The sequence below is a fragment of the Sprattus sprattus genome, assembly GCF_963457725.1.
Source record: "Sprattus sprattus genome assembly, chromosome: 15".
NCBI lineage: Eukaryota > Metazoa > Chordata > Actinopteri > Clupeiformes > Clupeidae > Sprattus > Sprattus sprattus.
The window spans coordinates 24,591,402-24,663,490 of record NC_137913.1 but is presented as its reverse complement, the minus strand read 5'-3'; the positions used below and the strand labels follow the sequence as shown (position 1 = coordinate 24,663,490).

The window sequence follows — 72,089 nt, the reverse complement described above, 5'->3', positions numbered from 1 at the left end:
TAGGCTCAGGATATGGCTGCCCCCGTGTCATAAAAAGATCATTTCCCATGTCAATCTTACAGGGTATGCTTTTGTGTATTCTCATATTAAAGTGGTCTTGCATAGGTTGATTGCCCTTCCTGCCCCACTCTGGTGTGGAATTCATTGTTATGACATTGTTGCTCTGATGAATTGAAGTGGATTTTATGTACTTTACCACCACCGTGTGATGTGCCATTTAATGCTGTGTTGTGTCACCTGAACTTGCTGTGGGTTGCAAGATATTTATATGCACTGATATTTATACATAGGGGCAGAATTGGGTGCTCTAGCTTTAGCCTGTTGGTTGGGGGAGTAACTGCCGGTGGTGCCCTATTACATCTGTCTACCGATTTACAGTCCTGTATTTATTGTGTGCTTGTTTAAATAAACCTTTTTGATAACTCTAGTCCATCTGTGTGTTGCCTGTGTATTGGTGGATCTGGTGGATATTCTTTGGGGAGTAACCCCACAACACGACATTTGCACCAGCAGTGTCATACACAGACATAATTTCCCATGTCAGTCTTACAGGGTATGCTTCTGTGTATTCTCGTATCCAAGTGGGCTTGCAGATATACACAGGCATGTATATATGTTTGTGTTTGCCCAAGAGATACAGACAGAGAAAGAGGGGGGGGGGGGGGGGGCTACAGCTACATGGGGTATGTGTGATAAGTGGGTCTTCATAACAAGCAGGACCTTGGCTTGGAGGTGATGCTGTGGTTTCAAAGGCTAAGGCTGGGCCATAACTAGCCTGATACCCCCACTCTATCTACCATGCAGATAACCAGTGTGTGTGTATGTGTGTGAGTGCATGGATGCAATATTTGAAATATTGCATTCATATGAGTTCCTGTCTGGGAGTGAACGATTTTTGACTGTTCTGTAGGTTTACCTGAAGCCGCCTGGTGTTGACTGAATGCTGAACTAGTAAGTAGCTTTTTTGCTGTCTTGCTTTGTCTTGTGTTGCACTTGCTTAATGTTTGACTGTGTTAGGACAGTTGTTGACTAAATAGTTTGTCATAGTGTCAGAGTGAGCACATTTCAAGAGTTTTCGCTAGTTTTCTCCGCTAGCATCTCGTTAATCCGTTATGCTGCTTTAACATTTCCTGCATTTAACTAAAATGACAGTATAACAGACGCATTGTTTTCAGTAAACATTTATTGTTTTACTCATATTTACAACAGCATCGTAATCAACATGTATTACAAAATTCAACAATGTATAAATGATCCAAACATTCAGTATAAATATCTTCATGAACATCACGAGTAAACAAAACATTTCACAAAACACTTGACAGGAACACATCAAAAAAGGTATATTACATGAGAATTTCATTTTCAATTATAAAAAGACTCTGAAATAACATCCTTGTTAAACAACTGGGATTCTTGCTGATCTGTTCTTGATGTGGATAAAGTTATAGCTGTCTTTTGTCTGACCGGAGAGAGATCAGGGCCTCGTTTCCCGATAACGATGTATCTTAACGGCCTACGTGGATTTTCGCGACATCGTACACTAAGTAGCACTTTGTATTTACGTGCGTTTCCCAACCATCAACTTAAAGTCAGGTGCACGAGCGCAACGTGCACGAGTTCTTAAGTAGCTCTTAGGAGCTGTTTACGTCAGGTTAACCTGTTTACGTTAATTGCTGTGAAATTAGCTAGCCTATGCGTGCATCGAACGTGCAATGTGCACTAAATTCGGGGCGGGGATAGTAACGCCATCTCCAGCAGAGAAGCCTATTTAAACTGTGTTCCCATTGTAAGGACATTTATTACGATCTGTCTGAGAGTGGGCTGTCAAAGCTAGCATCATCAAAGTCATACAGTACAGTAGGCTACATACATTCAATAAAATTAACCTACATTTGAGTCCAACTGCATGACCATTCTTGCCCTACACTTACCCTTACAATAAAGAAGTGATCCTATTTCAACCATAACTTCATTTTAAATAATGTCTTTCTTTATGACATTTAGTTTATAGTTTAGACAGCAACGTTGACATCTACAGTATATTCAACTGCATCCACTACATAATCTCAAACTTTATTTGTTGGTAACTCTCCAAAAAGGCTACCATTAACACATTTCTTAATGAAAAGGAAACATGCATCACAATAATACTTCAGTGTAACCTGTACCTATGTGGAGTGCAAATATGTCTTGCCATTACACTACCAAACAGCCCTACGTCTGCTAACACTACAGAATGCATAATTCCTACGGGCAATGCACTAGTTTTGTATAGCCTAATCTTTATTTTCAAATACTCAATATTCTTTATTTCTATTTTGATGGGAATAGGCAGGTGAAACAATGACATTCTCATGATGTGCTATACACAGAAACATCGTTTGGATTTCTTCTACATAATATACAACCATCTAGCTAGAAGCTACCATATAAGCCAATGGAGTGGTGGCATAAGCGCTAAATGTGCCATCAAACTACTGTTTGAAAGCTTCAGTCAAGACCTAAATACTCTGCATTGGTCGCGTAGCACATTTCCGATCAAACCGAGTCATTATAAACATATAAAAAGTTGTGTAGATAGCTTTATTCATGCAAAATATTCCTCGCTTCAAGTAGCCATGTTTTTTTTTTTTAATTCCCGTTTCTTCCGAACGACGGTCGAACGACGCCCCTGGTGGATTACATCGCTAAGTGTGAAGTTACTACTGGTCCTGACCACACGTAGAATTCCTCTCAATGAAAGATACACTTAAGCTAAGTGTGGCGTTGGGAAACCCGTCTGCAACGTAGGAATCCTCTTACGAGCGATTTCAAGTGCTTTTTAGGCTAAGTGCGCGTTCGGGAAACGAGGCCCAGTGGACTTGTCCAATGCAATTCACTCTGCACTCCTGCAAAACAACAAAAAAAACAGGTTATCATGATATACATATGATAAGAATACATATAAATATATGTATCACTTCAAGTTTTTCTTCTACAAGCCAAAATTGGTAAAGCGAAAACTGAACTATTTTACCTCTTTTTGATGGCTCTCTTGATGTAATTCTTGGCCAATTTGCTTTCTGGATTCAGGCACTTTTGTCCTCTGTTGTCCTTGAGAGTGACACTGTGGACACAGATAGATGTACACATCAGATACACAGACCATCATTAAACTCCACAAGGTGTGAAGTTATAACACATCAAACTCAACAAGGCATTTAATTATAACACATAACACCATAATGTTCTTACATGATTTCCATGTTGGGGCATAAGGTGGAAGGGGGGAACACCTCTAGCAGCTGGATTCGGTCTCTAAGAATGACGTTGATCGCTTTATCCTGGCACCGGCATCTGCCCTGAGAATCCCGTTGCCCTGGAAATCAACGTGACCACCATTGTTACAGGATGTCCAGCTGAGACAAAAATGTTGTTGTGTCACTGTCCCTTTTTACACTGTGACTACAATTCCACAAATTACAAAACCTTTTCACATGTAGGAAAACATCATGGCCAACAAATGACTGGATCCCTTACCTCTCACAACTACAAAGAGCATGACGGCAAGAAGAGAGATGAAAGCTGCTGACTTCATTGTTGAAATGGGTGGTGATCTGCCGTTTGTATCAGCTGTTATATCGGTGTGAGGCTGTGAAGATGTCAAGCAAACATACCTGTATTTATTCTGTCAGATCAGGGGGTTTTCCTAAGCATCGTATCTCCTCCTTCTTGTCCGACATCACACCAGACACTTTGGTTCTTCATATCCAACTTTCACATCCTCACGTGTCCTTTTTCTACGGTCCCATTTCTTCATTTAGTTTCCTCTATCACACTCTATCCTCTATCTATGTGCATATTAGTGAAAAACACAGCAGCGACACTTTCCATAACTTTGTACTGTTTTTCACCACTTTAATGCATTATCTATAATTATCTGAAACAATGCTACAATGTAACAGCATTGTGGTTAAAAAAATACCCGAATTGAACTGTAACATAATCCATATAAAGTGAACTACAGCTACATGAGGTTTTTGTAATATGGTGCTGTGAGGGACCGGGCGGTCACCCCACGTTGTTTTGGGAGGTCGCGACTGGACTGGGTGGTGTAGTTAGGAAGAAGGGTGCAGGAGATGGTGGCTTTCATATAAAAATATATTTCTGTTTTATTTACTGGGGGAATTCTCTACATCAACCCCAAACCATTGCACACAAAATAAACAAACATAAATCACATACAAAACGCACTCACAGTGCTTCATTGATCTAGGCAGAATGTTCATTTGCAGAATCAAGCTAGGCAAATTTCACTTAGCAGAAATAGACCATTGCACAATTAACCACGCAGACTTAGGCAAGGCACAATTCACTATGTAGACTTAAACTAGGCACATTTCACTATGCAGACCAATACTAGGTACAATTCACTACACAGACTTAAATGAGGCACAATTCACTATGCAGACTCACACAAGGCGCAATTCACAATTCACTACGCAGACTCACACTAGGCACAATTCACTATGCAGACTCACACAAGGCACAATTCACAATTCACTACGCAGACTCACACTAGGCACAATTCACTACGCATAGGTTAACTATAGTCTAATTCTTACTAAGCACCATTAGTACTTAAAGGGATAGTTCGGTTTTTAAGACATGAATCTGTATGGCTTCCCCGTCACCAGTGTCATGCAATCATGCATCACTTACCCCCGACAGCGTCCTGTGAGCAGAGTTCTCGTCCAGTTTTGGTCAAACCGAAAGTAGTCCGGCAGGTTTGCTAGACCCAGCAAAATAAAAAGTTTCTCTTCCCAAAACATTATGTGTTCAAAAGAGTGATATATTTGCATCCCAAAAACATTGTAGTGGAAAAAGTCACACCTCGTTATCACTTGGCCCTATTTTCAATACGCTCGATACTGCAACCTCACAGCTAGAGTCTACCTGTTTGATTCGCGAAAGTTGATTCGCGAAAGTTTGATTCACCAAAGTTGCCTGAGAGAAACGTCCATCACAGGAAAACGATGAAAACTGAGACAACATTTGATAAAATTGACATAAAGCATCGTTTTCCTGTGATGGACGTTTCTCTCAGGCAACTTTGGTGAATCAAACTTTCGCGAATCAACTTTCGAGAATCAAACAGGTATGGGATGCAAATATATCACTCTTTTGAACACATAATGTTTTGGGAAGAGAAACTTTTTATTTTGCTGGGTCTAGCAAACCTGCCGGACTACTTTTGGTTTGACCAAAACTGGACAAGAACTCTGCTCACAGGACGCTGTCGGGGGTGAGTGATGCATGATTGCATGACACTGGTGACGGGGAAGCCATACAGATTCATGTCTTAAAAACCGAACTATCCCTTTAACACAGATCAGCAGAGCAAACAAAACAAGGCACAAGGTGTCCACACAGCTAGACACAGTTACCCTTCCACCTCACAACAGGTATGGGTTTCTCACAAATGCCTTGTCACTTCTTTCTGTTCAAAAGCTCTCTGCAAAGTTCTCTCATGGCCATCTCCAGAAAAGTCTTTCTCCATGAACATGAGGCGCCCTTTAAATAGGGGCCAGCTGAAGTCAATTGAAGCAATTTGGCCTCATGGGTCCAGCCACTATGGTGGGGGAGCCCGGATCGAACCATTGTGGTGGGGGAGTCCACCCCACACCAGGGCCAAACTCCTCATTATACAGTGAGAAGGGGAAGAAAATTTCACCTTCTCACAGGTGCCATATCAATAATATTGAATTTAATTGAAGAAAGACTTAAATTAACAGTAACATAATCCATAGCTTCATTTCAGTGGGATAATTGCAGTTTCCAAGAAATTGATATGTAATGAGAAGTAAGTGCAAGTGAAAGAACTCAGGAACAGTTTCAGATCCCACCTATAATTCTCTAGTAAACAATTAAGCACTTACTCTGTAGTTGCACAACATTGTCAGATATACTTCTTTGAAACCCTGACTATGAAAGGAAGTTATTATAATTAATATATTAAGTGTGAGAACTGTTTTTCCAACACACACACACTTTTATTACTCCTCCTCATTGTGGTTAATGTCATGCTCATAGCATGATGCCATAACAATTTCAGTACTGCCATGATCAATTCAATTCAATTCAATTTTATTTGTATAGCGCCATAACAATACAATTGCCTCTAGGCGCTTAACAGAGCCCAGAGCCTAAACCCCCTTAGTGCATGCACAATGGCAACAGGGGCAAGGAAAAACTCACTGTTAGGCAGGAAGAAACCTTAGGCAGAACCACGGCACATAAGGGGGGACCCATCTGCTTGAGGTCGGCCGGGTGGAGACAGGAAGGTGGGAAGGGGGGAAGGGGGAGGGTTGTGTGGCAGAAAGGGAAAGGAAGCAACAGGGGTTATACACAGCCAGCATTTGGTAGCTGGACATAGGAAGTATACAGACATCCGGTGGTAAACACATGATACAGGCAAGACCAGATTACTGTACCAATAGGGTTACTGTTACAGGGGTAAGGGATGTAGGGACAGAGAAACATTTCAGTGGTGGCAATAATGTATATTGTATATAAATGCTAGCATAGGGTATTGGGTAGAGTAGGTGTACGGCAATGCAGTGGCGGTGGGTGCGATTGGCCGAGGCTTTCTCCAGGTAGACCAGGTGGAGAGACTACAGCAGCGTCCCATAGCGGAGATGGTCCTGACTAGTAGGGAGAGAAAAGGGAAGAAAAGGAAGAAAGTGAGTGGGTAGAGTTCAGCTGTCCATGTGCGTAGATGCGGAGTGGTGGGGGTGAGGAGCAATAGTTCCACTTTTATCAGTGATTGGAACATGCTATAAGGGAGAGAGAACATTTATGTTAGTAGACATCAATTTCAGAAACAGATAGGGAGATACATTTGGGTAGTAGATTTAACAGTAGGCAATATGGCTATTTTATCAGTGTTATTATAGGCATAAGCAATATGGTATGGAAGGAGAGAGAGAGAGAGAGAAAGAGAAAGGGAGAAGATATGTTTAGTAATACTGGCATTTGTTATTTAGTTTGGTAGTGTACTTATGGAGATATCAGTCATAAGTTTTCTTTTTTAGTTCTGGTGGTGAGTGAGGACAGCTGCATGTCACACCCAAGATCTGTTATAGCACTCTTTCACAGTGCAACATACACTGCCTGCAACTTGCAACCTGCACACACACAGATGAAATATTTTGTATTTTATTTTTTGATATGGAAGGAGAGAGAGAAAGAGAAAGTGAGAAGGTATGTTTAGTAATACTGGCATTTGTTAATTAGCAGGCATGTGTACAGATAGACCCCAACTGGTGCTCAAGCACCAGCCCTTGTGCCCTGGTTGAGAAAAAGTGCCCTTTTTTTCTGGAGACCAATTTTTTTTTCAATCATCAATATTTCTAGAATACAAATTAGTCTCTCGTCATCAATTTCCCCAAATGTGTTTTGATACCTGAGGGGGCATTTATTTGGAGTTCTTGTGAGAATTTCGCCCCGACATGCTCCGCGGCATAGACATAGAATAAGTATTCTTTGCCTATGATCTGCGGTGCTCACAAGCCCCCTCCGCGCCCCTCTCTCCTCATCCCCCACATCAATGTTGAGCGGCAGGCCAACAGGTTCAGCCTACTTCTTCACTGGAACCTACCTGCATCAGACAAACAGGTAATGACGGTGTTTGTGCAATCCCCCGACGTTGTATAAATTAACAACATTAGTGCCGCTGAAAACAATACGTCTGAAAACCGGACTGGTCCGACGTTTTCTTAAAAAAATAAACAGACAACTAACTTGATTTCAAAGCATTGTCCAGCTATCACAGAAAAACGATGCTTTATGTCAATTTTATCAAATGTTGTCTCAGTTTTCATCGTTTTCATGTGATGGACGTTTCTCTCAGGCAACTTTGGCAAATCAAACTTTCGCGAATCAACTTTCGCGAATCAAAACTCGGTAGACTCTAGTAGTATCTGCCGTAGACTCTGCAGTATCGAGCGTATTGAAAATAGGGCCAAGTGATAACGAGGTGTGACTTTTTCCACTACAATGTTTTTGGGATGCAAATATATCACTCTTTTGAACACATAATGTTTTGGGAAGAGAAACTTTTTATTTTGCTGGGTCTAGCAAACCTGCCGGACTACTTTCGGTTTGACCAAAACTGGACGAGAACTCTGCTCACAGGACGCTGTCGGGGGTAAGTGATTCATGATTGCATGACACTGGTGACGGGGAAGCTATTCAGATTCATGTCTTAAAAACCGAACTATCCCTTTAAGGGAGTGGAAGCCAGAGAGCGAGAGAGATTTAATTTCATTAAAAATTTTGGTGATGGGTGCCCTTTTTTTTTTTGAGCACCTGCCCCCCAAGATGTCTGTGCACGTGCCTGTTATTTAGTTTGGTAGGGTACTTATGGAGATATCAGTAGTAAGTTTTCTTTTTTAGTTCTGGTGAGTGAGGACAGCTGCATGTCACACCCGAGATCTGTTTTAGCACTCTTTCACAGTGCAACATACACTGCCTGCAACTTGCAACCTGCACACACACAGATGAAATATTTTTTATTTTATTTTTTGATATTTGCTTGAACACAATGCACCCCTGCAAATAACAGAAAAACATGTAATCATTATATACATATGATTAAAATACAAGATATTATATAGAATAAGAAATTGATACATCACGTCAAGTCATAGATTTTCTTGTACAAGCTTAAACTCATACAGGGGAAACTCAACTATTTATCAACTATAATATAAGAATAATGTTCTATCTATCTATCTTTCTTTCTTTCTTTCTTTCAATCTAAGCTGCGTTCCTTCCACACAATCTTCCAACCTAAGAATCTCTGTGTCTCTGTGCGTTTCCAGGAACTGGTAGGATTTAAGATCACTGACAGTGTTTATGGGAGAGGAGATGTGAAACTGAAACTGAAGAGAAGTAAAGAGGAAAGCGGTCGGTCTCAAGTTTAACCAGACCACACACACGGACTCCAGCCACATGCAAAGTCTGAAAAAAGACACACAGACTAAATGACAAACAACTTTTTGTCAGTCTTTACTGTTTTTTCTCAAAGAACCGACATGCCCTCGCATGTGGCCTATCTGAAAAAGTGGCATTTTTGTGTGCATGGCCCACAATAATGTAGTGCTTTACTGTAATACATTTCTTGAAATTGGCAGATTTTACAAGGGGGATTTTACCCTGACCTCTAGCTCATTCCTCATTACACAATGAGCTGGTCTGAGGTCAGGTCAAAGGTCACCTCACCCCGAGGCACGACACTTCAGTCAGTGAAAAGCCCATCTTCAGAGTGTTCTTACATTATCATCGAGCCTTTTAGCGGATGCTTTTTAAACTGACTTCCAGTACAGTGCAGATTGACATTTTCAGCAGTATACAGTATGTGTGGGTACTGAATCCTGATTTGGGTGTTGCTATCATCTTGCTCTATCAATGAACATTCATTTGTGATCTCTCTTATTAAGGAATGGATCAGTCCACGTTGTAGTTGTATTTCCATGACAGCACTTAAACACACAATCATTGTCTGGGGCATAGAGAACTACTGTTAATCAGCTAAAGCACGTAGAGTCACTTTGACACTGGGAGTTTCCCATGTACAAAAATATGGACTCAGTGAACACCCAGGTTTCAAACAAAGAATAAAATCTCACAGTGATGAGCATATTTGAAACACTCTGTATTTGCATTGTGTTATGGCCCAGGTGTGCCAGGAGTCTGGGCTTCACCACCTAATTGCTAATGATATGCACCGGTGCCCATGCAAGTTATTATCTAAAATTTCTGCTTCCTCTCCTGATAGAAGGCCATTCTTGTTTTGAATTTTGACACATTAATTGTCAATCCTGACAACATTCTTGTATTACTGATAACTGACTTGGACCCATCTCACACTTTCTTTTGTATTACATTTAATTGATAAAAACACATTTGTTTGTCTTTCGCTGTGTCCATGGCATGGGTCGACCTGCGGGGAAGGTTTGTCTAATCTCTGTTCATGCTCTGAAGCTTGCAGAGTTCCCCTTTTTTCACTCCTGAAATTGTACAGGCTGCAGCCTAGCGAGTGTACTTTCACTTTCAGAGCCTTTTCCCTTTCTGGGAAGTGCCATCTCTGGCAGGAAACAGCAGCAGGCCATGTAGGTTGAGCTGTGCATGCATCATAGTAAACTGTTTATAGGGAAAGAGAGGCGCCAAATCACTAAAAGTGGGGTTTGTTTATTCTGAAATCAATTAACCATTTGCTGTGGTTTAAAATGTACAACAGTTGTGTCTACTGGTGTGCAGACATATCGAACTCTTACCTGCTAAAATATTTTATCATTTGAAGCAGCTTTGGCTATAACACATTCTTTTTTCTCAAAGAAACTCTAGTTTGTTAAGGAAGTACATTAATCAGCATGTTTACACCCTGAGAATTTACATTGATTTACTCAGCAAACAATTTTATCCAAATTTAACCTATGACCTTTGTAGGAGCAGGCCCATTCAGGGTACAGACACAACAAATGACAAAGCATATTTATAGTCCTTTGCAGGGAAAAGGGAAGTGGCTCTAAAGGGACTGCCACATCAGTTTCCACTTCCTGAAGTTTGCACACCAAGTCCTTATTGCCTTTGGGGTTGGAGGACGATCTTTCAGGACCAAAATAGAATGTGTTTCAAATAACTTATTTTTTTCAAGGTAGATTACAAGCAATATCTGAGGACTCTGAAATAGTTTACCAGTAGATTACCAGCTGGCACTATATCCCCGTTATAATGGAGGTCAACAGTATGCCATAAAGGACACCTTGCCAAATTACCGTGTGAATTTCCACCGGTTGCCAATTTTTGCAGCCAAACCTGTAGGGGTGGTTCTGTAGTCTATAGTCAGGCATGTGTGTAGGTGTGACACCACGCGTTTCACAGAGAAATACAACAAAAGACATGGTGTTGTTCCCAAGAGAATTTGGATGCTTGCTAAATCAAGTAGTTCAAAAGTAGTTCACTGTGAGTGAAAACAAGCTGAATAGAGTAATGTGGAGAAACAGCTAACAAAGAATTGTAAAATAGATGTTGGACTGTCAAGTAAATCCTTACATAAATAAAGGATTAGTTGATGTACATGTGTAAATATTTATCTAAAGAAACATACAAGAGACAACTTTCACTTTTTACTTTCAGTTTCACAATACATTTCAGGAACTTCTGGGCAGAACTTGCAAATCCCAGTTAGACTATATTTTATAACTAATTATATATAGGGCTAAAATCTTGAGAATGGCCATGCTATTCACTCAGTCTGGCTTTTACAACGTTTACGTAATGAATTTAATATGTTTTATGTTGAGCTTTGGCCACATGCACTTGTGAAATCTAAATGATGCTCATGGTCTAAGCACTCAAAGAGTTCATAGAGGCATGACCAAGGTACCAGGATTAAGTCACAAGGGCAGAACAATTACATATGATTGTCAGATGACAACTATATGGAAAATGGCTTACATTTGATTTATTTAACTGACAAACACATCAGTAAAAATTGGCTTTTATTTTAGGGTGTGTAAAATATCCATACATATTTACATGATCGGTATGTACATAGTTAAATGTGAAACCTAGTGTTATCGCAAGTCAACTCAACTGACATACACAAAGGTAAACTGAGAAGAATACCCCACCTTTCAAATCTGCAAATAATAGGCGTGCCCTAATTACAGGAGCCGTAGACTTCACGGTCTCTGATCTTCAGGATCGCTCTGTGTTTATGCTGTCCTGAGTTTTGAATGAATGGCGAAAGGCTCCAGTATTTGCAAGGTCAAATAAGGGGCTCTCCCTATTGACTCTCACATCATCTCTCTCGCCCACACATACACACACAAACACACACACACACACACACACACACACACACACACACACACACACACACACACACACACACACACACACACACACACACACACACACACACACACACACACACACACACAACACTGGGCTGTCAGCCAACGAGTGAACTTCTACACATCCCTCTGTATTTGATTTCTCGGAAACAGGCTGACTATGAGAAAATGCGGGCTGGTCTCTCCCGTGGCTTTCACTGTCTGTGGCCTCCCATTGACCAATTCACCAACAACAACCATTGATACAATTGTGTCAATACAATGTGCTAGTCGATTAATAATTACTTCTGCACATTAGTTGTTGGAGAACATATTTTGGGGCAAAATGAAATGTCTTAAACAAATACGTGAACAAATTCGTCATTGAAAATGTTCCCTTTTTATGTGTGTATAATGCTGATATATGACATGTAATCGAAAATCAGATGGATTGTATGGCAATAAATGGGATTTAGCAGCTCAACAGAACTAAACCTATGGACATAAAATCAACTGACAGACATATTTGACTATGACTGACATTATTATTACAGTATTTTATTATTTGACTATAATGACTCTCAAGTCTAAGTGGATACCTGTGGATCATGGTCAGACTCAGTAGGAGCAGACAATTGATAGGAAGATGAACTCATTACCTGTGTCAGAGACAAGTGAAATATAATAGTGTGTCCTATATGTGTGTGTGTGTGTGTGTGTGTGTGTGTGTGTGGGGGGGTGTTAGATTCTGGTGCATTTCTCATGTACAGATCTTAAAGTGTAAGTTTGGCCCCGAATTCCTGTAAGGTTAATAGGTTACCATAAGTGTACCACATCATATGGTTCTCTATGAGAAACAGCTCCAGTGTCCATAAGATGTCTGCTTAGGCCCCTCTGTGTGTGTGCTGTGTGGCATTCCTCAAAGGCGCCCATTCTATCAGGCCCAAGGGCAAGGGCATCAATGAGCTCATGAGACTGTTTACGTGTTCATATGTGTGTGTGTGTAATCCTTTGGTAGAGATGTTATACATTCTATTTGCCTTACGTAATTATACTGGTTAAATTGGGCTGCGCGCTAGACTCAGGTCGATCAGAGCAAGAATCACGAGAGACGACACCATCTCCTCTCCAGGACGGATCCACGCAGGCTGCGTATGCCCTGAAAGAACTCTGCTCCACCAGTACTTTAGATGCTTAGACTCAGAAAAGTACTTAGTGATATTTCTTGTCTGCTACAATAAATATCTTTGGCTCTGATCCGAACTGCTTCAAGCTCCTTGATTGAGACTTCATTCTACAACCAACGAGAACCATCTTTTGCAGTTAAGAGTATTAGACTAAATATAGAGAGAATCTTACAGTTGGTGCCGAAACCCGGCTTCTACTGGACGCAACGTGACCTGTGAACCTGCCTGACCCGAGGACGGCATTCCTGAGTAGGCCCAGCCCAGACGGACGGACGATCGCTCCAATACCAACACCACGGAGGACTCTGCCGTGCCCGACTGCTGACTGCCGAGGCGTGGCCCCTGGGAACAAGGTGACATTTACATGCCCACACGTTTGCTCCATACGAAGTCATTGAACTAGTTTAGATTAAAGTCTGTTGGCATTGTCTCTTTTTTAATCTGCTACTCAGTTAAAACAAAAAAAGAGTGGGAATGTTGTACCATCAAGGATGATTAACCTGTATCAGTGATTCTAGCGCTGGGGTCATTGGATACATGCTTTGTTTGTTATAAATGTTTGTTTGATATAGCTATTTGGTTGTGTGTACACGAAACTCTATCAGTCTCGCCGTATTCTGTAGAGGGGTTGGACGTCAGGCTCGGAGTTTTGCTTCGAAAGTCGATGTATAATTTGTTCTTGTGTTTAGACTACAGCGGTTGCTTACGTGTCCTGAACTAAACTTGGCCAGGTTGTGTGAAGGCTGTTTCTATGATTAGCTGGTTCTAAGACTGGAAACCGTTTGTGACAATTGTTTTCTGAAGGCTTGGATAGATTTACAGTCGAGGTATACAGGATCGCCGTATCTGTATAAGTGTGGTGTCGTTAATAAGCTTTCCGGACAGCTTGGACACCTGGGTTCTAAAAGACGCTGCGGCAGATAAATAAGCCTTTGTGCTGAGACACAGGGAGCTTGTCTAATCGGACCAGTCTAATCAGAGGTGGAGTATCACGCTTCGCGGACACCTTCCATTGGTTTTATTTGTTAGTCAATAGCCGTGGAGAGGAGAAGGAGGCTCTGCTCTTTGCTGTCACACAGCCACGCTCTGGGTTAGCGGGAAAATCCTTAGTGCTGGCCGCGGGTGGTTTTAGAACTAAATTAGAATTAGAATTAGAATTTTTTAGAATTACTCGCAGCGTGCACTATTCTCCCCTCTCTGAGACAGAAAAGGAGGGCGAGGGTGGGGGCCAACGTGCGAGTGGTTGAAAGGAGCAGCTGAAGCCAGCTGTAGAGATAAGGGTGGAATTTTTCACTCGCAGTGTGTGAGACACAGAGAACACACATTGGGGTTAAAACACAGCTACTGAACTTGGAAGTTGCATTTTGATTTGTTTTATAGTGTGTGAGAAACACATTGTGGTTAAAATTACAACTATTGAATTTGGAAAGTTTGATGGGATTTAATTTGTAGTGTGTCGCTAAGACACATTGTGGTTAAAGTTACAGCTAACATATTTTGGAAAGTTGAATTGAATTTGATTTGAAGTGTGTTTGCTACAAGAGCACTTTGAAATGGTGATGTCTCAATTTAAACGACTGTTTGTGAAACATGCATTTATAAAGGGACGAGAGGAGTGCCAGCGCAAAGACCAGTTGTTCCAGGTTTTTTTAGCGGAGCTGGAACAAAAATTTGAAGCTGCTGACGAAGTGGCCAGACAGACACTGGCGTTGGAAAGAGTTGCGTCGCAGGGTCATCCAGGGGGGTGGGACCAACAGGGGGCGGCCACAGGGCAGTACCCAGAGCTCTCAGCCCCTCCCGATTACGAAATAGGGACAGCGCCATCTGTTGGCCATGGGGTGGAATCTCACGCAAGCGTGTTTGGAACAGATGAAAGCTATGCAGGAGCAATCCACGGGCCCTACCAACCGATGCACATGATTCAGTCACCTATGGGAGCCCACCTGCCTCCACTGCCACTCACACCTCATCAGGGCTACCTGTCACCCCAACCTCAATCAGCCCCTCCTCTGCTTCAGCCACAGGCCAGTCATCAACCACTGCCCTCATCCAAAGAGACACTTCTGAAGGCCTTGTACTTGCAACAAGACCACCCCATGAGGACCAAGGGAAAAGCTGACTGCGGCCTGCTGAAAATGGAACCTGTGATGTTGACTGGAAAAGTTCCTCCAAGTGTGAAACAATACCCGCTCAACCGAGCTGCTGTCGATGGACTGAAGCCAATCATCAAAGATTTGTGTGACCAAGGAATCATCTTCAAGACTCAATCTGCCTCCAACGCCCCGGTGTGGCCTGTGAAGAAACCAAAGGGATCCTGGAGATTGACGGTGGACTACCGTCTGGCCAATCAAGGCCTCGCCCACCTGAGTCCTGTTGTGGCCTCTGGTGACCAGTTCCTCAAGATCTTCACAGTGCTTGACGCCGTTAACGCGGTAGCAGATCTCTTGGACGCAATGCTACTTCCCAAAGAACTGTCGGTGGTCAAGGTGAAAGCTCACACAAACTTGGACACCCCAGAAGCCCGTGGTAACGCGCTAGCTGATGACGCATCCAGAAAAGCAGCAAGACAAAAAGAGAGGAGGAAAAATGGAAACATTGAAACGGAAACTGACCTCGGAACGGAAAACGACTACGTAAAATGCCTACGATTAAAAAAGGAATCTGAAAACGAAGAATGGCGGAAGGAAAGCTTGGCCAGCATAATGGAAATGCAAAACGCCGCGAGCCAAGAGGAGAAATGGGAATGGATGGGAAACAGTGCAAAACTACACGATGACACGGTGTGGCGACATGGAACGAGAACGGTGGCCCCCCAGAACTTACTGCCATACCTAGCCACGCAACTTCACTCACTAGGACATGTGGGTGTGGAAAAGATGCGCAACAGGTTAAGTCAAGTCTGGTGGAATCCAAAATTCACCGGTGTGGCAAGAGATGTCGTGAAGCGATGTGTCACCTGTATGAAAAACAACCATGATCGGAAAGTAAAACTTCCCATGCTGAAGGTCCCTGCTCCACCTGGTCCTTTTCGTTGCCTTCAAGTGGATTATATCACACTGCCGGCGTGTAAAGGATACAGAGACGTCCTCGTGGTCATCGACAAATTTTCTCGTTGGATTGAAGCTTACCCTGCCCGCCGAGGAACAGCTGCCCACACAGCCAAAGTGTTGGTCAAAGATTTCATTCCTCGTTATGGCCTACCAGATCAGATCTGCTCGGATAACGGAAGTCACTTCACCGGAGCAGTCTGTGCAGAGGTATGCCGAATGCTGAACATCGAATGGTCTTTTCACTGTCCTTACCACCCGCAATCGTCAGGACAAGTGGAACGAGCAAACAGAACACTGAAGGAAAGACTGGCAAAGATGCATCAAGAAGGAACACCTTGGGTGGACGCACTCCCCATTGCGTTGAGTAGCATGAGAGCTACGCACAACAAAGATGTGGGCCTGTCCCCTTACGAAGTAGTGTTTGGCCGGTTCTTCAACTTCCCAGGCTCAATTGACTTGCGCACAGCCGATGTGCACCTCACCTCCGACGCATTGATGAACTACTGCATCAAGCTCTCAGAGACCCTCCAGCTGACGTCCAAACAAGTCAAAGAGGCTTGGGTTGAGCCGCCAGAGGGAGGACACTCTCTGGTGCCTGGACAGTGGGTCATGATTCACAAACCACAAAGAATTCCGCTAGAGGCCAAATACGAAGGGCCGTTTCAGATACTGTTAGTTACGCCATCTGCCATTAGGGTTGCTAACAAGACGAAATGGATCCATGCAAGCCATTGTAAATTAGTTGATGCACCAACTGACTGAGATTGACATTCACTGGGCTGGCAAAATTTCACGTCTGTGTTACAGAGTAGGTGAGAAGAGGGAGGTAAGAGTGCGGGAAGACTTTCATTTCTTGGATGGATTTTTTATTTTTACGGAGGGCTTAGTGACGAAAGGAAGATTAGGGAATTAAAGTGCAGGTTTCTCCTCTGTCCTCTCGAACCAGTCCAGGTGAGATGTTGGTATAGGTTTTTGGTGGTAAAACTTCTTAGATTAGAATCACACTTGCTTATTGCTATAATAGTGTTTACTGTAATCACTAATGTTTAGCTGCTAAGCATTAAAGCATGCCATAACTGTGTTAGATTAACAAATTGTTTGAAGGCTTGCAATTGCCTTCCCCCCAACTGATACTGCTCTTGGTCTTTAAATCCTATGTACCCCGTGGCTGGAAACCTGGAGATCGTCATCACGACCGAGATCCTGAGATAGCGTGGCTATCTGCACCATCTGAACTGTGTTGCCATCTTTTGAACTTTCCAGACCACGAACTGTTATCCTCTTCATCAGCCGTCCCAGGAGAAGACTCTTGAAACGAATGAAATGCCATGTGTTGTATGCCCTGTTGATATGTTATTTGTGTATAAAAGGAAATTGTGACATTGACAGCCATTATGAGGTCCACAGAGATAACACCTTCTTGCTGGCTGCGCACGGTTTAGCCAAAGCTAAAGGAGCGCAGGCTTGTTTGGTTTGTGGGTTAATGCAAACCTCCTCACAGGTACCACCTTACATTGCTGTCCCCTTCACATTCCCTGAGTACATCGCTGCCTATGGTACATCCTCCATAGATGCCCCCTTTTCCCAAGGTGGCCGCTCTAAAGGCCATACCTGAGAATGGAATCCCCCGTCCCCCAACCCATCTCCCCAAAATTGTTTAGATTACGCTTCTCTTCTACTTTACCTTCCCTTCACATCTCCCCCCACTTTCAGTAGGGTTTCCCCCGAGTGACCCCAGAACCTATACTGGATTTCCCAGTGTATGACAAGTATCCTTGTTTTATTATTTCCTGTCCTTTTCTTTTCCAATCCTCACCCCTCTCCCTGGTTTGTCTTTTCTTTCCATATAATCATACAAAATGTCAGAGCCATGAAAGATGTTTATTGTTAAGGTTTTCCAGAAATACACTGTTGTTGTTCATGTTTTAAACTATGTTTAAGAATGATCAAGAGGGAGGAATGTTAGATTCTGGTGCATTTCTCATGTACAGATCTTAAAGTGTAAGTTTGGCCCCGAATTCCTGTAAGGTTAATAGGTTACCATAAGTGTACCACATCATATGGTTCTCTATGAGAAACAGCTCCAGTGTCCATAAGATGTCTGCTTAGGCCCCTCTGTGTGTGTGCTGTGTGGCATTCCTCAAAGGCGCCCATTCTATCAGGCCCAAGGGCAAGGGCATCAATGAGCTCATGAGACTGTTTACGTGTTCATATGTGTGTGTGTGTAATCCTTTGGTAGAGATGTTATACATTCTATTTGCCTTACGTAATTATACTGGTTAAATTGGGCTGCGCGCTAGACTCAGGTCGATCAGAGCAAGAATCACGAGAGACGACACCATCTCCTCTCCAGGACGGATCCACGCAGGCTGCGTATGCCCTGAAAGAACTCTGCTCCACCAGTACTTTAGATGCTTAGACTCAGAAAAGTACTTAGTGATATTTCTTGTCTGCTACAATAAATATCTTTGGCTCTGATCCGAACTGCTTCAAGCTCCTTGATTGAGACTTCATTCTACAACCACCAAGACCACCTTTTGTGATTAAGGGTAGTAGCCTAAATATAGAGAGAATCTTACAGGGGGGGGGTATGTTTGTTTGTGTGCGCGTGCATGTGTGTGTGTGTGTGTGTGTTGGTGATTGAATTGGCAAAGCATTGAAGTGGTAATGTTACAGTTGGAAACAAAATTAAGGCATACTAAATTGTAATACTAAAAGTGATTTTATTTCAACAAAAAAGTATTTTCACAAAATAAAAAGGCATGAAGGCAGTTAATGACCGAAAAATAAGGTAATGCCACAGCTCTACCACTACAAAGACATATTTTCAGGTGTAGGTGCAATGAGAGCAGCTTACACAGTCAACGCCTATCAATATGTGTTTACAGAACCACTGCTCACTGTTTGGATAAAACCTTTTCCTCCTGTAAATGTTTCCAAGAGATGACCCTTGACACAAAACATCAACAAAGTATCAGTCCCGGTTTTGCTTCCTCTGGTTTCGTTTCTTGGGGTTTTGTTTTTTTCCTTGTGTTTTTGCACTGAGGGGGGAAATCAACAGAGATTAAATGAGTAATTATTTTAGAGATGCTTTAAACATGAATGAGTCTAGGTTTGTTTCTACACTAAAACTGAGAACATGGATTACAGTACTTTGTCAACATTGTACTCATGGTAGTATTGTAGTTATATAACACCAATACTGTATGAGCCTATGTGTGAGTAAAAGCATCATAGATATTAATGAAAAAGTCAAACATTATCATGTGTATAAGTAAACATTCACCTCTGAAGCCTGATGATTCGTTTCCCCTGTCTTCCTTTTAGGTCCAGGCAAACCTTCTTGTTTCCTTTCAAGATAAGCCTAATACATATAAAACCTGTGATTAATTTTGAGCCCAGACCAAATGTATAAAAAGCCAGAGAGACTTACACAAAAAGAATGAACTCTAAAGTCTGTTTGGTTTCTATGCTCTGTGAGAAAATACTCACAAAATCTCCGTCTTTGAACAGAATGCCCCTGGTGGTAGAACTTGAACTGTTTGGATCAGTTTTTTTCTGACAGCTTTTGGTACTTGTCCTCTACAGGTACATCTCTCCAGACTTCCCCCAATTTCTCCTGAAAATAAAACACGTTTTTTTATGACTGACACACTCATACAAACAAAACTGGCATGATGATAGTGATGCAGAATATGAACATCAAATAATCATTTTGTTTTAAACTGGTTCTCATTTTCAACAAACCTTTAAAGTCAGTGGTACTGCCGAGGGTCTACCATCATGAAACTGATCTGATATGTAAATGTTTTTATGTCAGCTCTACAGAATTGCATTATTGAAAAAATAAGGTGAAATTACAGCTACTTACCTTTGCTTGGTGATACACTGACTTCAAGAAGTATATAACAAAATAATGTAAGCGTTAAGGCATTCATTTTGGTGTTGAGGTATGAGTCTCTATCCACTAGACTGTCGAAAGAAGAGTAAGCTCTAACTTTTGCATGCACAACTTTATACTGTGCTTGGGAGCTTACTTTCACTTTCGGGAGAATCAGCAGGTTGACTGGGGATTATCTTTGTTTTTGCAGGGTTCCCCCACCTAAGGAAATACGTTGATACAGTATTTGACCTAGAATGAGCCCTTCAACAAGACTGACTTAACAGAGAAGCAGGCTCAAATAAGTTTGCACAAACACTTATAACCTTTCTAGGTTTAAATGAATGATAACTGTCCAGCACTACATATATTTTCTCGGGGTAGAGTGATATACATTTACATTCCATCAAACGCCGATGCTTTATACAATGACAACAAACGTGTCGACTTTACGAAACACACCACAGGGTCACTCTAACATGGGCATGGCAGACCACCAAACTCAGGTACATTACGTAGGGTGACCAGACGTCCTCTTTAACCCGGACATGTCATCTTTTCGAGACCTAAAAAATGCGGGGATTTCAAAATTGGATTTTGCCTCGTCGGATATTTGGGTTTCTTTGTGTCTTTCACAAACTAGATTTTACGTTGGGAAAAGGTGTCTCCCTTACGTTCCACCTTCTTGCGCGAGATCTGACTGTGGAGAGAATTGTCATTGGTCGACCGCCCTCTCAGGTTTTCCAGATGCACGATCATTATCCTCCAAAGACGATCATTTTTAGCATTGGTACGATACTTCGCCATTTCCAATCTGGCAACAGTGAGCACCTTGCCGCTTCCACTAGTAACTAGTATCTTCTCCACATGCAGTCATGTGCTGTTGTAAATAATGTAACCTGTGATTAGTTGCATTGTTTACAACTAGTGAGTAGTTGCATTGTTTACAACAGCACATGACATCTGCATGTCATCTGTATGCTATACACGTCATTAATAAGGTCTTAGGAAAAGACAACCGTAGTGCTAAGAGAATCTGGCTGCGCTTACATTAGGCTACTAATTTTGCAGCAGCTGTTATTATCTCCTTTCTTTTCGTAAGGGATGCTCCAATGTACACTGTTTTACAGTAAAGGATGCATCTGGTTGCAGGTGTTCATGTTGTGGTTGCAGGTGTTCATTTACATTTAAATTCCGTTCCCCTGTGAATTCCACTGTCCCTCTCAAGGAATGACAAACTTGAACTTCTGTTCCTTGTCTGCCACCTCGTGGATATTTTAAAATATTACAAAATAAGAATGATTCTTAACATTCTTACAAGCAATCACTTTCTTTGCATTGCTTAAAGAAGACATTTTCTCTAGCTTTCTAGTTTAGGCAAATATTTATCTGTAGAAATCAAACGGCGATAAAACATTGTAAATTATAATTGATTTTCTATATAGTAGTCTTAATATTCAATATTATGCCTTGTTTGATTTTTCTTTTAAAGATTATACCAAATGCCTGAGGAATTTGTTGTACAATGATGAGGGGTTGGCTACATAATTCACAAAGTTTTGTTTATGACTTGACCAAGTAGTGAGGCTCTTTTAATAGGTCTAGATTAGTTGGATTAATTAGTTATTACGTTTTGATATTTTTATACCAGTCCAATGCCTTTAGAAGGCTTGGATTAAAGTAGGATGCTGACTCTTGAGAGATAATAGTGTCACACTCTTGGGTTCTGCAAAGTTCATGATAGGATAGACTAACAACCACAATAGTCATAACTGTTTGCTTAAACACTTACAGTAATTCTTGAAGCATTTTTAAATTAACAGCTTTACACTCCCCCCCCCCACCCCTCCCAAATGCCAAGCCCTGCACATACAAAAAGCAAAAGCGTCAAATGATTTTCATGTTTTCTATTTTGTAATTGGATGCTAAAACACACATTTTAAGAGTTTGAAGAGTTTTGCAAGAATGGTAAAGGTGGTGCCTTAGCAATCAGAAAAAAACTCTTTTCACTCTGCTGGAAATGAGGAAGTATAATAGTAATTTTAATAATCCTGTTGCAGTTATGTGTGGAGTATACCTATAACACACTCTCTCCTGAATGAGTATCTTAAAAATCAATAGTATGTACACTGAAGCCCCAAACATTAAATTCAATTGCATTCAATTTTTGCAAAAAGAGGCAGGCAATGACCCTACCAGAATAATTACTATAATAACAAAAGACGATAATGACTTTAATAACAAAAGATAATTCTAACTGGAAATGCAGTTAAATAATATGTGAAAAATGAATATTAAATACAATTATTTGAATGATAGTACATTCTTTATTATACTATATATAATACTGTGTAGGCTATATACAGGTACAGTAATCTACTATGGGGCAGATACTAATACTATACTATCAGACAGACTCGCACAGCAGACACGTATTCATCTCATTTCTGAAACTGATTTTGATCTCCACATTGATTAGAAATGAATTGGGCCATAGAATAGACTGTCCTTCAGCAAAAAAAATCGGTACTTCTCCTTTAATTGCAGTGGCAAAGGTAAACACTCTACTGCATACGTCACGTCCTATCACGGGCCACAGCTTGGAAGTGGCATTTTGTGGGAGAATGGATAGATTGTTTCTGAGTCTAGTCAGTAGGAGAGAAGATAAACGTGTTTTATGAAAACATGTAGAGATTTACATATGTTTGTCAGCTTGATTAATGAAGAAGAATGTCCGTGATTTTGTTGTTGACGTGCCTCTGAGACACAAAAGTCACATGAATTTGAATTGAAGATGGCGGACCATGGCATTGAACCGTCGGGGGATGATTCAGAAGTTTCCCAAACTTTGGGGAATTTAGAAAGTCCACATTCAGAAGAAAATAACGGACATTGCGCCAGTAGCCCTGAAGAATCATTCTCGCCAACATCGGTGATATATTTTAAAGAGGCTTTAAGCGCAGCCAACATTCAGTTTGCGAATAAAGGATCACCAAGTCCTACACCAGTGCGATATGAATTTCACATCGAAAGAACCAAGAAGACCAAAAGTAAGTGCACTCTAGCATGATAGGTTGGGTGTATTTATAACGATGAATGTGCATATAACGATTTAGAGTTAGCTACGGTTTGGTATTTTGCAAGGAAGGCTAAGATGTTTACACTGCATAACCTCGGTATGCTAGTCCTGAATGTCAACAACTTCCAGTCGCCCTATCGATGACAATAAAAACATACGACTGTCACCGCTGGGATCACGATTTTATTTTAGGTCTGAGTCTGAGGAATTGTTTGAAATGCTTCTGATGTTCACCACCTTTCTTTTTTTTATCACGTCACTTAAACAGTGTAGCAAAGAGCTGCAGCACTGTAGCAGATTATCTGTATTAGATGTCCCATGTCAACGAAATAGAAAATTCGATGGCTCTTTATCTTTAGTCTGATACTCAGTGCTTAGCCTTGATGGGATTAGTCAGTAGGCTAGGAATGTGGAATAAGTAGGACACGCTAACACAACAATGATCAAGATAGTTAGCTATAAATAAACATCCTGGACTGTGTGTATTCGGAGTAAATATAGCCTAGTTTGCAGAAAGCCACCGTCAATCCTGTTTTGTTGCATCGTCTTGTTTTCGACTGGAGAAATCCTTTTCTTCATTGGATGGTGGTGGGACACCATGCATTTGAGTTATGGTGTACTGCACATTGCTCTTTCAGTTGGCTCTAGTAACCGTTATGTAACAAATGCTTGCTGCCTGGGTGCATGATCACATTCAACTTGGTTGAGGAATCATGTTTCATCAGTGCGTTGAGAATTACCAGGAGAATGAATGTGTGTATTTCATCAATGAGACTTGACACAAACCTGGAGAATCTAGCAGGTGAAGAGAGGTGACTTTGAAAAAAGTGCAATTGCTGTCTTACTGACTAGACTTTGGATTGTGTGAGCACTGGTTTTGCCAAGTGCAGTGGTGTTAACGTGTATCCCAGAGGACGTTTATGAGAAGTTGACTGAAAGACTGAATATGTTTATATGGGTCAATGGACAATAACTGACATATGGCAAATGGGTACTGCGGGAGGAAAGAGAGTAAGGACCAAAACAAAGTTAAACTACGGCTTACTTGCACTCTAAAAAAATGCTGGTTTGAAAACAACCCAAATGTGGTCGTTTTTAACCCAACTGCTGGGTAAATAGTTGACCAATACAACTCTGGTTTATTAACCCAGCAAAATGGGTTATTATTTGAATCCAGCAGCTGGGTTAATAGGATCAGCCTAATGCTGGGTCAACCTAGCCAATCCATTTGGGGTTAACATTGCTATTTTAACCCAGCCAGATGGGTTATTTCGCCCAGCAACTTCAAACCATTTACTAGTTCATATTAAAACACAATACTTTGTCTGTACAAACTAAACATTTTCACTGAGTTGAAAGTCACCCCATCTCCCCTAACAGCTCAATGCATGCTAATGTAGCCTAATAGCTATTATCTAGGCTAATATTCAAATGGCAGGTAGCCTACACAGTCAAATCAAACAAGTTAGTCAGAAAGACTTCAGACAATACATTTGTATTTAACAAAAGGTGTAGTTAAAAAAAAGCAAGTGTAAGGCTACTTTCCACTTTGACAGGGAGTTCTAGTGTAATATTACACCTGTAAATCAAAAGAAATAGATGGGCATTGACCAGTCACTTTTTACATTATTCACGAATGGCTAAAGAAGCTCATTCACAACACTACTGAATCCGAGCCTTTTTTTAGGTAGTCTGAAATGCCTTGATGTTTTTGTATATTTCCCCTAAGTAAGAACATTGAGGCAAAAGTGGCATTTATGATTATATTCTAGAAGACCCTAAGCAATAATAATAACATGAGAGTAAAAGGAATGTAGTAAAAAAACGTTTCATTTAAATCAAATCTATTGATTTGGACCACCGACTGTATAGAGGCTTAACTCTTTATGTCATTGATTTGGACTAACATGACACTTTGAAAATAGGCTTTACCTTAGTATTACACACTAATACGGCTTTTTACAAGTTAAATGTTAGCTTTGTTTTACTAAATATTATGGGCTACCAACAAAATTAGATGACGCATTGCAAAAGTATAAATCAACATTCAGTCATTTTACATAGGGCATGTCTGTGCTGGATAAAAAATGGTTAGAAGTATAGATACCAACCTTTATTTCACTCTGAAATTGCCCATTTCCAGTGCATGTTTAAACTTGAAAACTGCTGAGTATGACGGTTGGAAGAGTTACGGCTGTTTTTGTTACAGCTCAAATAATCAACTGAGTAAAAGTGAACCAGCCGCTGGGTAGATTACGTGTCATCTGGTGGCGGAGACAAGGGGACAATGTCTTCACTAACCTGGCGGCTGGGTTTCGCTAAACAACCCAGAATTAGTTAAAATAATCCAACTAAATGCCCCAAAAGCCTTAACCCAGCGTTTGGGTTGAAAAAACAACCCAGCATTTTTTGTGTGCGCAAGCAAATTACCAGAGTTAGGGTCATGACCTGTGATGTTGCAATATCTCGTCTTTCTGAATAGATTGTCTGCATAAACGATCTTTAAAGCAACATTAGGCCCACTATGCAAAGAGCAACTGTGCTCAATATAGGCCTATCCACTGAAGGAAAGTGCAGTGTGGTGGCCAGGGCTAATTACAGTTTTTCTCTGTTGCTTTGGAGAAAATTCTCAATTAAGATTGTTTGTTCAACCTCTACACCTAGTCACTTGTGCATATCATACCAGCAATTTCTCATTCTTGTGAACATTTTGCAAATTCTTTTGCACATTCATTCAAAAGGACATATAAAATCATCTGCTGTTAAGTCTTACCTCCTTAAACATTTTGGTATCTATTCATTGTGTAAGTCATGACATCCAGATGGGTTACACCAGTTATCATTATGTGTCAACTTTATCATATTCATCAGTTTCAGTAATGTGCTATTTTTGGAATCTTTGCTAAATTTCTTGTCATCCAAACCTTTACGTGGGATTGATTATTAAAAGGCAAAAAATGAAAGTAAATCCTCATAGGCCACCAAGCCAGACAGAATGTTCCAGACCAGCATAAGGGGTATTCCAGTAACTTTGTGAAACTATCTCAGATAGCAATGTGTTTATTGATACTTTTAGCATTGGGCTTTACAGAACACAAAATCTTACCTTCCTTACGTAAACTCATCTACAGATAATGGGTAATGGATAATTAGTAAGAAGCATAATCTAAATTATGTAGCCTACTGCATGTTGATATTTGCGTTGATGTGAACCTTCTAAAATGAAAAACAGCATCAGGGAATGTTGAGCTAGACTCAAAAGAATGCTGATTACTGTTCTATCTCGTTTACTCTGCGTATCCAGAGGCAAAGTTCTTCCCTGAATGAAACTGAAACGCATCATGATGAGCTAACACTACCTGGTTCTCAAAGAACTTATGCGGCATGCAAGATTGTCCTATTATTTCTCAAACCATAAATTAAGTTAAAGAGATGTAGTAAAAAGCAAGTTTGGAAATAAGGGAAACACAACATGGGTAAGTATTTTGGCTTGGTTACAAACCATTACTAAAGGACTAGCATTTTTACGGCATTGACATATTCATTGAAATAATTATTTAGGCTGCCTTTAGGCTTTTGAGCAGGCTGTGTGTTCAAATTGTTTCAAATAGTGATTTCAACATGTTAAGATTGATTTGAGAAATGTACCAAAGCGGCGGATAAAAGAAAGGTGCGCTTATTAGGTGAGGCTGATGGGTCAGAGTATCTGCAACATTGTTCTCAGCAGCTCTATTCCAGGCCACAATTTAGCTGTGAGCTTCTTTGGTGTTCTTTCCTCTAATTTTTGTACTTTAGGATTTGTAAGGAAGCAATGACAGTCAGTCCCTAAAATAGTTCATGGACAAAACCCTGTGTCTTTCAATATGTCATGGCTTTTAATCTCACGCTAAAATAATGGCTTCATTTTTACCATCATCATTCTGGCTAAAGCATTTAAACAGCAATAGCAGTTGGATTGAAGACTGCAGTCTCACCCCTACAGAGAAGATCTGAATCAGCCATTGATTAGCTTTCCTGGATATGCAGGCATTTCTGTTGAAGCTCGATGCGAGAGATGCATCCAGGTCTGCGCATCTTGGGGCTTTTTTTTCTTCTCCCCACCGTTTCGTTGCGCTTGCACCATCTGCTCACGTGACCCTCTCTCTGCTCCACCATCCTGCTCATTAAGGCAGCCATCTTGGTCAACACCCACCCTGCACGCATCGCCTAACCAATCCAATTAGCCGTAGCGGGGGGAGCCGTACGTGTGCGTGTGTGTACTGTGTGTGTGTGTGTATGTTTGCTGGACAGAGACAGGGCTGTGTGATTCCAGCCGCGCCGCTGAGGAGCCTATCAAACAGCACCCAAATCCCCCTGGCCTTTTCTGCACTGAGACACGAGAGAGAGAGAGAGAGATAGAGAGAGGGAGACAGGGAGAGAGGGGCAGGGCAAGCCTTTTATTTCACACGCGGGGGTTTCTACTTGCTCATTCACCGGGGGAGAGTGGCCACAGCAGCAGCAGCAGGAGCACCCTCACCAGTGGTAGCAGCAGTGCAAGAGAAGGAGACGAGGGGGGAGGTGCAGACAGCACAAACCAGAGCCGAAGAAGAATAGCATCCCTATCCGAGTCCTGCTGTTTGTCTTTTTTTCTCTCTCCTCCTCCTCCTCCTCCTCCTCCTCCTCCTCCTCCTCCTCCTCCTCCTCCTCCATCCATCCATCCCTGTGTTCCTCTTTGTTTTCCTCTCTCTGTTGTGCCTCCTCTCTGCTGATTCAGTGGTGCTATTGGAGACGGCCGGCAGAGCTTAGAGAATTCTTTTCTCCTTCCTCTTCCCTTCTCCTCCTCCTACTGCTTTACTTTCTTTCTTTCTTTTTTTAAAATCCTTTCCTGGATCCGTGCCTGGCTTGGTTTGGGTGAGCGAGGGACCTTTTTCCTGGAGTCAGTGGTAGCAGTGGCGTTGTTGTTGTTGTAGTAATATCAGCTGAGTCATCATCATGTCCGACCTGATGCCTCAAACCGATGCCCCAACCCCCACCACCGACAAGATCACGCAGGCTGCCAGGGAGACCATTTATCTCTGCAACTTCCGTGTGTCCGTGGACGGGGAATGGCTGTGCCTGCGCGAGCTCAACGACATCTCCCTCACGCCCGACCCCGAGCCGGCCCACGAAGGTACGTACAGGGAGGGCCGGAAGCCATGAGCTCTCTCTCTCCAGCCTCCTCTGGCGTATGGGGGGAGCGGTTAGCCATAGCATCAGGCGCCAGACTCAAGGCCCACGCTGATGTTGGGCGGTGCTCTTATGCATCCACACACAGACACACACATGTTTGTGTCTGGCAGTCTGGGAGTTTTTTTAAACATATTTCCCTGTAGCATTTACAGTATCTATTGCCATGCCCACCATCCCCTTAAGGTGTTGTCTGTGAAGAGGCAGGATGTCTTAGATTTGTGTACAGTGAAGCTTTCTTTTTTTTTCCTTTCTTAAAAAAAAAAAAAAAAAAAAAAGCAAATCGGTTAGCTAGCTCAGTTTGCTAATCTCTCTGCATGACACAACACAGCTGTATGTAGTTAGTTTAAATGAAATTGAATTCTCACCTTCCCTTTATGCCCTCTAGTAGTAGACCTAGCCTATCCTCCCATAAATTCTTGAAGAATATTACAGCTGCAAGCATTCAGCTGCTGAGTTCTTATTTTACATACGTGATGATGGTCAGCCTACAGTAAAGATGGAAGCTTTTGCTTGTTTCTTGCGCTCGTCCCCATAATTTTATAAATGGGATTTTGTCTAAATTAGAGGAAATTTCGTCACTGAGATTTGATTTGTGTATCCTCTGGTCCCCTGGTCTGGTACGTGGAAAAATAGCTCTGCCTTTCCAGAGAATCCTGTCTTCTGGGAATCCTCCTCTGCTCAAATTCTTCAAATGTCGGTCATGCCATTTGGATCATCCTGTATATTGTTTAGGCAACAAACCTCGATGATATTATTTATGTTAAATGTTATGTATGGTTCTCTGTGAAATGTATCTTGGTTTTATAGAATTCCACTGAATTTGTCCACTGAATTCTTTTAAAACATTTATTTTACATTAATTATTAATCTGACTACAAGATGTACACATTGGCCCCTCCCCCAACCCCCATCAAACCATAGACTATCCCAGTTCTCTTAGTACACCAGCAGCTGAACAAGAGTGATCACTTATCACTAATCACTATCACTAATATGTGGAGGGGTGAAGTGTCAATGTAGTCTTTGCAATCTGAACACCATAAACCTACCTTGGCCAAGCGTGCACCAGATAGTACTTGACGCTGGCACGGGTTCGGGCCGGATCTGGTCCAGTTCTGGCTGTGTCTGTCCCAAAACCAAGGCAGCTGGTGGAGTAACCTCGTAAATTATAACCCCCCAGGGAGCCTGCTCTGATTGAGTGCTTAAGGGTCAGCCCAAGGTTCGCCAGGAGGAGATGGAGATGTGACCACTTATCCAGAGGGCACGGTTGTTCTGAAGCCTGTCGTCCTTCTGCTTGCCATGCAAGGAAATGGGGGAGAGAGAGCTGCGCATAGATCAAGTGTCCAGAGCACAGTGCTGTAGGTAGGCAAGCTAGATACAATTTTAAGCAGCTGCAACTTGCCTCCAGAATATGGCAGACGGTAGCATTCAATGTTTTATGGATGCTTTCTGTGATCAAACGTAGATTAGGACTTCGCTATATACCATCTGGGCATTACATGGCAAGAGTTGTTGTAGTCAAACCCACCCACATAAACACGGCACTCACATTAAATAAACATCCTCAGAATTAATTTAGGGATATGAACTGTGATGGAAAATGGATCTGTGAGTGAATGCCTTTCCTGTCAGTGACGCCCGGTGCCACCATGTCCAGGGTAAATGCATGACTCAGCCATTTGAGGTGAGTCCTCCTCTCACCAGAGCAATGCTGATGCGGCTCTTTGGCCCTTTCCTACTAGACGGGCGAAGTGTGACATCGGCCAGCATGGGACTGGAGTGTCAGCAGTTGTCTGTCTGTGTTTTTGTTTTATTTTTAATTCTTTTAGATGGCTTACTCCATGCTTGAATATGTCTCGTATAGCCAGATGTGATGTCTTTATCAGAAAAACTTGAATTTTAGTGTTGAATCAATGCTAAGATTCTCTACATTTAGTGTTGCATTTTCAAAGCTTTGTAAGACTAAATATGCCTAGACCTGCCTTGGAGCATATATAAGAAGTCTACTAACCTTAACAAGATTCGAGTGAAACACTAAATTCAATTTAAGAAATTGGAATGACATAGACTATGATTTCAGAGCAAATAGGCCTACTGGTCATTGGACTTTCGGACGGTTCACAAAAAGTAGGCCAACTATTTTTTAATTAGATAGAGTTAACCCGGTGCCTTGACTGATATTATTATGAGCTCTTGCTTGCTCTCATTAAGCCCTGTACAGAAAAGCATTTGCGAAAGTAAGCCATGATTTCTCTTCTGTGCTAGGGCCTTCTGTCACCCCCTCCTGACTACTTGACATCTCCCCTGACTCATCAAAGTACCTTTTTATAACAGTGGGGTGCTTTGATAGGGATTAGAAGGGCCGTTGTGTGATGGCTTAATAAGCAGAAATGGACAACTGTGTGCTGACGTTTGACGGGATCTATTTGCGATTGAAGATTGGGAAGACTTGGAACGCCTGGAGATTCCTTTGAACCAGAGGTCTCTCTGGGACTACATGGGTGTCTCTGAGTATGGGTCATGCAATGCATAGGCTGTGTCACATAGTGCTGGAATCCTGCTTACATAATACCCGAGCCTCAAGAAGTACAGTAGGTGCTTCACGATATTCCTACACGGGCTGGCCACTCACTTTTCACCAAGCTCCTCGAACATTAACATTATTAATAATAATAATAATAATAATAATAACAGCAACAATGATTTTAATAATACATGTAATAATAATAATACTAAACTTTATGTATACAACACAAGAAATGCAAAAGGTGCTTTCCATCACATGTTACAGTAACCACACATAGGCCAACACCAATATAAAGAGCAGAGCCATAAAAGCACGGAAGAAAACAACACCACAGATATCAGTAAAATAGACAGATCACTGGCATACACATTGATAAATAGACATAAATCATAAATAAATACAAATATGGACAGAGAATGAACTATCAAACATTTGAAAAAGCAAGGTGATAAAATTGGGTTTTGAGACGAGCTTTAAAAATGGAATTGAACTGTACGTTCTATAGGTACAGCCACTGTGAAAGGTGATTACGAACTTCGTACTTGTGATCTGACAATAGGAAATCATTGATTGTCAAAGTGTACTATAGTTCAGATCAGGGTGCTGTTACCAAGCATTTCTTGTTAAAGCAACATAATGTAAGCATCAAAGTTATTTCACCTCACACAACAAAAACTAGACCCTTCTGCTAGCTATAAGAAGAAGCTAGCACAGGATTCTCTGTATGGACATCATGGTAGAGGTAACGGAGAAACCGAGGAAGACGAAGAAAAAGAGAAAGTAACCGAGCAAGAGACCAAAAAAGAGTCAGTTCCTGACTGGCTTTTACTCGTTGGCGAGAGCTAAAAGAGACAAAAGTATGCAAACCAGTTGCCGAACAGGCCTTCTTTCTGTTGGACTAGTCAGTAATAACTTCTGTTGCACTTGCTTGATGTTTGGTTGTGTTGGAAAAGATTATAATTATCCCTGCCAATGTTATTTATGACTTGTAGGAACAGACATTAGGCATTGAACCAGACTTTGCACTCCCCAGTGCAATCACATTCACAGTAGAAAAATAAGCCTCTACAATTCAGTGGTTTGCTGAGAGGGGTGGGGGTTGTAGGAAGCGAGGTAGAGTCACTCTAGTCGCATCTTTTTTTTAAACACCCCTGGCCACTGAGGAAGTGAGAGAAGCTGGGAGCTGCTGCAGTGAGACGCGGGGCTGTGTTTTTACAACCACTACCTAGCTTTTGTTCTCAGGGCCGGGAGCATGTGACAGGACATAATAGCAGTACTAAAATGGAGGATGGGCCTTGTAAACGCAGACCCATTTAGAATTCTCCTGTGGAGAGTCTCAAATGGCAAATTAGTCTGATGTTATGAACAATAAGACACAGTTGTGAGCACGGAGACCATTCAGGTGTAAAGAACATTTCATCTGGGCTTTGCTTCAAGGCCTGCATAGGCAAGAGGTGTGTTATGGCATGGAGATAGTATTAAATATATGGTCTTGAACTGATTTAAATAACATGGACTGCATCTCTATTTTCTTATCGAGGGCTATTTTTAATTTCCACTCATAGTATGCATGACACGTTCTTTTTTTTGTCCTGTCTTCCCTTTTTTTTTTTTTTTCTCATTGCCCTTTGCAAAGACTCATGGGAGGATTTCACAGAATTGGTGGAACAAATGCACTTGCTTGATGAGTTTAAAGGTGCGTATGGCAGCATCCTCCCCGTTTTGGACCCCTACAAGCCCAACCCCATTCCAACCCACTTGCTGAAGGATGACTCGGATCACGTCCCTGCATGCCCGTGCCACACACACACACACATACACACACACACACACACACACACACACACATAAGCTCCCATATGTACACACATTCCCTCTTGGCAAACCGTGCTGCTGTCTCAGTCTCCATGTGTCACTTTCTGCGTCTTCTTTATTTGCTCCCCATATTCACGGTTCCTTTTGTTGTATTCGTTTTCATTTGTCATTCTTCCCTCCCATCATTCCATCCTCTGGGCTTCATTGGCTGGGGAGTGGCATGTGGTCGTGTCTTGGCACTGCATTCATCCCCCTGTGCTCACGTCTGTTCTGCCCTTGCCCAGCTTCCTCAGTGGCATGTCTATGTCTTTAGGGGACACGTTGTGCGTAGCATTAGTGTTAGCCTAGATAGTGTTTTTGCCAAGCGATTTATTAATTTGTGATATGCGAAGAGGCATTCCTTGGGTTTTACTATATCAGCAAGTCTATGAATGAATTCACCATGGTGGGTCATGCTGACTTGGCCATAAACATCACAAATTGTATAATATGTTGTTGTTTTCGTGTTCTGTTTTTGCGTAGAAAACAACTGATAGCTTCGGCGCTGAAAGACAAAAACAGTAGCATGTATTCTGCCTTTGCTCTTTCTTAAGAAACACTCTTTGAGGTGGTTGTCCCACCACCTCCAAACTGGTTCCTGTCCTCTCCCTGATCAGACGGGAGTTAATTCTCTCTCACACCTCAGGCTCTGGTAAAGGAGGGGTGGTGATGTGAATGTTACCCCTGCTGCTATGCTACCGCCTTGCTTCAAGGGGAAGTAATGAGGCCGTTTTATGCAGCGCAATAACACACAGTTGAGGCCTCATTACAGGCGCAGACAGGCTTGGTTTTTACTCTCCTGATGCTTTTTACATAAATCCACATTCCGCTTAGATGAAACTTGTGGAGGAGGTTAGTTTCATATTTATTCATTAAACATCTTCATCCAAGGCAACACACAGTACAGGTAAAGGATTCATGTAATCAGTATGTATATATGGGGTTTGAACCAGTATCCTACTATGATATTTAACCAATATTCTTAGCGGTGTTAGCACCTTGCCCTGCTAATTGAGCTACGTCAACATGCCGAAGGTGTTGTTTGGCTTTCTCTCATCTCACCTCAGTCTCATATTGGGAACTGTTTCATGTAGGACTCAGTGTTCACTTGTCTCGTGGAAAATCATTCTGTCATTGTGTGCATACTATGTGTAGTACACTGCAGTGCCTTGCTGTTAGGTGTGAATAATATGAATGAATGCAAGTCGTGTGCAGACTCTGTGTTGTCAAGCTATGTGTGACTGTGGTCAGAATTATCTGTATCATCTGTACTTTTAACTAGGATGCTTAGAAGGGTTTATTAAACAGTACAAGTAAGTCTTATCTATTTTTAGTTTACCAATCTGGTTGGTTAATAATCTATCAACACCATATACTAGCAGGTTTTATTAGTCTGTTTGCTTTGTCACAGCAGATTAGATTGCCAAGGGCCTATTTCAAATTTTATGCAAACACCTTTTTTTAATTGTAAAAGATCTGTGAGAGACACCAGCTTGCTTTTAATAAGTGTTTATGAAGCCGGTTGACACATGTAGGTAGTAAATCCCACCTCATTTATAAAGCTTCCTTGTCATTTTAATTAACTGCCATACACTCATGTTATTGGCTCATCCTTCTGCTCTTAAATAATGCATCACCATGCTAGCCATGTCCCCTTCCAGCTGTTATGATTTTTTTTTCTGCACCAGGCTACACATAAGCCTCCTTAGTTCTATCAGCATGTGTGCGTTGTCCTCCTCCAAAGCAAGCGTCAGGGTCGTTAATGACTTGAGCGGATGTGTGGCTCTGTTGCCATGGAACCCGATGCACTGTTAAACTCTCTTACCTCCGGTCCACAGATCCCAAGGACCCCATCGCCATCGAGAGGCTCAACCTGATGAACATGGCCAAGCTGAGCATCAAGGGCCTGATCGAGTCAGCACTAAACCTCGGCCGAACGCTGGACTCCGATTACGCCCCGCTCCAACAGTTCTTTGTGGTGATGGAGCACTGCCTCAAACATGGCCTGAAAAGTATGTGGAACAGGAGAATTGGGTTTGATTGTTTTGTTTTTCCGTCACTGATATGTCTTATTTGATTGCAGTTTTCATGGAAGTAACAGTATCTTAGTATTGGTGACGCAATCAGATACCTTTAGATTTTCACAGAACAGTTTTCGTCTTAAAATGCCAGAAGTCTGACTAGAATTAATGCTCTGTCTTAGGAGTATGTAATTTGTAAGATACTGACTTAAATTCTGCCGCATTACCCCTTAGGTAAGAAGACCTTTCTGGGACAGAACAAATCATTTTGGGGTCCCCTGGAGCTGGTGGAGAAGCTGACACCTGAAGCTGGAGAAATCACAGCCAGCGTGAAAGATCTGCCTGGACTCAAGTAAGCCACACTGTCAGATTTCAACTCTGCTGCATTAAAGTCAGCCCCATACACCACCCACTCTTCAGTGAATGTGGGGAACTGAGATATCCATGCCTGTCCGTGCAGAACCCCGCTTGGCAGAGGTCGGGCTTGGCTTCGGCTGGCACTGATGCAGAAAAAGCTGTCCGACTACATGAAGACCATCATCAACAGGAAGGACCTGCTGAGGTGAGAGGCGCCACAGCACTGTCACTGCTAAAGCTGCTAATGCTGCTCAGCTAAATGCAGGGTTAGGTCAAAGTCAGTCTCCCTTTGGCCTCAGACTAGTTTGGCATTTAATCACAGAAGATTCTGAATACATAAAATATAGAGAGATCAACAGATATGCCTAACTAATGTTAGGGATACCACGATGTTGTTGGCTATATATAACTTTATCCTGATGAGCATTTATCAGTAACACAGTCAGTACTTGAGAATGAGTACTTAAAGGATGGAAGTAGAATGGTTGTACAAGAGGGGATTGTCTGTAATGGGTGACAGACTCTGAATTCTCCCCACTCCAGTGAGTTCTATGAGGCCAATGCTCTGATGATGGAGGAGGAGGGAGCGGTGATCGCAGGGCTGCTGGTGGGCCTGAACGTCATTGACGCCAACCTCTGCATGAAGGGAGAAGATTTGGACTCCCAGGTAATGAATATGGCCAATGGTGACCAATGGCAATGCTAGTACTCTTAGTTGTTGCATGGCTCTTTTGGGAGACCCAGTTATGATTGGTCAGCTGTGGAGTTTAGAGAGGTCTGCTATTTCTGAATAACAGATTGCTGAACTCTATATCAGCCTACTGTCATGGCGACCCTTGTTTTATACAGCTGTTGACTTTTATTAGACTTCATGGCAAACACTAGTTCAGTTTCAGTTCAGTTTCAGTTTGTTTATTTGTTGAAGAGGGACAGTGTACATTAATAAACATTAAAATGTAAATGCACCCAATTATAGCCAAAAGGCTAGTTTCCATTGGCAGAGTGTTAATGGCTAAACAACTTAAAAAGGCATTAACATATATATATACACATAATACATACAGTGTATATATATACAAACATAACATTGACAAGATAAAAATAAAAATAAAGATAAAAATAAAATGAAATGAAATGAAATAAAATATATAAGTTCTACTGACCCACTAATGCTCACATTTTTGGTTATTTATTAACCTTTTTTTAAGATTTATTTTAAAGCTGTTAAATGAGGTTGATTCTCTAATGTTCTGTGGGAGATGGTTCCATTCCTGGGCTGACCTAACTGAGAAAACCGACTGTCCAAACACTTTTTTTTAAAGGAATATCACAGTCTCCTCTTGCTGCCCCTCGAGTAGCACTGGTTGCTGATATTCTAAACTTGACTAGGCTGCATAGTGGTGGGGGGGGGGGGGGGGGGGGGGGGGGGGCGGCATGTTAAACCGGATTTTGAACATTAAACAGCAGTTCTTAAATGTAATCAGATTGTCTCAACTTAAAAGTCTGTATTTTTGGAGGACAGAACAGTGATGGTGTGAATTAGGTTTTTTATCAAGTATTTTGAGAGCCTGTTTGTAAAGAGACATGACTGGTTTAAGAGTAGTGGAGTTTGCAGTAAACCAGGTGGGTAAGCAGTAGTTAATGTGAGATAAAATCAATGAGAACATATACATTTTAGCAGCCTCAGTGGACATGTGATTTCTAAGATGCCTTAAGTTGACCAAAGTGAATTTTAAATTTTTGCATATTTTTCTTACATGTTTTTTAAAAGTAGGCTGATTATCAATCAAGATACCAAGATATTTGTATTCCTTCACAATCTTGATTCTTTGATCAGAAATAAACACATCGGGTTCAGTGTGAGACTTGCTGGTTTTAGAAAAAAACATAGAAAAATGGTTTCAAATAAATGCCAAGTAAGTAAGTTTGTTAGGTAGCCTAGCAGATTGTCTATTGCTAACTTATTTTTTTGCTATAGGTGGGGGTAATCGATTTCTCAATGTATCTGAAGGATGGGGGGCACAGCAGCAAGACCACAGAAGGGTGAGTGTGTATCAGACTCCAGAAATCTCTAAACAGTTAATGAAACACCAAGCTAGTCAGTCAAGTAAGTGCTTTCATATTTTATATACGTATTGAGTCCTTGTTTTGTTTGTGATTTGTGCCTGTCACAGGGATGGACAGATAACTGCCATTCTAGACCAGAAGAATTACGTGGAGGAGCTGAACAGACACCTAAGGTAGGACACCAGTTCTCTTGTGAAACTCAGTCACTTGCCGTTCTCGTATCATTTTCTTATTCTCATATCATTTTCTCATTCTCATATCATTTTTTGTGTGTGACCGCAATGACTAATCATCTATCAGCTAAGTAACATGCTTCCTCTCAATATGCAGCGCATCAGTCAACAACCTTCAGGCCAAAGTGGACGCGCTGGAGAAGTCCAACTCCAAACTGACAGAAGAGGTGGGTCAGGGTTCAGTGGAACATCACAAGGGACAGTTTCAGGCCTATAGCTGTCCAGCACAGAGTATAGCGGATGTGTGGCTTAGTCTCATACATTAGTGGTCTTTGTTTTGCAGTTGTTGGCTACATTATTTAGATTGTTTGTTTTTATTACAATGGGTTGTTTTTGTCATTTCAGTTGGCTGTGACAAATAACCGTGTCATCACCTTACAAGACGAAGTGGAACGGGTGAAGCTAGAGAGTCCCTTTCCTGCAGACAAGGTTCAGATGAAGTCTCTTGCATAACACCATTGCACCATACAAAAACACTTCTCTATGCCTGTGAACACCATAAATGCCTTAAATGCAAAGTCTAGAAAAGGTAAAGGCAGTTTAACCAAAACATATGCACTCAAACACCTGATGTTTTTCCATTTTCCTTATAAAATACAAACTGCCAAAGGGGCTTTTATGCCCAGTTTAACCGGTTAAGTGTTTTAAGTGTCGTGTTGGCACATGGCCATAAGTGAATTGTGAATTGTGTTGCCAGGTGCCCAGAGCGGATGGCAGTGCGGACGGCCAGGTGCTGGGAGAGGCTCGCAAGCAGCTCAAGGAGGAAACACAGCTACGATTGGTCAGTTAGGCTCCTTCACTTGGGCATAGTTGTCGCATTGTTTTCTTCATCATTGCTTTGCGCATGTGATCACTGTTCATTCTCGTCTCGGCCAAGTCTCTGGAAGTACATCAGCTGAGTATGCTCCTCATTGCTGGCGTGAGGAGGATGTAGGTGGTGCCAATAAAAAAAAAAAAAAAGCAGTTTCTCCACTTCCTGGAGTGTGTGGCATGACCGGGGTGTGGCTGTGCTTCCTTTGCCTCCGTGCAGGATGTGGAGCGGGAGCTGGAGGTGCAGATCGGCATGAAGCAGGAGATGGAGCTGTCCATGAAGATGCTGGAAAAGGACATCTGTGAGAAGCACGATGCCCTGGTGGAGCTGCGCCAGCAGCTGGACGACATGCGGACGCTCAACCACGAGCTGCAGCACAAGTCGCAGGTACACACACAAACAAACAGTTTGGTGTTAATATATGATTAATGTTTGTAGTGTATCATTAGTAGGTACTAATAGTGTTGTATGAAGTATGCTGTTGTGTATACTGTATGTAGTATGTTGTGTGTACTATATATTCTCCACGAGGGTAAGCCTAACGCTGCTCTGTGTCCGTAGGGGTCAGAGGCCAGCTCCAAACAGAAGAACGAGCTCATCAGTCGCCTGGAGGACAAGACCAACCAGATGGCCAGCACCATCAAACAGCTGGAGAACAGGTAGGAGCCCACCTGTACACAGACCCTCCCCTGACCCCCAGTCACACTAGCACACACTTCATTAATAACTGCTGTGTGGGAGATTCTTCATTTTATTTAGAATAATTCATAATGCTGATCTGTCCTCAGTGCCTCCAGTTCAAAGGTGTGCTGTGAGGGATGTCGGTTAGCTGGCTCACGCTCACTCATACTTATATCATCACTGTTTTAATAACAGGCAGTATATTAGCTAACCGATTGTTTGATTGTCAGGAAAAATTGCTTTACTAAAATATAGTTTACATGAATATGTGTTTTATACAGTATAAGCCGAAAACAGGTGGTAGGTGTTGGTCTGTGAATGCATTTCACTTTAAATACTCATTCCATGAATTCCAAGTTCCATGAATAAAATGTACAGACCCATGAATACATTTAGGCCATATGAAAATGTATCCCCAAGGACATTTGGAAGGGAGGTTTCCCTGGGTAACTGGCTCCATATATATGTATAGGATATATGTTTGTATCCCCTGTACCATGGCTGTCATGCACCTTTCATGTGACTCCATGGCCTCAGCGCAGGAATGTGTTTCAAATCTCCTAAGCTTTTTTATCCCATTTAAAAAAAAAGAGGACTGAGTTACTTGCAATAACATTCTCTTCTTGTCCTTCTTTTTCTGTCTCTCGTTATTTTATCATTCTCTGTCATTTCCATTTCTCCCATCTCTATTTTGCTGACTTCTGCTGCCTCTCGTTCATTTGTTTCATGCCCAGTGAGAAAGACATGGCAAAGCAGGCCAGGAATCTTAGCTCGACTGCGGGAAAACTGCTCCAAAAGCCCCAATAGGCCTGTTCAAAGACACCCGTCGCTAGTTTCAGAAAAAAAAAACAAGATTTGACCTTCCGTTTGATATTTTCATTTCCAGTCTTGCACAATATACCGTAGAACCAACCTTTTTCATTTTCAGGATAGAACAAAAACAAAACAATCTGTCGCTCTTCCTCTTTGTCTTTTACAAATGGACACCACTGTACATTTTCCTCTCTGGACTAATCCGTCCAGTCGCATCTGCTTTGATTATTGTAATCATGAATGAATGGGTCCCTGTAGTGTCCGTACTGGTGTTTCCCTGAGTATGAGCACAGCACATATAGCAGTGCTCATGCATCTTCAGTGGATCAGCATGGCTGCAGACCAGGCATAGGCTCAGTTTAGTAGATTTTGAGGTGAGGGTCAAGCCAACAGCTAGAAGATCATGAGTTGGAACAATGGCAATGAATACCAAATGCATAATCCCCTGCGCTCTCTCCCCAGTCATGTTAGCCAACTAACAAAAGGTGCGGCGAGTTAGGCCTTCATTTTTCTTTTGTACATCCTCTTCTCAGCATTGGGCTTTTTTGTTGTTGTTTTGTTTTGTGTGTAATCCTGTTTCAGCTGGTGAATGAATCATTGGATTTGGCTCTGCAGATTCAACATATCGGTCAACAATGGTCATCGTAATTTCAGATCACATTTCTCCAAAGGCTCCAATATACGGTCTCTGCTGCAGCTGGACATAATGTTAGCGATTGCCTTTTATGATTTCAGACTACATTGCTCATCGTTTCGATTGAAGTGGAGCTGAAGTAGCTGCCATTGAGCCGCTGGTCTGAGCATTATTGTGTTTGGCTTGGTTTGAGTGTGGCAGACCTAGCAGCTCCAGAGATAAGCAAGTAACTTAATTGACAAAAATGAAATTATTTACTCAGGAGGAAATTTAGGTTTCGGTGGCCTATTTTGGTTGAGGATCATGTGCCTGAAATCACCTTATCTGTACATTAAGCGATAAGACCTGCAGAGAAAGAGAGAGAGATGGGAGTTGAGAGAAAAAAGCAAGAAGAGAAAGCCAGAGGGAGGGAGAGAGAGAGAAATGGGGATAGAGGGAAAGGAGAGAGGAGAGGGAATCATAAAGAGAGGATGACCCAGGAGCCACAGAGCGGCAGGTCAGGACGTGTCCAAATAAAAAACAAAACAAAAACAAAGGCTTTATGGTTTCTATGAAAGTCAAAGAGTTTGGATGGAGTTGCTTGCAACATGTTGGATCCATTAAACTTTTATGTGGACTAAACATAGATGTAAAACTGTAGTTTAAAACAAAAAGAATAGCATAATAAAATAAATAAAATCAAAATGCTCTGGCCTACTTGTCTTCTTTCCCCCCAAGTCTGCTCACTTCCTCTTTCCTTTCAAGCTACCTCCTGCCATGAGTTTCTTCATACGTCACACATTCATTCACAGTTGTGTTGTCTAGTATTCCCCCCCGACCATGCATTTTTTTTGTTTTATTTTGTTTTCGTTTAGTTTGTTTTTATTTCACTTTTTACTTTACCACCCGTTCATCTGGCTCAAACCCAGATCCAAACAGGCGGAGCGGCAGAGGGATCTGGCCGAGGAGGCCAACCGGCTCTTCAAGCAGGAGTTCGGGGACAAGATCGAGAGCCTTCAGCAGGAGCTGGAACAGTTGAGGAGGCAGAAGTACGTTTCTCTGTTACCCTCCCCACACACACACACACACACACACATACACACACACACACACACACACACACACACAACTACACACACACACAGGGGAAATCCTGTAGACAGTCTGTGTTTTCCAGAAGGAAGGATCAGATTTTTATTTGGCTGACCTGCCTCTCTCCAAGGGAGATCACATGGTTGAAAGAGTTGTCACTAACAGCAGAAATGGCATTGCCTTATGGAATGTGGATAACAGCAGCGATCTTTAAGCTTAAAAGCTTCACCAAAGCTCACCAGTAGGAGAGTCTTTGGTATGACCACAGTGTACGCCTGTTAACCCCAACATCCAACATGAATGAAGCAGGCCAGGAATCTACGACATGTTCTGCCATGGGATAGTGTTGTTACATTGTCACAAGAGGGCAGCCATCGTGAGCGGAATGTAGCTGCTCTACAGCGCCCTCTTGTGTATTAATTGAGTTCCATTTCCTAAGAAAAAAAAAACAGTTAACACAACTTTTGTAATGGTGTAGGTACAGTTCCAAATTTACAGGTGCATTTTTGCTCATCCTGCATATTTATATATATATATATATATATATATATATATATATATACAGTACTGTGCAAAAGTTTTAGGCAGGTGTGAAAAATGCTATGAACTAAGAATGCTTTGAAAAATGTAAACAATAAATGTTTATTTTTTATCCATTTACATGGTAAGACTGAGCACAGCAACAAGACACAACGTAGTTATACTGCATCAGCAGGGTCTCTCCCAGACAAAGATTTCAAAGCAGACAGGGGTTTCAAAATGTGCAGTTCCAGCTCTTTTGAAGAAGACGTTGAGGATCGTAGACGCAGTGTTCAGCCAAGGAAACTTAATGCAGCTGATGAAAAACACATCAAGCTTATTTACCTTCGAAATCGGAAGATTTCAAGCAGTGGCATCAGCTCAGAACTGGCAGAAACCAGTGGTACCCAGGTACAGACATTTACTGTCCGGGGAAGTCTGGCCAGAAGTGGTCTTCATGGAAGAGTTGCAGCCAAAAAGCTCTACCCCGACAAGGAAACAAGGCCAAGTGACTGAACTAAGCACGTAAACATAGAAAGGTGCTCTGGACTGATGAGTCAAAATTAGAAATATTTGGCTGTAGAAGAAGGCAGTTTGCTCGCTGGAGGCTGGAGAGAGGTACAATAATGAGAGTCTGCAGGCAACAGTGAAGCATGGTAGAGGTTCCTTTCCAGTTAGGGGCTGCATTTCTGCAAGTGGAGTTGGAGATTTGGTCAGGATGAATGGTGTCCTCAATGCTGAGAAATACAGGCAGATACTAATCCATCATGCAATACCATCAGGGAGGCGTATGATTGGCACCAAATGTATTCTGCAGCAGGAACATAACCCCAAACATACAGCCAATGTCATTAACAACTATCTTCAGCTTAAAGAAGAACAGAAAGTCCTGCAAGTGATGGTATGACCCCCACAGAGCCCTAATCTCTACATCATCGAGTCTGTCTGGGTTTACATGAAGAGACAGAAGAATTTTAGGAAGCCTACATCCACAGAAGATCTGTGGTTAGTTCTCTAAGATGTTTGGAACAATTTACCAGCCGTGTTCCTTCAAAAACTGCGCAAGTGTATCTGGAAGAATTGATGCTATTTTGAAGGCAAGGGGTGGTCACACCAAATATTGATTTAATTTAGAATTTTCTTCTGTTCCTTCACTGCATTTTGTTAATTTATGAAGAATTGATGAAAATAAACTGTTAACACTTCCATTTTTGAAAGCATTCTTAGTTTACAGCATTTTTTCACACCTGCCTAAAACTTTTGCACAGTACTGTATATATATATATATATATATAAAAATGACATCAAAACTATACACATGCACATTGATGTGAAAGTAAATTAAGGTAATACATGTCATAGGCAGAAACTGACAATTGAGGGCTATACACATGCACATTAATGTGAAAGTAAATTAAGGTAATAAATATGTCATAGGCAGAAACTGACAATTGAGGGGCTTGCTGCATAAGGAACACTCTCACTGTTGTGCAGTATACTTAGAGTGTGTGTGTGTGTGTGTGTGTGTGTGTGTGTGTGTGTGTGTGTGCTTCCTAGATCCTGCATGGAGGGAGATTTTAGGAAGCAAAGGGAGCCTCGTGGAGCCCAGCACCATGACTCTGGCTTGGGGGAGAAGAGGAGCTCCCCATCCTCCCACGGAGACAGCAGGCAGCAGGTGGAGGACATCAGAAAGGTAAAGGTCTACTCTAGAGGGCTTTTTCAGATCCATGCCGGACCCCTCAGTCCTACAGTATGTTCCCTGTCTGGTGTCCATCATATGCTGTCTAAAAAGCTTATGCTTTGTTGTCCACAGGAGCTGGAGTCGGTCAGGAAAGAGAACGACACTCTACGAAATGTGCTGGATGAGAAGGCTAGTCTCAGTTCCAGCTTGTAAGTGTGTTGTCCAATTTAGCATCTTGTTCAGCTACATGTTTTTTTTTTAACATGCTTTGTTTCGCCTCTTTGATTTATTCTTCATTTTGTAATATTCCTTATACTTTCCTAACATCTAAGCTTTGCCCTTTCTTGTGTTTGAGGTCCCTATCACAAAATGAGGAAGAGGATGAGCAGGTAGTGAAGATTTAAAATATAATTTCAAACTTTTCACAATCACGAACAGTATTAATCATTACAGATGTATTGCTCAAATAACCACATCCGTCTCGGTCACTGTTGAGTTGCTTCTCCTCTCAGTCTTCTTCAATCACCTCTGTTCTAGGATCAGTCCATGTTCGAGGACCTTGAACCCTTCATCTGTACTAGTTGTGAAAAAGAAGACTCCTTGACCACGATCAAGGTATAGAAGCGAGCTGGCCACTAAGGTGAAATAGTTCCCTACCATCTGTCCACATACTTAATATTTGAATGTATTCACTATTCACTACTGCTGCTCTGTGTAATCCCTGTTTTGAAAGACATTTACTGTCAGAAAGGCTTGAAGCTGCAGTGGCAACAATTGCTATACATATGCTTTAAATATAGACAATTGTGAGAGAAGTTTGTGTGGTTTCAAAGGGAAATGCTGTTGAGAAATGCCTTGAAATCGCTTGCGGCACTCATGGGTATACACATTGAAAATGATTTAATCAACTTGTGGCAAATGTGCCAAACCCAGTAACATAAGGAGAAGAGCAACAGCTTTTGCTGTGAATAATGCGTCCATTATAACTTTCTGTTTAGGTCTCTGATGAAAACATATTGATAAAACCATCCCACTGCATAGCCATTGTTAGTTGTAACTTCTTGGTCTTCATCCCAGTAAAAATCGGACTATTATCCCAGCAAATTTACGTGCTGCTATAGTTTGTTAAGACCAAGCTTACTTGCAAGCGATCTCTTCTACAAACTCTAAAACTATATGGCACAAAACAATAAAGAACAAAATGTAGGGATAAGAAAAAGAGCCTTGGGACTGTTTTCGATCCCTAGTCTTCTTGCCTTCTGCAGCCTCCAGTTCTAAACTCATGTGTAACGTTTAAGTGAATTTGGCAACAGCTGATCTGTTCCCGCTGGTGTCTCCTTTGCAGAAGCAGTGTAAGAACTGCAGAGGGCTCTTCTGCGAGAGCTGCCTGGCCAACGAGTTACCCTTACCCTCCTCCATCAACCCAGAGCAGGTGTGCGACTCCTGCTACTCCCAGCTCTTGCAACAGTACGCGTCAAGCCCCTCCTGAGGCGCACGCACACACACACACACACACACACACACACACACACACACACACACACCAGTGCATATCTCAAAATTCATCATTCTGAATATCATATAGAGCAATGGACTTTTGACGCTTCAAATGGGACTTTTGAAATGAGGCATTTTTTTTCTTATCAATCTTTAAACCAAAAAGAATATAAATTATCATTACAAGAACTTTGGTCTAATGTGTAATGTTTTTACAGTCGCATTTGCTTCTTGAAAGGGATGCTTAGGGATACCTTTGTTGTTTTTAAGTGCTCTGTGTGTGAGAAGCCTTTGGGAAGTAGTACTCTGCTGCACACATTCATATCTGCATTGCATCTTAATCGTATCATGTCGCAAGTGATTGAGTGATGTTGTCCACCAAGTGGATTTATACAGTTCTTGTATTACTTGAATTGTGTATGAAACAGTTACTTTGAACTCCCTTATCCCATGCCTGCTTTTGTATGGTCTTAATAGTTAGGCAATATATTTCATGGTTAGCTTGACTAACATTATGGCAATTATTGTAACCAGAGAATGGCTGAGTTGATTTAGAAATAATTTAACTTTTTTCCTGGAAAGAAGAGCAATTACACAAAAGGTTCACTGTCGTAAACAGCGGTGGCATAAACCTGTTACACAATTACTACATTTATAACTGTACAGGGCTTATTTGATTATGGAATAATGACATCATGCAGGAACATTGCTTCTTTCGCATTCAAAATGGACTTTGTATGACTTTGTTGATCTAAAGCTGATTGACAGGTTGTATTTTACTTGATGTTTTAATAAAACTTTTAAAATCTTGAATTGGATTGTGTATTGGTACACCAATGAATGGAAATGGTTTGATCAATGTATATTAGTAATGTGCCAAAACTATTAATGTTCAGTTGGCCCATGTCAATTCTGTGAAATGATTGGAACTTTGAGTAGTAAGTTTTGGTCAAAAACTAGCAGGCTAACTACCTATGCAAAGCAGCAACAGCAGCATAGTTGGCACTGATAAAAACAAGAGTTCCTGGCGGTGTTCCGTGTGATATTTGTATAGGGTTTTGAAGCTTGTGGGGATGATAGGTGTGTGTGTAAGGGTTTGGTCATGTGAAGGATACAATCAAAATCCATTTGAAGATGAAATTTATTTATTTCGCACTATACACTTTTTTAAAGCAATATATTTCTTTACTAGAAGACTAATCAAATTGTATAGCAATTATCTTTGTATAGATCAACATAATGGCAAACATTCATACATACTGCAAAGGTTGATCAGTATTAAACATGCCATTTGTTCAAGCCAAGAAAAAGGTGAAATTAAGTATTTAACCATATGTACATGTTCAATTCCTATATGCACAATAATATGCTTATTCCTCCAGCAAGACAATTGTTAGCTTTAGCTGATGGTAGAGACGTTGGCACTTCATGCCAAATTAATGAAGCCTAATGCTGATGACTCAAACTGATAAGATGGACACACGACACCGGATGGTTATACAGACATTCCAAAACACTAACTGTACCCCAGGAGGGAAATGTGGTTTATTCTTTTACATTATGCTACTCATGTTGAGCAAATCATCCAGTGGTGTTGTATTGATATCCTGGGAGAAGCCAACCTGTGGAAAGCAAACGCATGTTTACTTTGTGCGTTTATTACATACGTACAGTATTGATATCACCATAAATGGTTTCAATTGGAAAAACCAACAATGCACATACCTCATGACGCTCTCCTACTTGAGTTCAGGAATAACTCAATATATCTGTTCTCTGTGTAGAAAGAAAGCAAGGTCCCATGTTATGCTTCATAAGCACTGCTCACAAGCATTATGTTTGAGAGATGTTCAGCAGATGTAATGACTCACGCATGTACTCCTTGTCTTTGGACATGGCCGCCACTGCGTCCTTGTGGCTTCTGAAGTGCACCTCGGCCTCACCGCTGGCCTTCCCGTCTGAGTGATACTCCACCATGATCCTGGCTACCCTCAGAGGACCAAAGAACTGGGAGACACAACACAATTCATAGACACAGTTAAAACCCAACCGTAGATTTTCCAGACGCTCACCATCATCTGTGCAAATCATTACCACTTATGTCAATAGTCATATTCAGCACTTCTGCTTTCTGAACCTGTATTTCCTACACGGATACATATTTACATTCACTGTACAGCAAGTATTTTTGCAGGAAAGGCATTTGCTTGAGGTCAATGGAGATGTTGAAAACATTTACTTTGACAATGTCCTCTGCAGTGGCTTCATATGGAAGCCCTCTCATGTGCACATAGTGGATGGGCACCACAGAGGATTGGCTTGCAGCAGATCTTCCTGTGGAAGAGAAAAACATTTGTACAGGAGAAAATGTCATATTTATATAATAATCCGTTTCACCAATTTTCTGTCTTCATAACCAATGAAAAATAAAGGGAAATACAGGTGTGTACAAAGTGTGCCACATTGTCACTGCTTTTAAGCCGTCTTACCAGATCTGAGTGTCTGTGTTACACCTCTCTCCCATTCCAAAGCTGTGTGGGGGGTGTTAGCAGGAAGGGGTGTGCTTGGAGCCGGGGGTCTGTTTGGAGGTGGGGATCTGTTCTGAGGCGGGGGTCTGTTCGGAGGGGGCGCTTGTGCCTCCTGGCCCCTCGGGCCACGCTGCGATATGATCTCACTTTTACAGCTGGGGAATATCTCAACATACCTGAACACAAGGGGAAAGAACAGTGTATCAACACAAGGTAAAACACAACTGAACACAACTTAAAGGATGCCTAATTGTTTACTACTGAATAGTGATGCTTTTCCAACAGCATTTTTATTATGAAAACTTCTCTTTTTTCCCATTTTGTTATGTTCAAATAATTTAAGTTCATTTTTTCCCTCAATAATCTACACTCAATACCCTATAATATAAAGCAAAACAAGGGTTTTAGAATTGTATGCAACTTCATTAAAATAGAAAAACTGAAACATCACACTGACATAAGAAAGTATTCAGACCCTTTGTGATGACACTTAGCTCAAGTGCCTCCCATTTCCCTTGATCATCTATGAGATGCTTCTACACGTTGAACGGTAAATCTAATTGATTGGACGTGATTTGGAAAGGCACACACACACCTGTCTATAAGGTCCCAGGCTGGACTCACACGTACGCGTTGGAATGCGTTGAGCCGTCAAGGATGACATCACCCCATTCAAAGTGAATGGGGATCTGTCGCCCTTAACGGATCAACGCATTCAGACGGAACCGTGTGAGTGCTCTGTCGCAACTGATAATGCATATCAGAGCAAACACAAAGCCATGAGGTCGAAGGAACTGAAGGCAGCCTCTTCCACAAAGCACCTGGGAGGTGTGGTGCAACTTCCACTATCAAGTTCAAGTTCCAATTTATTTATATAGCACATTTCATATGATATACATAGACACAATGTGCTTTGTGCAGAGAAAACATTCAATTATCTTAAATAAACACACAAACAAACACACTTAGCTAAATATATATAAATATATGTATATACATGAAATTAAAATAACAATAAGATAAAAACAATAAAAGAAGTGTTAAAAACTAAAAAAAGACCTATAGTCATGAATAGGCTGTAGAAAATAAAGAAGTTTTAATTCCCTTTTTGAAAGAGAGCACTGAGTGAGATGACCTTAACTCCAAAGGTAGGCCAGTGGGTCCAGAGGGTATTCCAGAGGGTTCGGGCACAGTAGCTAAAGGCACCGTGTGCAGCATTGGTGTTAATTCTTGGGGTCGTGAGAAGACGTTTATTGGAGGATCTTAGGCAACGCGATGGATCATAAAAAGAAATCAGATCGGAAATACAGGGTGGGGGCAAGACCGTTTAGTGATTTATACACAAGAAGGAGAATTTTAAACTCAATTCTTTGTTGTACAGGGAGCCAGTGAAGTGATTTAAGAACAGGGGTGATATGATTGAATTTTTAAGTTCTAGTGACTATTCTAGCAGCTGCATTTTGGATAAGTTGAAGTTTATTTAACATCTGTTTTGTTAGACCAGCATAGAGTGCGTTGCAGTAATCAAACCGACTTGAGATGAATGCATGAACTAATTTTTCAGAATCCTGTAAAGACAGGAAGCCACGGACTTTAGAAATATTTCTAAGGTGGTAAAATGCTGTCTTAATGTTAGATATGCTTTTGAAAATTAAGATCTGCATCAAGAGTCACTCCTACATTTTTTACATTCTCACAAGGTACAGAGGGAGGTTAAAATTGGTTGAAAGTGATTTCTCAGGGCCTTAGGGTCTACAACCAGAATCTCTGTCTTGGCATCATTTAGCCGTAGAAATTTTGTGCCATCCAATTTTTAATGTCGGAGATACAACGAGTGAGGTCATTTACCGGACTGGGGTCATCAGAGGAGATGGATAAGTGAAGTTGGGTATCATCAGCATATGAATTGTAGGAGATGTTGAGTTGCCGAATGATAGATCCAAGTGGTAACATGTACAAATTAAAAAGCAAAGGACCAAGAATTGACCCCTGAGGAACCCCATATAAGATTGGCCTTACATCAGAAGACAGGCTATTTATAGAAACAGAAAAGGATCTCCCGTTTAAATAGGATGAGATCCAATCAAGAGCTGTACCCTGGAGGCCAACTGAGTGCTGAAGACGTTGAAGAACAATGGCATGATCAATTGTATAAAATGCAGCGCTTAAATCGAGGAGAACGAGAATCGATATTTTTTGATTGTCAGTCGCAATTCGAAGGTCATTTACACACTCTGACTAGAGCAGTCTCTGTGCTATGTTTTACCCTAAACCCAGATTGAAAGGCATCAAATATGGAATTTTGAGACAGAAAGGTGCAAAGGTGCCTATAAACAACCTTCTCTAGAATTTTGCCTAAAAAAAGGCAAGTTAGAGATAGGCTTATAACTCTCAAAAGCCAAGGGGTCGAGCGTAGGTTTTTTTAGTAGTGGTGTTACAATGGCATGTTTGAGGCAACCAGGGAATGTTCCAGATAGCAGGGAGGTATTGACAATATGAAGTATGTCAGCTGCGATGCAGCTGAAGACTTGTTTGAACAGTTTAGTAGGTACAGGGTCGAGGGGGCAAGTAGCTGAACCTAATTTTTGGACAACTTCTTCCAACTCACTCAGATGGATCGGAGTAAAGTTGTGGAAAGTAACCACTATCCTCTCAGGAGCCAATAGTGACAACTGGACATCAAAACTAAATTCTTAGAATAGTTTCCTCCCTTCAGCATTTAAATCACCTTGTCTCTTTAGTCCTAATTTCCTTGGCTATTTCCAATCCTGGCTGATGATCCTAAGACAGAGTGTTTTTTATATCCAGATCTCTACTTTAACCATTCATAGGTAGTACGTAATTATGATGAGTTATGGTCAAATAAGTGCCACCTCTGTATCATTTGAGAGTAGTTCGTTATCTGCCTTAATCTGGAAGTCAAAAGCACCAGGGGTTGAAGACTTAGGCAAGTAGTACAAGTAGTACATGTCGTTTTTAATTCATTTATTTTTAATGTTGTAAACAAATAAAATATAAGGCCTAGGTGCACCTGCCAATCACTTGGCAGAAAACTCAATGCATGTAGACATGGTCAAGAAGATCTGCTGAGGTTCAAGACGAACATCAGAATGAGGAAAAAAGGTGATTTAAGTGAAGTGTTATGGTTGTTGGTGCCAGATGGGCGGTTTTGAATATTTCAGAATGTGATGATCTACTGGGATTTTCATACACAGGGTTTACAGAGAATGTTTAAAAAAAATGGAAGGTACTCAAATAACCAGTTGTTAAAACCAATGTAAGCAGAACAGCATCTCAACGCACAACACATCATATCTAGCAGCTGAAGTCCACACCCGGTGCCACTCCTGTCAGCTAAGAACAGGAAACTGAGGCTACAGTGGGCACAGGTTCATCAAATTTGGACAATGGAAGATTCGAAAAATGTTGCCTGGTCTAATGAGTCTCGATTTCTGATGTGAAATTCAAATGGTGGGATCAGAATTTGCTGTAAGCATCATAAAAGCATGGATCCTTGTTTCAACAATTCAGACTGGTGGTGGAATGGACGGTGTGGGGGGTAATTTCTTGGCACAGCTTGGGCCCCTTAGTCAGTTGAGCATCTTTTAAATGCTACAGCCTAACTGAGTATTATTGCTGACCGTATCCATCCCTTTATGACCACAGTGTAACCATCTTCTAATGGCTATTTTCAGAAGGATATCGTGCCATTTCACAAAGCTCATATCATCCAAGACTGGTTCCCTGAACATGACAATGAGTTCACTGTACTCAAATGGCCTCCAGTCACCAGATCTCAATCCAATCGAGCACCTTTGGGATGTGGTGGAATGGGAGATTTGCATAATGAAGGTGTTGCCCACAAAAGCAGAAGCTGCACAGTGCCATCATGTCAAAATGGACCAAAATCTCTGAGGAGTGTTTCCAGCACCTTGTTGCAAAGAATGAAGACAGTTCTAAAGGCAAAACGGGGTCCAACCCAGTACTGGCAAAAAAAAACTGATGGGGAAACGTAAGTATCATTTTTGTTTTGTTCAATTAAGCAATAAGGTTCGAGAGGCAGTACTGTATCGTCAATAATGTACTTGTTCGAGGGTGTTGTTAGGCCCGACGGGCAGCCGAGGGCCGGCAAACCCTTGAACAAGTACATTATTGAGGATACAGTACTGACTCGAGTACCTTATTGCTTTTATAACACGGTTGCCAGCGACATAATAAATATTAAGTACAATTAAATTATAAATAGTAAGCTGCCTTTCAGCGCAAAAAAGTTGTAGCCACCAAACATTGTGTATCGCATTTCAGTAGCCTATAGAAAATAGTCCCCCTTTGTGTGGCTGTTGCTATGCAACAGACAAACAGCATAGGGAACATCACGTCTGTTAGCCTAGAACCAAAAGTTTGTTGATGATTAGCTAGGAGATCGACATTGATCTCCGTCATTTTATTCATTCACATTGCTCATTTTATAAAGTTGCCATTAAAATAACAAAAACGACAATGGAACACTTTCAACGTTGTTAATATTAGTTTATATTGATTTGGATATCGCCACTAACTCTGCCTCAATGAGGGATGCATGTGAGAGCAACGTTATACTTATTAGCAGCGAGGCTAGCTAGCTACTATGTGTTTCAATGGATTTTTGGTCTAAGCGTTAGCAGCAACCTACAACTAATATTCCAGAGCTTCAGTTAAGACCTAAAATATTCTGCAAACATTCATGTAGCACATAAACAACTAACCGAGTCAATGTAGACATATAAAAAGTCGTGTAGATAGCCTAATTCACATAAAATATTTCCCACTAACAGTCTCCCAACACGCCGCCATCTTGGTTCGATTTCGAACCTACTGTTATTTTTGAGTGCGCACTGATATGGAACGCTCAGGTAAATGTAAACAGGTCGTACAGTACCTTTATCTCTAAGTAAAGCACACCCTGTGACTCACTCTCAACCAATCTGATGCTTGATTTCATCTACCCGTGTTATAAGTCACAAGACATTATAAAACAATTGGGTTCTATCGCGTAATTTAGCTGTTTCTGATTGGACGAGAGGTTCCATGCTATAGGTTATTCGTCAACATACCAACAGTTACGGGACTTTTCACAGCTAATAATAAATCACTCCGCAATGAAAAATTCGCGTTGATGATAACCGTTAATTCAAAATTCTTAAAATTCCAAACCAAGACGTTGACAATGGAACTATTTTTTGTTGCGGAGAAACAATGGCGAAATAAACAATTTGTAATCAATAACTTTGTGTTGAAATGTTAATTTGTTGACAGTAGAATTGTTTTATAAAAGCAATATAGCATTCGTGGGAGTGGGATAGGTAAGGGATAATCCCTTAGCTACCTCACTCCCACTCGTGCTATATTGCTTAATTACTATTCACCAATGAGCTCAACAATCCAAAGTGTTTTGTCATAAAGGGACTGAATCTTTATGGAATTCTTCAAAATAACCAAACGACCCACCTGTGTCCCATAACCTCCTTGTCTTTCTCCAGGGCACTGTCAGCCATCTCCGGAGAGGCAAACTGAACGTAGGCCTGTCCAATGCTCTGGCCTCTGGAGTTGGACACCAGGGTCACCCCATCCTCTACAATGTCCAATCCTAAGGGCAAAAAAGAGACTAGAGGGTCACACTTAAGTGAGGTACTTAATCTACAATTACATTTGACAAGAGTAAAGTACATGATGAATCACTATAAATGTGCCTGCATCTCAACTGGTGGAGCAAAATGTTAACACCACCAGATAACCAGGTCATGGGTTTGATGTTGCAGGAGCACACATTCATACATATAACATGTATAACATTACTCTAATAGACACTGTCTTGGATAAAGGTGGTCACTTTTAGAATATAAATAATGTAATGTAACAGACCTGAAAAGAATTCAATGATGTCCTTCTCTGTACTGTTGAAGGGTAGACCTCTGAGCCGCACCACCCCGTCGTTGGCCAGTGGATCTGGCCCCTTTAATATGGTTTCTGCTTCTTCATCTGTCACTTCAAACACTGGATAAGACACAGATGTTGCTCAGAATAAAGGTCATTACCAGAATTAAACAAAGAGAAAACTTAAGGTTAAACATAACACAACACACCAAAACTAGGATACTGTCTATTTTCAGTGAGTGATTCTATCATTTAGCAGTAAGCATCTCTAAAGTCTAAAAAAAAAAAAAAAAAAGAGAATGGCATACGAGATCTTGATAAGTTGAAACATGAGTTTCCACCCAATAATGGTAAGGTTTATAACAATGAGACACAAACCCTCAATGTAACGGGGTCCTAGGTATTGCCTGTGTCTCTCCAGTGCCTTGCTGACATCCTCCTCAGTCTCCAGCTCCATGAAAGCTTGTCCATTCGGCCTCCCATCTCTGAGATGCATGAAATGAATTCCTTTAACTCCTTCGCGAATCCTGCACTCTGAGACATTCAATTAAATCATATGAGTATGTGACCACATATCGTAATGAGACACATCAAGTTACTGAGATGGCAGGCAAGCCATATACATTACAGTTTGGATAGTAGATGGGGAATGTTAAGCTAAACTAGATATTAGATGGGCTTCACCTACCAGAAAAAAATTCCAATACATCCTCTTTTTTGCAGGACCAGGGCAAGCCCTTGACACGGACTATGAAAACATCCTTTGACTCCGGCTGTGGGTTTGCATCGTACTCTGGTAGAGGTGGGTACTCCTCCTCCTTCAATGGCAACGTTACCCCTGCCTAGATAGTACCATAGGATAAAATACAGTGGTTAGCTGAGGAAGCAGAGGATGGTGTATGGGCAACCTCTCACCTGGAAAAACACATGCACGTCACGCACTCGTAAGGAGAAGAGGAACAGCTTAGGACGAATACAGCCATGACTGTCAACTGCCTGTGCTGTGGCTTACAATACTGTACTATGCTAGGTAAGGTTAGCTAACTTTTTTTGATTCAATACCTCGGTCAACTGGTTCCTCTGACATGATGTCCACGTTGACTTGACGTTCAAAACAACTGTTCGTGTATGACTGGTTGACCAGTGATGATACCGTGGTCGATCGTATTGGTCACCAAAGAGCCCCAGAACTTGAGAGGGGTTGTTTTGACGAAATATCTTGGAACACGGTTGCCTTCCACCAAGAGCACGAAACAGACTTGATATCAACACAGCCCTACAGTGCCCGGACATATTGAGAGACGAATGTAAATCTCGCTCTTCCTTGCAAATATTTTATATCTTCGCCCCCCGCATTTGCATTCAAGTCTTGGTGTCTGGTGAACCTTGTGCTTATTATTAATCCTCGCCTTGACCTGAATCACTGAGGACAGCTACAGAAACGTCAACCCAACACACGCCGGGCATGTTCTTCAAAGTCGAAGGTCATTCAGCTAACAAAGTGAAAAACAAGGAGAATTTCGAAACTATGGTTGAGCCACGTTTAGTCAAATATCGCCATCTAGAGCTTGGGAAGCCTACAGTAAGTAAGGGAGACGAATGTATGGTTCTCCAGCAACATTTTTAGACTTGATGAATGACTAATTATTTAGTATTGCTTAGTATTTTATTGGTATTTACCCTAAAAATAAATAAATACAAATAAAATATGGGATAGTTGTGTATGATCTACATGTCTAATTTCATACTGTAGGAAGATAATTGGCTGTAAGAATATCAAATATGCGTATGTAGTCTATATAAACAAAGTTAAACCAAAGATTTTGTGCAGATCTATCGGTAGACTCGCACAACTATTTTTTTCCCCCGATTCACTTGCTCTAAGTCTCGCGACAATTGCAGCACACCGAGACTTTGGAAGGGAAGGAAGGAGAAGTTTGTCTACACACAGCGTCGCGAAAGGAGTAGAGGAGAGGGATACGATTACTAATCTGCTGTGAGGACTAACATTAGACGGGGAAACCCCTGTTTTGGTTTGTCCAATCTTGGAGATAACTGTCAGACGTGTAGTACGGAAGAAGATCTACAGTCTCAAGAAAAAATGAGTTTTTTATTGTAAGTTAATTTGCTATCTTATTATTATCCATGCTGAAATACAGTCTTTGTGTCTGATCCATTTAGCTTAGCAGCTGGTGTAAGGTTAGCCCCTAGTTGCCAAGTAAAGCAGTGCGCTAACGTTACCCTAGCCATGAATTGAAGCTGTTAAGCGTCGTGTGTTGATCCTCGGACGAATTATGTTTTTGATCTTCTTTAAGAGTTATGTTTTGAATATTTCAGCCACCCATTGTGGTTGTCTCACGAGCGCTGTAATTTCCGAGAGTTTGCGTGGTCACATTGAATGATTGTTTACTTGATAAGACATTTTAAGGGAACTAGGATTGAGTTTGTGTCATCCTCTTGTCTGTCAACATAATTCGATTGAACCTAAGTGAGTTCTAACGTTACATTGACAACGTGACCAACACACTGTTTTTACCCAGTGATACTTTAGCTAACTGAGAAGTCTGAAATAGTTCTTCCTAATTGATTTTTGTAGTTTATTGACAGACATCTAAATTGAAAAGCGTAGGTGACTTGGCTAGCAAGTCCCTCGCTTCGGAGCTAACTTGAGTAGTTAAAAGACCGATATTTCCACTGATTCAGAATCGAACAGTGGGCCATTTCTAACTGAATAATGTTGTTACACATATGTTATTTTTAGACGTTGGTGTTCAGTGGGTGACTTGTTTTAAGACCCTTAAGACCACAGCCATCGTGTGTGGATATGACTTATCATCTAAACTAGATAAGCTCCTTTGAGTTGTTATCACTAAACTCAGTACACGCCCGATTTTTGTCAACACATCTTAGCTACGTAGTTAAGATCTGCTCCATTTATGCTTGCACCAGGTCGTTCTTTCCTCTTATATTAAAATGAAATTCACTTGCATGCCATTTGCTTTTCAAGCTTTATAACGTATTAGCGTTACCCATATCTCTCACTCAGTCATGTCTCTGAAAAATAGATCTAAAAGAAGTTGAATCAACCACAACAGTCTCTGTTCACAACAAATAACTGCTAACAATATATAAGTTGCCCTCAAATCTAGCAAAAGACACTGGGGCAGCATGTGTTTTAACAGAGGAAGGAAAATATGAGAAGTGCCAGTGTGCAAATTGCATTGAGATGTTGAGTTATTATCAGGGGGTAGCAGGTTATAACATGTCCATGCATAGTGTTCATTCTTTCTCGCTTCTTCATTTCATGAAAAGGGAAGCATGTGCAGACCAAGTTTCTGACTCATTGCCCTCAGACATTCTCTACTTAATACACAGTTGGCTCTTAATCATGTTCAAAAGAACTCCCTCAGGTCACAGTTTTTTATCCCAGTAGAGCAGTCACCAATTGCTGTGAAATTAAATCACCAAGCTGTGAACACTGTCAAACAGATACACAACAGAGGTTGTGGTGTTGGAAATGAAGTTACGTTAATCTTTCCATTTCCCAGAATGAAGGTCTTTCAGTTGATTCTGTTATATAGAAACACTGGGACCTTTTCTGTTCATGAGGAAAGTGCCAGCAACTCGTGACGTGTGTGTGTGTGTGTGTGTGTGTGTGTGTGTGTGTTTGTGTTTGTGTTCATGGAAGTGCTTGGTCCCCTGGTAGTGTTAGGCTCTCTGGAGATCGGCAAGGAGTCATGATGAAGAGCCTGGTGTTAATAATGCCGTGCAGTGGGGATGTCCTTCCTTGCCTTTTTCTTGTAGCACATAATGACAGTAATATGCCATGGACCCTTAGGAATGGGTACGCTGTAAGTCTGGGGGTGATGCTTTCAAACACTGGTTTGAGATTAATGCCAGCTACAGAGCCACCTGGATGATAGGTCATTTAGGATGTTTTTCAGAGGTTTAACTCGGTACAACAGTAAACCGTTTCAGGTGTTCAGGTAGGCAATGACTAGCTTCTCGCCTGGCAGATGTGCTTCTGAGTGTTAAAGTGATGCTAGGACTGGTCCTCCTGTTCTATAGCCTGAATCTGAGCAGTATGCTGTCTTGATGCGGTCACTAGGTCATCTATTAATACATACCCAAGGTTTCTTGAGCCATTCCCCCGTGTAGGCCCAGATCGCCAGTATGTGAGGCATGTTGAAATCTGTGCTGAAGACCACAAATATAATCTGGAGGAGAGGTCAGGCAGAAGCCTCGTCTCCAGTGGCTGAGTGTGCAAGATACCCAGTCATACCCTGCAAACCTGCAGTTATTCCTGTTGAAAATGTGTTGCTTGATTGAGGTTGATTTGTCTCTACTTTCGTTTTAACTTGAATTTTTGTCAAGATGTACAGAGTAACAGATGTTTAGCACTAGGGGTGGGTATCGCCAACCACCTCGCGATACGATACGCATCCCGATACAGGGGTCGCGATACGATATGTATCGCGATACATGCGATACCTACGTATACGATACGTATCCCGATATTTTAGGCTTATAACAAAAAAAAATTGCCTGTAACTCCTTGACAGTACATCATAACATATTTGTCACCTCATGTGGATTCTACAGAAACTCTGCTTTCAAATTATACCATCAACTGGATGATGGGCAAAGTATGCAGGCAGGCACATGAACCAAGTAGACGCTGTACAAAGAAACAGAAAAAAAAAAAAAAAAAAAAAAAAAAAAATTTTTTTTTTTTTTTTTTGTTGCACGTGAAGTATCGATACTGACGCCTCCGTATCGATACACGCATCGTAAAGAGGCCCGCGACGATGTATCCCCGTATCGATATTTTGAACACACCCCTATTTAGCACTCAAACAATTTTGCTCACTATGAACCAGTGATCTTCTCCATTATTAGTTGCCAACTGATATTAGTTTTGTTAACTAGCCCTGAGCACAAACAGCTGTGATCATACATGTCTTAGCGGTTTGTCCCATAGGTCTGATTGAGAAGATACTTGTGGTGGCATGATCACTCTTTAGTGTGTATAAAGATAGTATTAATAATAATAATAATAAAACATGTAATTGCAATTATACAGTATACATTTGGGACAACAGTGACCAAAAAAATCGTTTTAGTTAACGCCCCACTATGTGTCTCAGTTTGTCTGTGGTGCCTCCTGCGTTGTGTCTGTGCAAGCAGGGCACCCAAGTATTATGATTTCTAATAACATAAGTTCACATTAAACATAATTTACAGCATATGCATTAATTGCTTTCGCAAGTAAGCTGTGATATAAGCGAGAAAATGCAATAAAGTACTGTATGTATAACAATCAAGTAAAGTACAAATACTCAGAAATAATACTTGAGTAAAGTAAGAAAGTATTTTTCTACTCAAGGACTAAAACACCCCTGTGGATAGGTATGGTTTGTGTTCTGCGGGGTGGGGGTAGGTGGGCACCAGAGTCACTGTTGCCCAGGGGCACCATGAAGTCTTAATACGGGTCTGCATAAACTATGCTGCTTGTTCCCCTGCACCTGCCGCTCCACATTGGGACCTGCTGCTGCTGCTGCTGCTGCTGCTGCTTCTCCCTCAGCACTCTCACTACTTGTGCCAGCAACATCGCTGACCGACTGGAATTGAGAACAAGCTTGAACCTAGTTTCATAATTTCGTATCACTGTTGACTGCAATTGTGACATCAAATTAACTGGCACGTAATCATGGAGGCTTATGCATTTATCTCTTACCACTTCGTGCTTTTAGTCCGTGCTTGCAAAATATCCACTGAGTTTGCAACTTCTAACATAATAGCAGAGAACGTCTCTCTCTCGCTCTGTGTTTCTCTGCAGAATCAGATTCAGTAGAACCCCTTCTCACGATAGCAGAAAGAACAGGAGGACAAGAGGGGTGGTACGAGTAGAGATAATGTCCAGTAGCTAATCGATCGTGGATGCTATCGCTCTATCGGACCAATGAAGCCTCCTGCACTGCTTATGACCAGTGCAGAAAAGCCACAGTGTACCTCACATAGACCGACCCTGTCATTCATGTTGATGCCACATTATGCCTTTAGTAGCATGCCTCTGGGTCTGATGGTGGCAGGTGTGTGGTGTGTGGTGTGTGTGTGTGTGTGTGCGTGCACTGTGCAGCCTCCCATGTCATCCACCTCACGCCTGATTGCATATTTGTGTCATGCATACACTGCCGCATTGTTTGTTGGGACCCTTTGGTTTGCCCAACTTGCCCCTGTAGCCCCGTGGTTGCATGTGCGCATATACACACACACATACACACTGTTGCGCAAAAGGAGTCACGTTATGTCACGAGCTACACGTTTTGTCATTGATGGCATACAGGCAGGCCCATGCATAGCATCACGTTTCCCACCAGCCATATGATCAGCCAACTTCTTCAAAAGCCCTTTTTGCTTCCCTGAAGCACCAGTGTCAGTCTCTATGAGGCATGAGCAAAGCTCCCTGCCAGAAATGAATCACGCTGAATGCTGGCTGGAACACACAAATTCTGCAGTTGGAAACCCGACTCTCAGGTCTGGTTAGGACTTGTGAAGGGCTGAGTGGTTTAAACGCTGCTGCAGGGCACATCTTCACTCTGCTGCCACAAGCATTCATCTTCATGTCTTTGGCATTCTCCTTCTGCTGTCAAGCGTGTCAATCACGTCAGCAACAGGATATCTTGCCCTATCGGTAAGCATGAGCCTAAGCCTCATATAATCAGGCGCATTCCAGGGGAATCAGGCCTATGATCCTGGTGGTGTTTGTATCTTACTCTACCTGTAGAGTTACAGGAACATCAGACTTTTCTGGTTTAAGGTGTTTTTTTTTTCAGCAATGAATGTGTACTGTGGCTGGCTATGTAGATATAGTCAGTCGCCGTGGAGTCTGTGTGTCTGTGTCTGTGTCTGTGTCTGTGTGTGTGTGTCTGTGTCTGTGTCTGTGTCTGTGTCTGTGTCTGTGTCTGTGTCTGTGTCTGTGTCTGTGTCTGTGTCTGTGTGTCTATGTCTGTGTCTGTGTCTGTGTGCTGGCTGGCTCGCTTGCTCTTGGACAGGGCACATAAGGTGTGTGTGTGTGTGTGTGTTTTGGGCTTTATAAGGTGTGTTGATACAGGGAGCCCTCAGGATAGTGTGTGAGGTGAGGGAAAATAAAAAGTACAGGTTAGGTTGAGCCCAAGTCACTTAAGTTCATACAGCCCCATTCCTTGTGGTGTTCGTCTGCGAGGCTTGATCAGAGCCACGCCAGCATGTAATCGAGTTAGCCACTCCTCCAGTGATATTTGATTGCATTACTCCTCGTGTGGCTGTCTGTCCGTCTCCCAGACGCTCAGGCGACCGCACTGTAGCCAACATTTCAGGGGACCTTTGAGAGAAACACTGAGATCATATCAGGAGCGTGTCTGCCGACGACGAGAAGTCTCCCCCTCTCTCTGGGTATAGCACTCATCATTTCTAACTACACTCTATACAGTCTGTAGTTTGTATACAGTTTCAAGTATGTGTTTTGTTTTTGTTTGTTTGTTTTTCTTTAAAAAAAGGGAACTCCACAAATACATACTAGAGGCAAGAAAACGGCAATAACTCATTCTTCCCATTCTGAAGGAGGAACAAAGAGAAGAAAAACTAAATAATCATCTCTCTTTCTTTATGATTTGTCTAGTCTTTATGACTTTCTCCCTCCCTCTGAGTTTATATTACATTCTATACATTCATATATTACTTTGTTCCCTTCTTCCGTCCTTTCCTTGCAGCGGAAGCCGGTCGTCGAAGACCTTCAAGCCGAAAAAGAACATTCCAGAAGGCTCGCATCAGTATGAGTTGCTTAAGCACGCCGAGGCAACGCTGGGCAGCGGGAACCTGCGCATGGCAGTTATGCTGCCCGACGGAGAGGACCTGAACGAGTGGGTGGCTGTCAACAGTAAGTGTCACAGCCAGTGCCAGCCCAATACAAACACACACACACACACTCACACACAAACACTTGATCACACTCACATTTTTCTTAAAGGTTTATCCAGTTTGTCTCCTAGTCTTTGTGCTTTTGTCTCTGTCTCTACATCATATGGGCTCTCTTTGACATATCTTTATCTATTTCTGTCTTTCCTTCTCTCTATCCCTGTCTCTCTCTCTCTCTGTGAGCATATAAAGCCATATGATGCGTTTGTCTCATCTGGTCAATGAGTGACTTAAGCTGCATCCGCTCAGCCATTGTGGCAGCATGGATCCGTATTCTTTACGGTTCATTGATGAAACAGTCTGGTCCCCTCTGGCGGATACTTCCCAGACAGCAGGGGGTCCACCGCTGCCCGCCCCCCCTTCCAAGAAATCAATATGAAAAAATTAGTTCCAGACCCCCTTAGTGCCGCATGTCTCTTCATACATTGCAGCAATCACAAGCATCGGGACTGGAGCCAGTGCCCTTTTGTGTATATGCACTTGCCTCGAGGCATCCGTGCAGCCCGCTGCTATTTATACAGCAGAAGAGATGTGTGTGTGTGTGTGTGTGTGTGTGTGTGTGTGTGTGTGTACACACACACATGCAGCATTTTCCACAGACGGGGATTAGTGGCCGAGGCCCTGCTGCAGACATGCTGAAGCAGGCAACCAACTGTGCATTTGCTGAGGTGTTGAGTTGTATCTAATTGCTCAGGGTAGTTAAGGGAAAAACAGGCTGAGGCAGAGTAACAAAGAGTGCTGATAAAGTTGTAATTTGTGTCCTTTACTGGATGTGAGGATTTATTGAATACAGTAGATGTTCTTTACATGAGCTGTAGTAGTAGCAAGACTAGTAGCCTTAGCAGTTGCTGGAATTCAGAAGTAGCGGAGTAGCATGGTGTGTGTGCCAAGGTGCCACTGTTTTTGTGTATTTAACTTTTCAACAAAAAACTCAGCCTCTTGTGTACATTGCTAAAATGATAGTATTTCCATGCAGACACACCTGTCCTTGTGTGTTTTGTTTGTTTGTGTTGTGTTTTTGAATGGGCTGTATTATTAACCCAACCTGCCATCTGGCTGCAGTGTAGGACTTTTCTACTAGAGCCACTGCTCGACTCCTCTCAGAGTGGTGCTGACGGCAGCTCTTTTCCCTTCCTTCATTCATTTGAGCTCAGCCAAGCCTGAACACGCGGCATCACCACCATCAGTCCACCCTCTGTATGCTGAACAACCACCACTTCATTCCTCGCTACTAATGCTCTTACTTGACCAAAAAATGCTGCGCTTGCAGTGCATGTTCCCCAAGACACACAGACACACAGACACACAGACACACAGACACACAGACACACAGACACACAGACACACAGACACACACAGACACACACAGACACACACAGACACACACAGACACACACAGACACACACAGACACACACAGACACACACAGACACACACAGACACACACAGACACACACAGACACACACAGACACACACAGACACACACAGACACACACAGACACACACAGACACACACAGACACACACAGACACACACAGACACACACAGACACTTAGAATGTGAGTGACAGTTAAAATGCAGGTTGACAAACTCTGTCATGAAATGTCTTGACGGTAGTTATGACATAATTACTGTGACTCAAGCGTTGTACTGTGGTATCCAGTGAGAGATTACCCTTTTTATTTCATTATTTCACCCTTTCTATTTAAATGATTCGAACGTCTGTTTCACGGAACGTATTTGACTACCTTAACTCTACACAGCCAGACTGCCATATGTGGATTCCCTAAGATTCAGACAAACACTTTCTGACATTCCACAAAACGTCCTCCTGCAGAGTTCACAGGAGATGAAGAGGTATTTCTGTCCATTACAAATGACAAGCAGGCCGAGCCACCAGGCACACCATCACTGGCTTATTCTTGTTACCCTAGATTATGGAGCCCCTCCTGTCCCTCTCCTCCACTTGTGCAACAGATGCAGAGATATTTAAGCTATAAACCGAAAGGTCAAGTGAAGTTTACTAAGCAGAGTTAAGAGTATTAGTTACACAGGAGTGTATAATATGGCACTTGAAATAATATTTTGAATTGTACTTGACATTGTAGAGCCTTTGGTCCTGGTGTGTTTTGACTCATCTAATCTACTTGGTAAGCTCTCGACCTGAAGGTCGTCTCCTCAATAGCCCAGTTATTTTCACACACCAGGCCCTCTGAGATGCTGCTGTCTTAGCAGTGGCATAAAATGGGAAGTGCGCAGATTAATTTAGCAGTTTTTCAGTAAAGGGTGAAACTTCAGTTTTGTCGTATTAACCTTTTGTGTGTGTCTGTGTGTGTTCAAATCGCTTTTTAGCTGTGGACTTCTTCAACCAGATCAATATGCTGTATGGAACCATCACTGACTTTTGCACTCAGGACAGCTGTCCTCTCATGTCTGCAGGGCCCAAGTAAGTAAATAACCAACTATAGACCCACTACCTCCTCATTCATACTGTGCGTCTCATCACATGTTGGAATATTTGGACCCATTCGTCTGTCTCAGTCATGTCCACCCTTTAACATGTTTCCTCTCCCCTTTTGTCAATGCAGGTATGAGTACCACTGGGCTGACGGAACCAACATTAAAAAGCCCATCAAGTGCTCCGCGCCCAAGTACATCGATTACCTGATGACCTGGGTCCAGGACCAGCTCGATGATGAAACACTCTTCCCCTCCAAAATAGGTGTGGACGTGCTCTTACGCAACGTACACGCTTTGTGCCATTGAGTCATGATGTGTAGATGTGCACTCTTGCTTCCCCTCATGTGTAAAACACCATTTTAAGTTTTTGGCTCTTAGGAAAATGTTATCAGACAAACAAATCACACATTTATCCTTTTTTGTGTTTTTTTTTTTCCCCGTATATAGACTATGACTATTTTAAGCCATATTAAAACTGTGTCTGCACAGCGGGCTGTAATTAGGTTTTATCACATTTTCACATGTTGGCGTCTTCGTGCTATCCCTCACAATCTGCTCAAAGTGGAGGCAGTCCTACAAACATCACTTTACAATTATAAGTAGCAGTCTAGTTTAGGTGATGGAGAGGATCCTCAGCAAAGCAAATGGTACTCTCCTGAATGCTCTCTTTATACATGTTGTCAAATCGGTGTATTGTCCTGCTCCTTCTTCAGGAGTGCCCTTCCCCAAGAACTTCATGTCGGTGGCCAAGACCATCCTGAAGCGTCTGTTCCGGGTATACGCCCACATCTACCACCAGCACTTTGACTCGGTCATCCAGCTCCAGGAGGAGGCCCATCTCAACACCTCGTTCAAGCACTTTATCTTCTTCGTCCAGGTGGGTCTCCTCCACCGCACGCCATTTACGTTTAAGGATGCACCGTTATTAACATGAATGTAATTTTCATATAGTTCATACAACTTTCATGTTGGGTCATTTGACAAAAGTCTCACATTTTTGTGGTAATTGGTGTGGCTTATTGTACTGACAGGGTTTGAGAAAGTATGCTGCAGTTGGTTTCTTGTACAGGTTTTGCAGGCAAAGTGCTTCCCTTATTTAGAAAAATGCTTTTATCTGTTCACTAATATAGGCTAATAATATGGACTTATTTGCTGTGAAATGTATGTGTTTGTGTTTTTTTTGGGTCTTCCAGGAGTTCAATCTGATTGACAGAAAGGAACTCGCTCCTCTTCAGGAACTGATCGACAAGCTCACATCCAAGGACCGATAAAATAACCTCACAGAGCTCTCTCGACTCCACAAGCTCATCATCTTTTCATTATTTCTATCGTCTGCTGGCAAACTGTCCACCATGGTTCTGCCCCAAACCATCTAACCTCACCATCATGTAGTAACACGTCACCCAGTACGACAGAGGGAGGGCTAACCTTTTTAACCTGGACCTCGCGTTTGCTTCACTCTTTTTGTTTTGTCTGTCTAATTTCCTGTCCTCTTCTACTGGACCCTACATAGGAAAGAGTAGTTTCATTTTTGTGCCCTCCCATTGTTGTGCTTTCAAACATACAGTATACTACAAGTGCCTAATAGTATCTGTCAGAACATAACAGCTTTTCGTGAAATCACCACAAGCTGGTGGTGAACGCAACCAGAATTCTACTGCAACTACTTTACAGGAACACGCCTGCTTGACATGTTTCAAGAACTGCCGGACATCCAGCGCACCATGCAAAGTTCACAGAACTTCAGAAAACGAGAAAAAGCTCTCTTGGAAGCTTCACTACAGCGAAAAAAGCGACTAATTACAGACACTTTGTCATTACATTAGGAGCTTAATGACCCATCGTTATCGCCCTCCGCTGCTTGGTGGCAGTGCGTTATTTCTGCTTCCTCACGCTTGCCTGCATCTACCTGACATCACTTTTTTCATAAAGCAAAATTCATGGATATAAATGAATGTAGAGAGGAAATGGTGGTTGCAAACCAACACGCCTTGCTCAAAAACGTTTTTGTCTGGAAGGTGGCGGTAAAACACAACAAGCTTACTATGCAATATGTTTTTGTACTTCTTTTGCTGCCGTCTTCGATAGCACAGTGTCTTTAAAATTTTAGACGGTGTTTTGGTAACTCCAAAATAGGCCTCTTAGATTTTTCTAATGGCGACAGGCACGGTGGGAGGGGGTACTGTAGTGTGGTTTTAGTCCGCTGCTGCTGTAGTTACACTTACAGTTCGGTTTTGAGAAATAAGACAACCTTTTTTTTATGGTCTAATTGACCAGAGATTTTGATCTGCACACACAACGCTGGTTTGGTAACCACCGGACATTTGTGCTTCATTGGCTTTGAAAAGCATAACGAGACATACAATTTTTGATATTTACATTTCTGTATATATCTTATATATGAAAATGTGCATAAGGAAGGTATATTTGATGAAGTTTAGAAGTTTTAAAAGTCTATAATTTGGTTATATTTGCTTGGTATTTTCGATGTTTTTTTCTGTTGTTGTTGTTGTTTGCACTTTGAATTAGTATTTTAAGAGGTGAAATGTCCCTGTACAGCTACCTCCTCCATCAAGAAAATATCTTTGATCAATTCAGTTTGTTGTTCAGAACTTCCTCTCCCCCTCCGACCCCCCTTACCATGTTTTAGAGGCTGATAGGTTTCATATGTTTCTTCCATTCGGTTTCTTTCCCCATGAATGTTATCGCTTTAATGAATGTGATACAGTTTAAGAGTAAAAAGTATGAAAAAATAAATTAAAACTTTTATGTCAGAGCATCCTGAAAATTGTTTTGAAACCTCTTGATACATTTTTTATAAAGTTGTAAACAATGTACACAAATGGTATGCAGTGGAATTTAAAATACAGGACTTTGTGGTACCTTATTGAATGCTGTTTATAAGATAATAAAATTATTTGTTTGTAGATTTCACTAAAACTATTCTGGTTTGTGTTTTTGTCTGAAATCGTATCCTCAAAAATCCCCTTTGCTAGAATGCAATTTATTTCATGCTATGCATTGTCACAGCCAATACCCGTATGCTGTTGTCTTTGTTCTTGCTAGTTTTATGAATGTTGGTACTTTCTATTTACAAGAGACATGAAGAAGAGATTCATACAAGACTTACCATAGCACAAGGAGCACAGGACCCAGACTAGTCCTTTTGGCTGAATGTAGTTGCCTTTTTTGTTTTCATTTTTCTACTTGTATGCCAAAAATGAAAAAAATAAATCTATAGGAACAGCACTAGGCAGTCCATCATTCGCAGTCCACAGATTCACCAGCTCATCCTGAGGCCTCCACCTCCCCTTTAGTGAAGTACATCGGAGAGTGCTCTCTCTCTCACACACACACACACACACACACACACACACACACACCAAACTACTACCTCAGACTGGAGCCTCAGTGACCAGTCCATCCCTGTGGGAGAGCACAGGCCTGCAGTGGCATCAGTGCAGGGCACGCAGACTACCACCACCGGGAGCAGCTGCTGGTCCAGTTCCCAGCTGCCCCTGGGCAGATGGCACAGTGCCGAACACAGCTGAGCCCTTAACCTCCTATTGCCCTCACCCCTGGGCCTACCAACCATCTACTCCAGCACAACACTGGCCATGGGAGGGGCTTGCTGTCCGCGGTTCCTGGCTGCTGGTAAGCAGTTGGTTGGAGAAGTGAAACCTTTGGGTCAGGGTACTACACAGAGAGTGGAGTGCTGACCTAAAATGATCTGGTTTGCTGTTGATCAGGGACTTGACTAGACAAGGGAAGACAGATTATAGTTTCAGGGAAACTGTAAAGTAGTCTGAACAAATGCAATAGGAGCCAGGGTTCATCTCTTGGTTTCTCATCGGAAAGAAGGGGAATAAAAGCTTTTTTTGTATTTAAAACCTTTTCACACTTATGCAACCATTGTTGTACTTTTCTATAGGTTATTTTAAAATCAAACACTTCAGCCACCTAGTCTTCTGTTAGGAGGGATAGATTAGCCTCACATCATTAGTGTTCTTATGTCATTGAGGTGCTTTTATAAGGCCATATTTGTAAAGGCCAGAGATTTCTATAGAATGATTCCTCAGCTCTTACCAGTGAGAGTCCAGGCTTTGCCTGCGAGATAAATTTCACCTCAGTGTTTCACAGCGCTCAGACCGGTAATGAAGTCTTTTGTACATTTTTGTAAAGGTTCACCGCGGGAGAGGGTGAATGCAAAGTGGCATGGCATTAACCCTGTTCCCACTTGAGAAAGAGCTTTATGTAACCTTGAATTTTCTCCCTCATGTCTATTGCAGTCTGATTGCATTTATGTATCCAGGCCCTTGTTTCACTTTAAAAGTTTCTGTTTGGGAAAGACAACCTGAATGGTGCTTAGAGAGTATTCCACTGTCTGTGTGCAGTATGCTGTCTGTGTATGTGTATCTGTGTATGTGTCTTTGTGTGTGTGTGTGTGGGGTGGGGGGGGGGGGGGGGGGTTATGTATTTTTATCTGGACAAAACTATTTACTTTTTGTATGTTTGGAAACCAACAACTAATCCCCTGCACCTTTCCTCCTCCTCCCTAGTCACACCTGACTCTGTCATGACAGGATGTTACAGGCTGTTCCAGGGATGTCCACTGGGTGGCGATGTGCATCAGGTTTGAGACTCCAGGAACTGATTCAGTGCAATGACTTTTCGTGAAACTGTTCCAGGCTTTTGATGGCGAAACATCCTGTGAATCTTTCTCATGCTGTGAGCATTCGCTACAGAACATTGTACTCCTCATTCTTCTAAGAATGGGCAGAGGAATGTGCCAGAAGCATTGTTGCTTTTAGATGGCTTTGGAGGCAGGAGAGTAGAACAGTCTACCCCCCTCTAAGTGCAGTCTGCCAGATGTCTTTGTTTCAATATCTGTCTCTCCCTGGAATGTTATTAAAAATATCCATGACCTTGCGCAGGCTGTTGCACATTCTCTGCACACATCTCTAAGCAGGCACGTGCATCTGGATGGATGGAGATCGCCGCCTATGTCTGGTCCATGGGAAGAGTCAGGCATGCATGGAAACGAATGGTGTGGTGAATATCTCTCCCGCTTCTCCACCTCACTCCCACCCTACACCTTACACTTCGCTTCCCATTCAACTGTAGAAATAGTCCTGTGTGGATTTAAAATAAAACTTTGACCCCTTGTTATCAGATAAAAAAGATCCCTGTGTAAATTTGAATGCAAAGGTCAAGATCCAACAGTGTGCTAAAATTCATTACAAGCTCCAGTGAGTAGTGTCCTATTTTCCAGGGGCAGGAGTGGAAAGACACACCTTAGAGGCCAGATATTGTTTGAGTGGCAGCACATCTAGGGACTCCAAGATCACTCAGCATAACAGTATGTGTTAGAGATTGTGGCTTAGGGAAGTCAAACTCAGCCTAGAGATTCTGAGATCCCTCAGCATAACAGTATGTGTTAGAGATTGTGGCTTAGGGAAGTCAAACTCAGCCTAGCAGCAGCTCAAACACAGACCCACCAAACGATAAAGATCCGATGTAGGTAGATACAATATATTTGACTCATCTAAGCTGGCAGTCAGTGACAGTCTAGGTCACCTATTCACTTACAGGCTTTGTGTGAGGACTACCTGGCAGTACATTACATTACTTCTATGCACCATATCACAGCAACGCAAAGACAACAGGTGTGGCTGTACCCCTGGCTTTACTACCCTGGAGTGAACTGTCCACTCAGGTATTGGCTTATTTGGATATCAGCATGCCAGAGACCTTCTGAAGTATACGGCCCATTGCTTTTAGTAAACATTGACTACAGAGTTACATGACTACCCTTTATTTCACAGTGTCCCAGCTGAAGGTATCTGTATTTAGAGACTGGTAGCATAGTTTTATGCAAATGCAAGTCATGCCCATTTTGCTCTGTGTAATTATAGGTACTTGCACGTGGGTTACATGATATAAAATCACATAAGGACATTAATAAAAACACTGTAGTAGCTTCAAAGTAATACATGAATTATTGAAAAGACCATAAGAGAAAATATTTGTGATGATTCACCCATTATGCAGAAGACCCATTCTGTCATAGACAATCCACTGATAATTGAGACATTAGTTTTTTATTTCTGTCTAAAAATCCCAGTCACCTACTGACAGGTTTTTTACTACTTGTAAAATGGGCCACTTCATGGACTGATCTATCTCCAGTTTCCCAGGACTCAGGATTGCCATGACGTTATCTTTACCAAAGGTTTTGGTTCCTGTGATAATGGGTCACATGGCCTTTGCAGTCTCAGGCTATTGACTCTTTATATTGCCCTTAAACTGAAGACAATGACACACATTCTGTGAAGATACGACCACTGAAATGAATTGGATGGGAGTGATGATCCATCACACTCCTCATGTCAGTCTGTGTAATACCTGGCTAAAACCCTGCCGGTGCAGTGTTATTAAGGCTGTCTTACAAACTGTATTTTTGTACCAGTTTTCACCAGGAAGTGCAGTGTAATAGTACAGGTTTAAATTGATAAGGTAGATCATTTTTCAAGATCTAATGCAATCATCATAATTTTTCCCTTTACTTTATAGCCTTCTCTGTGTGGGACACTCTATAGTCTACCACCTTTGATTTTGTGGATATCGAACTGAATGTATTTCTATAAACAAGACATTGTAGCTCTTCCAAACCTAACACACACCCTAAAACACACATGATGGTCCTAAACAAGGGTCCATCTACACGTCTTTACCTAATTATTACAGAGAGCCTAAACGTAAATATAATGTTGAGTAGACAATAATAAAAAAGCTTATGATTTTCATCAGCCACCAGTCAATTTCTCTTTCCCATGTCTCACTTATGCTGTCAGTACTTTTCCATTATGTAAACACTCTTACTTTGAGCTGTCGTTTGTGCTAATCATTACATTAATGCTCGCTCAGTCAGAGTCATTCAGGCGCTTAAACTCACCCCTTACCTTCACAGGCAATGGCCAGCCAGCACACACAAACTAACTATTCTTTTGACAGGTCTACTGAGTGTCAACATGAAAAAACTATCCCTCACAGTGTGGACTCATCAGTTCAAAGAGAGGAGTCTGGGCATTTTTTTTTCTTAAAGGCAGGCTACCCACGCAATCATCTGACAAACAGCAAGAGTTGGCTCCAGCATGAAAGAGCAGCTCTTGACCACCTGGATCAGAAGCGCTTCACCAGACACTTCTTGCTCAAAAGCTCATCTTAAACTTCAAACACAATTGCACGAAAGGGACAAGCCATCTTAAATGCCAGCCAAATACCATGCACCCCTTCTCTTCCAGACTAGCAACTGAAAACTCCACGGAGAAGTCGTGATACCACTCTCAATACTGACGGATGGCAAGTGTCATCCCCCCCCCCCCACACACACACATTACATCCTCCATTACTAAAAACTATACGTCACTCACAATTGTAATTGTATACCATGAGAAACACCTGCCAGACACAGAGGGTCAATAACTGATGCTTCGAAAGGATGGTGTTTATGTGTCCTCTCACCACTGTCATTGAACCACAGTGATTGTGTGGTACATGTTTCTTTCGTCTAGGTCACACCTAATAACAAACACAAGGGTTGCTCTTTTATCATGAGGGGGACGTCTGCTCTATGGTTATCCAACACACCTCTCACATAGACACCAGAGCAAATTTAGATCATAGGCAGCCTTGGTAGGTAAACTATTAAGACTGGGAATTAATTAAATACCTTTTTTTTTTTTTAGTCCCAAATGAATGGTATTTTCCTAATAATGTTGTACCTTGTGCCTCTTTCAACTCTGAGCTATAAACAATGGTTGAGTCATTGTTGTATATTTGAGACATTCTACTCATACTGCGGTTTGCCAGATTTCAATTTAGCCATCCTTTTCGTCTGGAGCAAATAGTCTTAAAATCTAGATTGCAGGTAGCAGGCCGAGAATGAGGGATTCTACAAATGCATGCGCAAATGCCTCAGGGAACCTGTTATGTGTACAAGTCATCTTGGAACTGACGCACAGGTACATTGTGTCTGTATACCGCCTTGTGGTGCATTACCCTCAGATCAAAGATGAAAGCCAAACAAATCTTGCAATAACTGCCAGCGCAGACCAGTTCAGGCAGCCATGACATTTTTTGGACTTAAAGACGTATGAGTTATTAATGTTTACCA

At 41.8% G+C, this 72,089-nt stretch overlaps 3 protein-coding genes across 4 annotated transcripts; 2 read left to right on the top strand and 1 right to left on the bottom strand.

Annotated features, from left to right (window-relative positions):
* The first annotated feature begins 22,615 nt into the window (after window positions 1-22,615).
* rufy3 (RUN and FYVE domain containing 3) lies at window positions 22,616-45,860 on the top strand. Of its 2 annotated transcripts, none has more exons than XM_080853117.1 (18): window positions 22,616-23,052; window positions 34,509-34,682; window positions 34,926-35,043; window positions 35,152-35,253; window positions 35,592-35,715; window positions 37,027-37,091; window positions 37,223-37,288; window positions 37,446-37,515; window positions 37,694-37,777; window positions 38,046-38,129; window positions 38,379-38,546; window positions 38,721-38,818; window positions 41,196-41,315; window positions 43,435-43,570; window positions 43,691-43,767; window positions 43,914-43,947; window positions 44,096-44,173; window positions 44,904-45,860. In XM_080853117.1, the coding sequence occupies exons 1-18, from the start codon at window positions 22,797-22,799 to the stop codon at window positions 45,045-45,047; spliced, it is 1,998 nt and encodes a 665-aa protein (XP_080709243.1). In that variant the 5' UTR covers window positions 22,616-22,796; the 3' UTR covers window positions 45,048-45,860. The 2 variants fall into 2 exon arrangements, with proteins under 2 accessions (XP_080709243.1, XP_080709244.1); XM_080853118.1 differs by having other exon boundaries at window positions 44,096-44,198; window positions 44,904-45,014.
* A 322-nt stretch (window positions 45,861-46,182) lies between these two features.
* grsf1 (G-rich RNA sequence binding factor 1) lies at window positions 46,183-54,955 on the bottom strand. Its single transcript, XM_080852267.1, has 10 exons — window positions 54,559-54,955; window positions 54,185-54,338; window positions 53,875-54,030; window positions 53,485-53,616; window positions 53,071-53,209; window positions 47,545-47,759; window positions 47,295-47,389; window positions 46,927-47,062; window positions 46,781-46,831; window positions 46,183-46,677 (listed from the first exon to the last, which is right to left on the bottom strand). Exons 1-9 carry the CDS (start codon window positions 54,787-54,789, stop codon window positions 46,782-46,784), a joined length of 1,308 nt encoding a protein of 435 aa, XP_080708393.1. The 5' UTR covers window positions 54,790-54,955; the 3' UTR covers window positions 46,183-46,677; window position 46,781.
* Window positions 54,956-55,458: 503 nt separating this feature from the next.
* mob1ba (MOB kinase activator 1Ba) lies at window positions 55,459-66,853 on the top strand. Its single transcript, XM_080852330.1, has 6 exons — window positions 55,459-55,611; window positions 61,248-61,414; window positions 63,806-63,899; window positions 64,042-64,175; window positions 64,627-64,790; window positions 65,107-66,853. Exons 1-6 carry the CDS (start codon window positions 55,598-55,600, stop codon window positions 65,182-65,184), a joined length of 651 nt encoding a protein of 216 aa, XP_080708456.1. The 5' UTR covers window positions 55,459-55,597; the 3' UTR covers window positions 65,185-66,853.
* Window positions 66,854-72,089: the final 5,236 nt, after the last annotated feature.

Excerpts from the sequence above, each read along its gene's own strand:
- rufy3 (XM_080853117.1), top strand. The coding sequence starts at position 22,797 with ATGGCGGACCATGGCATTGAACCGTCGGGGGATGATTCAGAAGTTTCC. Across the intron at positions 38,130-38,378 it reads AGGAAACACAGCTACGATTG|GATGTGGAGCGGGAGCTGGA; the intron begins GTCAGTTAGGCT and ends GCCTCCGTGCAG. Across the intron at positions 44,174-44,903 it reads ACTCCTTGACCACGATCAAG|AAGCAGTGTAAGAACTGCAG; the intron begins GTATAGAAGCGA and ends TCTCCTTTGCAG.
- grsf1 (XM_080852267.1), bottom strand. The coding sequence starts at position 54,789 with ATGTCCGGGCACTGTAGGGCTGTGTTGATATCAAGTCTGTTTCGTGCT. Across the intron at positions 54,339-54,558 it reads AGAGGAACCAGTTGACCGAG|GCAGGGGTAACGTTGCCATT; the intron begins GTATTGAATCAA and ends GGTACTATCTAG. Across the intron at positions 46,832-46,926 it reads CAAAGACAAGGAGTACATGC|AGAACAGATATATTGAGTTA; the intron begins GTGAGTCATTAC and ends CTTTCTACACAG.
- mob1ba (XM_080852330.1), top strand. Across the intron at positions 61,415-63,805 it reads CGAGTGGGTGGCTGTCAACA|CTGTGGACTTCTTCAACCAG; the intron begins GTAAGTGTCACA and ends ATCGCTTTTTAG. Across the intron at positions 64,791-65,106 it reads ACTTTATCTTCTTCGTCCAG|GAGTTCAATCTGATTGACAG; the intron begins GTGGGTCTCCTC and ends TGGGTCTTCCAG.